This window comes from Saimiri boliviensis, chromosome 10 (genome assembly GCF_048565385.1).
Source record: "Saimiri boliviensis isolate mSaiBol1 chromosome 10, mSaiBol1.pri, whole genome shotgun sequence".
Lineage (NCBI taxonomy): Eukaryota > Metazoa > Chordata > Mammalia > Primates > Cebidae > Saimiri > Saimiri boliviensis.
Genome location: NC_133458.1, coordinates 61,007,304 through 61,079,392, shown reverse-complemented (window position 1 = coordinate 61,079,392; position 72,089 = coordinate 61,007,304). Strand labels below are relative to the sequence as shown.

Sequence of the window (72,089 nt, the reverse complement as noted above, 5' to 3'; positions counted from 1 at the left end):
TTTTTAATGATATTGCTGTACCTATGTTTGAAAACTACAACCTGCTACAATCATTTTTGACCCATGATAGTGTATTGCTTCCCCCTGCCCCCACTTTTGCGTTGTGGTAAAATAACATATAACATCAAATTTACTCTATGGGAAAGTATTATTTCCTGAGTGTTTATGTTATCCTATTTGTTTATATATATTTACACCAGAACGGAATTGTTTTGGTTATTGCAGTTTTGTACTACATTTGTAATCAGGAGATGTGATGCCCCAGATTTGCTATTCTTCTTTAAGTTGGCTGTTGGAGCTTTTTTTTTTGGTTTCAAGCACATTTTAGATTTTGTTTTCTTTTCTATAAAAACGGAATTTTAAAAGATATTGCATGGAATTTGTAGATCACTTTGTGTAGTACTGACACATTAACACTATTAGGTGTTCAAATCATGAAAATGGAATGTTTTTCCATTTATTTACATTTTCATATTCATTTTAGAAATGTTTTGTAGTTTTTCTTTTATAATTATTTCACCACTTTGTTAAATTCCTAAGATTTTAACTTTTTGTTTTTGATGCTATTGTACATGAAATTGCTTTCTTCATCTCCTTTTCAGATTAGTCAGTTACTTTACATAGAAATACAACTAATTTTAATGTGTTGTCTTTGTATCCTGCTACATTAATGAATTCATTATTAGTTCCAATAATTTGTGTGAAATTTTTAGCATTTTCTACATAAAAGTTATCAGCTGCAAACAGATGATTTTAACTTCTTCCTTTTCAACTTGGATTTTCTTTCTTTCTTCTAGCCCAATTGATCTTACTACAACTTCTAATACTATGTGAAATAGAAAGAGTTTCACGGGATAATTGGGGTGTCACTTTGCCAACCAGAAACCTCTATGGCCCGTGGTGCCTTTGCCTGAGTTCTGCTCGTACCTGCTGGGCTCGTTCCTCCCACTCGACCTGGCAGGTTGCTCACACTACTGGCCGGATCCCACACCTGCCAAGGGCGAGCCAGGCAGGGAGCAGCGAGGGGTGTGGGGGCAAACGAGTGTGGGGCCCAGTACACCACAGCCAGGCACAACAGCTGCAGCAGCGGGGTGGGCAGCAACAGGTGCCAGTTCCGTGTGAGGCTGTGGCTGGACCCGATGCACCACATGCAGATTCTGCTGTGGGCACCTGTGTCTGGACTACAGGAATGTGGTGGCACCTGTAAATTTGGAGGTGACAGGAGGTACTGCAGAGCCCCCAAAAGGGTATCCCTAGGTCTGGGCTCCCTGAAGGGCTACAGCACTTCTGCCCTCATCGCCGCAACATGGCGAGCTGGCGTTGGAGGAGACGTTTCTGCCCTGTTTGGGTTACAGCTCCTTCAATCCGGTGTCCAGGGAGAATGAGGTATGCGGACAACTGTAGGGTGAGCAAGGTGGAGAGAAGATTCACTGAGCCACAGAACAGCTCTTAGGAGACCCGAAGTGAGTAGTTCCTTTCCGCAGGCAGGTTGTCTCAACGAGCCTGGAAAACGGAGATCGGAGAGCTCCTACCTGAGGCTGGTAGTTCCGACGACTGTCTGAGTCTGGCTGCGTTTCGGCGCTTTTATGGGCTCAGGAAAGAGGAAGTGCGTGCTGATTGGCCCACGGGCGGCCACGGGAGCCAGGAAAAAGCGCAAGTTCTCGCTCTGTGCGGGAAGACGCCAGCAGGAACTGACGGTGTGGGCCCTCGGCTTCAGGCCAGCCCTCCTGGTTTGACGGTAGGGCTTCCCCGGGACCGGTCTCGCCGCCTGAGGGACTCTTTGCTTCCTGTTACCAGCAGTCCTGTTTTCCACAGTGCCGGGGCTGTTTGTGCGGAGGGGTGCCTGCAGGCCCACGCCAAGCCACCCTCAGCCTCCCATTGGCACCCCTCCCGCACTCGTCAGCACTCAAAGGCCACAGGGCGCCGAGGCGGCAGGAGGCTGGCAGGCCAGCATTTTCCCGCTTGCGTGCACACTTGGGCAGGTCGTGACCGTTGCCGAGCTCGGCTTCAACTTTGCTCTGAAATTGGAACAGGCACGGGGAGCCGAGAGACGCCAGGCAGTGGGAGCAAGCACTTCCCAGCCAGCAGGGGGAGGGGTTTTCCCGGGACCTGAGAGTGCCAGGATGCCTGGGTCCGCAGGTGTGGCTGCACCAGGAGTGCGAGACTGCTGCCCTACCAAATTGGAACCTGCTGGGGCTTCCATGCTGTTCCTGACTCCGGCCAGCACCACCGAGCCCATAACCCGGGCTGTGCCTCCCGCACTGCAACTGGCTCCTTGCAGCAGCTGCTCCAAATGGGCCACAACTACCATGAGTAGTGCAAACAGGTATTTTATAAAGCCTTATTCCTGATATTGGGAGAAAAGCTTTTAGTCTTTCACCACTGTGTTTTCGTATATGACCTCTATGTTGAGGTAATTTCCTTCTGTTCCTAGCTTGTTGAATGTTTTTATCATGAAAGAATGTTAGATTTTGTCAAATGCTTTTTATTCATCTTAAGATGACAGTTTATCTTTTGTGTGGCTGTGTTACACGATTAATTTTTCTTACGTTGAACCATTTGTGCATTCCAAGAAAAAATTCCACTGAGTTTTGGTGTATAATCCTTTTAATATGTTGCTGAATTCAGTTTGCTAGTATTTTGTTGAGAATGTTTGCATCCGTAGACATCAGGGACATTAGTTTTCTTATAGTGTCTCTGGCTGGCTTTGGTAGCAAGATAATATTGGCCTCATAGAATGTTAGGGAGTGTTCCCTTCTATTTAGTTTTTTGGAAAATTTGAGAAGGGTTTGTTTTAGTTCTTTTAATATTTGGTAGCATTCACTGGTGAAGATATCAAGAGCTGATGCTTTTCACGAGATGTTTGAATACTTGTTTAATCTCTATTTTCGTTATTGTTGTATTTCAATTTCAATTTCAATTTCAAGATTGGTAGATTTTTGTTTCTAGGAGTATGTCCATTTCATCTAAGTTATTCAATTTATCAGCATACAGTTGCTCATAGTGACCTCTTCTAGTCAATTTTATGTCTGTAGAATCGCTAATAATGTACCCACTCTCCTTTCTGATTTTACAAATTTGAGTCTTCTCTCATTTTTTCATAGTACATATAGTTAAAAGTGTCTATTTTGTTGATATTTTATTTTTATTTTTAAATTTATTTATTTTACTTTAGGTGCATAGTATATCTGACATTTCTTCCCTGTTATCCCTCCTCACCCCCTACTGTCTCTCCCCTACCCCTTCAACTGCCTCCAGTGTGTGACATGCCTCTTCCTGAGTCCACATGTTCTCATTGTTCAACACCCATCTATGAGTGAGAACATTCAGTGTTTGGCTTTCTGTTCTTGTGTCAGTTTGCTGAGAATGGTGGTTTCCAGATTCATCCAAGTCCCTACAAAGGACATGAACTTACCGTTTTTTATGGGTGTGTAGTATTCCATGGTGTATATGTACCACATTTTCTTTGTCCAGTCTGTCATTGATGGGCATTTAGGTTGGTTCCAAGTCTTTGCTATTGTACACAGGGCTGCAATGAATATATGTGTACATGTGTCTTTATAGTAGAACGATTTATAGTTCTTTGGTTATATACCTAGTAATGGGATTGCTGGGTCAAATGGAATTTCTATTTCTAGATCCTTAATAAATTGCCACACTGTCTTCCACAGTGGTTGAACTTCCACCAACAGTGTAAAAGTGTTTCTTTTTCTCCACATCCTCTCCAGGTTTTTTAATGATCACCATTCTAACTGGCATGAGATGGTGTCAGTATGGTTTTGATTTGCATTTATCTAATGACCAGTGATGATGAGCATTTTTCATATATTTGTTGGCTGCATAAATGTCTTCTTTTGAAAAGTGTCTGATTATATCCTTCGCCCACTTTTTGATGGCGTTGTTTTTTTTTCTTGTAAATTTATTTTGGTTCTTTGTAGATTCTGGATATTCGCCCTTTTTGAAGAGAGTTTCATTTATTGATTTTTTAAAAGATTTTTAGTGATTTTTATCTTCCCTAGATTTTACAAATTTGATTTAATTTTGAAGCAATCTATGCAATGCAATCAGTATAAATTTGGGACAATCTGTAAAGATTGCATACTGAAATACATTTTGTTGCAACTCAAAGTATTTAATTTTACAATTTCCTGGAACAGTAAATAGAAAAATAAACAGAAGAAACAGTAAGAATAAATTATTTAAGTATAGGTATACATAATTTTTAATCTTCATTCTCAGTCATGCTTGTTACCAACCAGAAGTCAAGGTAAATATTAATAATTTGAATGCATTGGTAAAGAAAAAATTAGACCAACCACATTGAATGTGAGAAAAGTGATTGGCAGCTTTTAGTGTAACTAAACCTTCACTACAGGAAATGAATGTCATTCCATTTGGATTTTACAAACAAATAGCTTAATTAAAAAGATTCTTAGTGTGTTGAAAAACTAAGCTCCATTATATAGTTCTTGTTCCATAGACTATTCTTAAAGGAAGACTTGATAATGAAAACTCTAATTAATAATCCTGAAATTATTCTGCGTTCAAAATGTTTATAGGTTTTCAGAAAAGTGGTCAGAATATTAGTTTTTAAGTCCATGAATATGTGTGTGTGCATACATTTATTATACATAGGAAATTTTTTCTTCAACTAAAAGCAATTTTTATTCTTTACTCATTTTATGTATTATAAATGTAGTTATATATTGCTGGATATATATATTCCTACATATAAAGGTATATGTAGGAATTGGTATATATTTATAAATATTTGTCTATTCATATATTTTATCTATTTATTATTTATTTTTATTTTACATTTGATAAATATAAGGTCCTACTATGTTGGCCAGGCTGATCATAAATTTCTGGCCTCAAGCAATTCTTCTGCCTCTGCCTCCCAGAGTACTGGCATTATAGATGTGAGCTACTGCACCTGGCTATTCATATATTCACATACATCCTTTTCTAAACATTTCTAGGTTTTGGGGAACACTATTGTTTCTCACAACTTAGACATCTATTCTTAATTGATGAGTATAAAATGAACAAATATTTTTCCACAGTTTTCTCTTCCAAAGGACTCCCAGAAATTTCCTATGCTTGACATTAAAAACAGTGTGAAAACCTAAGGGCCAGTTAATATTTGTTTAACAAACTTCAGTTAAAATTTAAATTTTAAATACATTATTTGACATGACACTAAAACTGTTTGTAGATAAGCATTATTATAGGCAGGTTTGCCAAATGAGTTGCATTTGACTTGTAGTGGTTGTAACACTGGCTGTTTGTCCTTTGGTCTCTCTGTGTGACAAATAAATCTCCCAGAGATGATATGGAGGGCTTTCTGGAATTGGTGCATATTGACATCCTATCCCTAACACATCTTCTCATCAAAAGGTACCAATGCCAGTTTATTGATGCCAAGCACTTTGCACTCCAAGTTTATTTTCTTGTTACACATCTTGGTTTAACATTTCTGGACAAACAGATTAAAATGACTTACCAGTGGTATACATTCTAGAATCACTGTTTGGTTAAAAAAAAAAATAGCATTTCCATTCGTTGTTTAGGGCATTTGAAAGACTTGTCAAATCCAATATCATTTACAGTCCCTCACTATTAATATATCTTCTCCCATTCTATGGGTTGTTTGTTGATTAGTTCTTTTGCTGTGCAGAAGCTTTTGAGTTTAATTAGGTCCCATTTATTATTTTTTTGTTGTTGCATTTGCTTTGGGGATCTTAGTCATGAATTCTTTGCCCAAACCAACATCTAGAAGAGCTTTTCTGATATTATTGTCTAAAAATTTTATGATTTCAGGTCTTATATTTGTGTTTTTGATCTATCTCACATTGATTTTTGTATAAGTTGAGAGATGAGCATCCAGTTTCTTTCTTTTACATGTGGCTTGTCTGTTTTGCCAGCACCATTTATTGCAAAGGGTATCCTTTCCCCAATTTATTTTTTGTATGTTTTGTTGAAGATCAGCTAGCTGATTTACTCTGTTTTATATGATATTGCAAAAAAAAGTTTATATGTGTCTTTATGGGTAAGTTTCTTGCAGGCAGCAGATAGTTTGATCATGTCTTTATTCTTTCTACCAATCTGTATCTTTTAAATAGAATATTTAATCTATCTATATTTAAAATTACTATTGATATGCAACGTTTTGTTTCTGGAATATTGTTAATTGTTTTTAAAATAAATTATTTCTTTCATTCTTTTTGTCTGCCTTTTTGTTTTTGTGGTTTGATGAGATTCTGTTGTGTTATCAGTTTGACTCCTTTCACTATTTCTTTTGTATGATGGGTTTATAAGAGCTGTGAGTTTTATATTACTATGTGTTTTCATGATGGTGAATGTTTACCTTTCATTTCCATGTTTAAGATCCTTTTAAGCACTTCCTGTAGGATTAGTCTGGTGGTGAAAGAGTCCCTCATTATTAACTTCTCTGGGAAAAACCATTTTTCTCCTTCATTTACTAAGCTTCTTTGGTTGGATATAGAATTTTGGCTGACAAGTTTTTTTGTTTAGTTTTGTTTTTTTCTTCCTTGCTTGCTTTCAGCATTTTAAAACTGTCATCCTATTCTCTTCTGACCTGTAATGTTTCTCCTGAAAAGTCTTCTCTTAGCCTGATGGTGTTTCCTTTATAGGTTTCTAGTTGCTTTTCTCTTGCTAATTTTAAAATTCTTTCTTCTGCTTTGATTTTTGATATTTTGATCATCATATGCTATGGTGAAGTCCTTTTTGCAATGCCTTTTCCCAGGGTTTTCTGGGCATTCCATGTCTGAATGTCTGACTCTCTTGTTAGATTGTTTTCATTGATTATTTTCTTTAATAAATTTTCTAAACCTCTTGATTGCTCTTCCTCTTTGGGAGTACCAATAATTCATAAAGTAAGTTGCTTTATGTACTCCCAGACATTTTGAAGGTCTTGTTTGTTCTTTTTGTTGTTGTTGTTGTTATTTTTGTCTGACTGGATTACTGGCTTATTTCAAAATACCTGTCTTCAAGTTTTACATTTTTTCTTTTTCCCCTTTTTTTTTCTTTTGTGGCTGGTAGGTGGTGTGTGTGTGTGTATGTGTTTGATATACTCAGTTATTGAAGTAATTGAATGTGTCTTGTATTTCCTTCAGTGAATTTTTTAGCTCCAGAATTTCTGCTAATTTCCCTGCCCCTCCTTGCGCAGGTGGCTGTTACAGCTACACCAGCCTTAACTTGGCCAGAAGGCAGTGGAGTGCAATGAAGCTTTAAACTCTCAAAATGGCCTCAAACCAGAGAGAGGGCAGGGTCACTTCAAGGCAAGCAGCATAGAAAGGAAGCTCTGGGGAGTGCACTTCACTCACATTGTAGTCTCAATATCAGCCCACAGTAGTATGGTAGGGACCCTATTGGAATGCATGGGAGCACCTGGTTTCACCTCTCCCATTTGGAGCAGTACAGTGGCGGCAGCCATGTTTGCAGATGCCCTGTATCTACATTCTTAAAATGGCAGCCAGATGAGGATAGATTAGGTTCAAATGCTTGTAAGATTCTACTCTGGGTTCCCCTTCTGGAGTAAAGTCTCTGTGCAATATTTAGGCAGCTCTATATGTCAGGCTGAAGTCCCTAGTGGACCAAAATTTTCTCTTATAGCCATGATTACAAAATCTGAACCTAGAGGGTTTCTCGTTTGTTGTTTTCCCATGTTCAGGAGCCTCTCTTGGCAGCTTGGCAGGCTGCCTTGAACCCTCTACTTACTACTGGTGCTTCCTGTTTCTATTCTGGTTAAGCCTAGCATTTTCTCCTAAACTAACTGAAATGTGAGTATATACTTACTATTCAGGTTTGTCTCTGTGGTAGAAGCACATACTAACTGCATCTAGTCAACCATCTTTTATATTTTTAAGTTTATATTATTAAACACAATACTAGCCCACTATAAGCAAATTTTAAAAAATAGAGGATGTGTTTGTACACAATACCTACTTAATCTGAATAATGCCAGACTCTCTTCAGAATGTCATTCACTATTCCAATGCCAGTAACCTCTGTTCTGTCAAACTGGCGTACTTATCATGCCGGGACATGCTCACACTCTGAATTTTGGCTTTCTTTATAATATTGACATCACTAGAATGCTCTCTCCATCTTTGTCTTCTGAAATCCTATTTGTTAGTATAAAACTATCAGAAACAGAACTTAAATTATGGAGCTTTTTTTTTTTTTTAACTTCAACCACGTAGATATAAGCTTGTTTTTCTCTTCCTAAATTTCAAAAGCATATTTCCCAAAATCATCTTCATGATTTTATTTTTATTTTGTATAATGCTTGTTGAACTTTATTTCAGAATTACATGCACACAATCTTGAAAAGAAACAATTTCATTAACAACATATGTCTCACTTGGCTTACTATTTTTCCCTGTATTATCCCTAAACAGGTGAATGAAAGAAACGAAGTTTAGAATTAAATTGATGAGAGATAATCACACAGTAGGTTCAACACATTTAAAATTCTACTTTATACAATATTAACATAGTTTGTTTTAAATAAAAATAATGCCTAAAAAAACCTTTATTAATTTTCTTATTGTAAAACTAAGTAGTTTCATAACTGTGGACATATTTCTGCAGTGCTTATATTGTATATCATATATTTGGTAGAAAGCAATACTAAAATCTAGAAAATATTTTTCCAAGGTTGTGTTTTAGCTGAAAACATCAATTCTCAGTACTATTGTGTCTGCAGTCTGTAAGAAGCCATAGTTTGTAGAATGAGGAAGAAACAATAGTTATTGTATTCCTTGGTAGGATCAAAGTATTATACTTTGCATTTACGAGATGACTTCATTAATGTTGCATAACTTTGGATTGTAGACATCTTCATTTTTGTACTACATGCGAGAAAGAATAAATAGCTTGTTCAATATAACACAGCCTCTAAGAGCTCCAACTGAGATTTGGATACAAGTCTGTGGATTTTTACTATACATTTGTCTTATCTAGAGGAACATCCCACTCATTTTAAAGATGGAACACCTAAAAATAATGATGGATTTGCGTAGTAAAAATATTTTTTAAAAATCCATTTAAATGGTTATTAGCTACTCTGGATATTGTCATATCAATGAAATAAATGGTTATTCATTTCTTGTTTGATTCTATTGTGGTCAGAAAAGAAAATTTGTATGATTTTAGTTATTGAAATTGTTGAGATTTGTCTTATGTCCCAGAATATGGTCTATATTGTCATATTTTCTGTGGATGCATGAAAAGAATGAATATTCTAAGACTCATGGGTGAATTGTCCCATTAAGGTCTATTTGATACTCTTGAATAATGACATTGTTGAATTCTATAACTTTGTTCACTTCTTTTTAGTTGTTCTGTCATTGTTGAGAGTATTGACTTCTCCAACTACATTTGTGGATTTGTCAGTTTCTCCTCTCATTTCTAACAGTTTTTGCTTCACAAAATTTTCAGCTTTGTTATGTTACGTACACACCTAGGATTACTATGACTTCTTTATGGGTTATCTCATTTATCATTATGTAATATCTCTCTTATTCCCTGATAGATTTCCTTATCCTTAAATCTGTTTCATTTCGTATTAATATAGGCAGTTTTGCTTTTTAAAAATTGTACAATATAATGGTATTTCATATAGTTACAGGGATGCATAATAATTACTGTAATCATAATTATCAATAAAAATATTGCAATATTGTATTATATAGTACTGCTATAATTATATTTCACTATTATACATAGTATATCTTATATTAGAATAATTATAATAATACAAGTAATAATTTAAATGGCATCCTAATCTTGATGTCAGTGTTGTCCTGACTTGCTGGCCTTCTTTGCTGCTTCATACACTGCTGCTAACACCAGAAAACTTCACGTTTCCCATACTCCCAGGGATATGCAGATTCAACCATGGCAGCTAGTGGTTAATTCAAATAGGTGAGGAAATATATACTTTCTTCCTGGGATGCCCCCAAATACCAGCCAAAGTGACTCAATTACTATGTGTTGAACACTCAGCTAGTGTACTTGAGTCTTACTAAATGCTGCTTCATATCAACATGAGAAGGGCCTAAATTTGGACCATGGAGTTAACTGTCCCAAGGATAGGCTGCTATAGCTTTCTGAAATACAAACCCAGATACCTCCAAGATGGACTTACTGAGAAACCTTGGAAAGAGAGATGGCTGCTGTATTAAGCCATTGTTGCATTGCTATAAAGAAATATCCAAGGCTGGATAATTTATTAAGAAAAGAGGTTAAATTGGCTAACAGTTCTGCGGGCTACACAGGAAACATGGCATCAATTTCTACTCAGTTACTGGTGAGGCTTCAGGAAGCTTTCACTCAGGGTGAAAGGCAAAGTGGGACCAGGAATGTCACATGGTGAGAGCAGGAGCAAGAGAGAAAGTGGGAGGTACCACACACTTTTAAACAACTAGATTTCACATGATGTCACTGAGTAAGAACTAACTTATCCTCCAACACTGGGAATTATATTTCTACATGAGATTTGGAGGGGACAAGTATCCAGACGATATCATCCACCTATAAGGCAAGTTACCAAGACTCCTGTCGTCTTCTTCTATAAACACCCAAAGGCCCACATTATAATCATCAAAAGATGACAAAAACAGAATGACAGCTTTACACAGCTAGAAACCCGAAAGAGAATTAAGAGGAGAGGGGATTAGGAATAGAATGGACAGTGTGAAGAGAAAAAGCAGAACCATATGTGATGGTTAATACTGAGTGTCAAACTGATTGAATTGAAAGTATTGATCCTAGGTGTGTCTGTGAGGGTGTTGCCAAAGGAGATTAGCATTTGAGTTAGTGGACTGGGGAAGGCAGACCCACCCTTAATCTTGTGGGCACAATTTAGTCAGCTGCCAGTGAATATAAACCAGCAGAGAAAAAGTGAAAAGGGTGAAACTGGCTTAGCCTACCAACCTACATCATTCTCCTGTGCTAGATGCTTCCTGCCTTCAAACACTGGACTCTAAGTTCTTCAGTTTTGAGACTCAGACTGGCTCTCCAATATCCTCAAGTTTGCAGACAGCTATTGTGGGACCTGTGCTCCTGTAAGTTAATACTTTATCAACTCCCCTTTGTATATATGTATCTATCCTATTAGTTCTGTCCCTCTAGGGAACTCTAATACACCATATCAAAGAAAAAATGCAAAGCTACATTATTGGGTGATTTCCATCCAACCATCTCTGAGTTATGAGACTCAGTGCTTTTCTGTTATCCACCTATTCTACTTATGGCTCTGTCCAAATAGTAACCTGATTATCAGGGTTGCAAGAGAAAACATTCATGTACCCTGTGGTACAACAGAAGGGTTAGTTCAGTCAAAACTTAAGCCAGGCCCAGGGTCTTTAAAACATACAACTCTTACCATGGAGGAGATTACTAACCCTGACAAGAAGGGAAAGGATATGTAGGGTGTGTGTGTGTGTGTGTGTGTGTGTGTGTGTGTGTGTGTGAGAGAGAGAGAGAGAGAGAGAGAGAGAGAGAGAGAGATTGATTTATTATCAAAGTGAAACAATGGTCGACAATTTGACCCAATTGGAAATATGAAGTTTACAAAATTAATTTGTATAAGAGAAATATTTAAAAGGGTGCTGACTGGCTTTTATTTTTCTGTAACATCAGTTCTTAGTTAACTTTTCCTACAATGCACAAATTGCCAAAGTTTGGATTTAATGCTGGGGCTCAAATTGCAGTTATATCTGGGATCCCACTGAATTTAATCATGTTAACTTCTGTCTTAGGGAAATAACTAAATATAAAATGGAGGAAATGTAGGTATACCTCACTTTAGTTGTAGCCTTGCCTAAATTTCCCAAGATAATAGTATCCAGTGCCCTAAAATATCTCATAGTGGGCATAGAATCGCTGATACAATGACTAATAAATTAAAATTGAATTAAATCTTTGGAACTTTTACAAATTGGTATGACAAAATATTACTTAGGAATTCCAGTTAAAATAGTTAATATGATCTACTGTAAGTAAAACAGGAATCTAAAGAATCAAAACTTATGTCTTAATTAGCTTCTCTGACAGTTTTCCTATCCTTTATTCTTTATTTTTTATATTAACTTTTGTTTTAGATTCATGGGGTACACATGCAGGTTTGTTACATGGATATATTGTGTAATGCTGAGGTTTGGAGTAGAAACTATCCTGTCACCCAGGTACTAAGCATAGTACCCAAATTTTTTCAATACTTACCTTCTTCTCTCCCTACCTCAACTCTTCAGTAGTCCCTAGTTTCTACTGTTGTTGTCTTTATGTTCCTGAGTACCAAATGTTTACCTCCCACTTGTAAGAGATAACGTGCAGTATTTGGTTTATTGTTACTTCATTATTCACTTTGGACAATGGCCTCCGGCTATATCCACATTGGTGCAAAGGACACACTTTTATTCTTCTTTATGGTTATATAACATTCATGGTGTACATGTAGCACATTTTTTTTTTTTTTTTTGCCCAGTCCACTGGTAATGGGCACATAGGTTGATTTCATGCTTTTGCTATTATGAATAGTGCTACACTGAATATGTGAATACATACGTCTTTTGGTAGAATGATTTGTTTTCTTTGGGATATAAATCCAACAATGGGATTGTTGGGTTGAATGGTGGCTCTTTTTTAAATTCTTTGAGAAATCATCAACTGCTTTTAATTTACAGTCCCACAATGTATAAATGTTTCCTTTAATTGGCAACCTCACCAGCAAAATGTTTTTTGATGTTTTGATAACATCCATTGTTTTGATAACATCCATTCTGACTGTGTGAGATGGTATTTCATTGTGGATTTGATTTTCATTTCTCTGATGAATAGTGATGTTGAGCATTTCTTCATGTCTGTTAGTTGCTTGTATGTCTTCATTTTGGAAGTGTCTGTTTATGTCTTTGGCCAGCTTTTCAGTGTGTTATTTGGTTTTTGCTTATTCAATTGTTTAATTCCTTTTTAGAGTCTAAATATTTGACATTTGTCAGATATGTAGTTTGTGAATATTTTCTTGCTATTGTACATTTTATGTTTACTCTGTTGATAGTTTTTTTCACTATGCAAAATCTCTTTAGTTTAATTAGTTTCCACTTGTCACTTTTTATTTTCATTGCAATTGGTTTTGATGACTTAATTATAAATTCTTTCTTAAGGCTAATGTCCACAGTGGTGTTTCCTGGGTTTTTTCTGGTATTCTTATGGTTTGAATTTTTACGTACAACTCTTTAATCCATCTTGAGTTAATTTTGTATATAATGAAAGGTTAGGGTACAGTTTCATTTTTTTTTTCTCATGTGGTTAGCCAGCTATCTCAGCACCATTTGTTGAATAGGGAGTCCTTTCTGCATTGCTTGTTTTTGTCAAATGTGTTGAAGATCAGATGGCTTTGGAAATAATGCCTTATTTTTGGATTCTCTATTCTGTTCCATTGGTCTATGTCTCTGTTTTTATACCAGTACCATTCTGTTTTGACTGCTGTAGCCTTATACTACACTTTGAAGTTAGATAATGTGATGCCTCCAGCTTTATTATTTTTTCTTAGAATTGTTTTGGCTATTTGGGCTATGTTTTGGTTCCATACAATTGCAGAATAGTTTTTTTTTTTTTCTAGTTCTGTGAAAAATGACATTTGTGGTTTGACAGGAATAGCATTGAATCTGTAATTCCTCTGCACCATATGGCCATTTTAATGATACTGATTCTTCCAATCCATGAAAATGGAAAGTTTTTTCCATTTATCTGTGTTTTCTGTGATATCTTCCAGTAGCATTTTGTAATTTTCCTTATAAAGATTCCTAGCCACCTTGGTTAGATGTATTCCTAGGTATTTGTTTTTTGGTGTGTCTATTGTTAACGGGATAACATTCTTGATGTGGGTCTCAGATTGAATGTTATTGGCATACAAAAAGGCTACTTATATTTGTACATTTATTTTGTACCCTGAAACTTTCCTGAAGTGCTTTATCTGTTATAAGGGCCTTTAGGCAGACTCTTTAGGGTTTTTTAGGTATTGAATCATATCATCAGTGAGGAGAAATAATTTGACATATTCTTTTTCTATTTAGATGCCTTTTAAAAAATTTTTTTGTGTTATTTCTCTGGTTAGAATTTTCACTACTATGTTGAATAGGAGTAGTGAGAGTGGGATTTCTTGTGTTTTTCCAGTTCTCAGAAGAGGAATACTTCCAGTTTTTGCCCACTCAGTCTGATGTTAGCTTTGGGATTGTCATAGATGGCTCTTACTATTTTGTGATATGTTCTTTTGATGCCTAATTTTTGAGGGTTTTTATCATCAAGGTGCATTAGTCTGTTCTCACATTGCTATGAAGAAATACCTGAGATTGAATAATTTATAAAGAAGACATGTTTAATTGGTTCATGGTTCTGCAGGCTGTACAGGAAACATGCCAGCATCTGTTTGGCTTCAATCCTGGCAGAAGGTGAAGGGGAAGCTGATAATTCACAAGGTAGACGCAGGAGGAAGAGAGAGAGAGCAGGGTGGGTGCCACACACTTTTAAACAGCCAGATCTCATAAGAACTCTATCACAAGACTGCACGAGGGGGATGGTGCTAACCCATTAGAAACCACGCCCACAATCCAATCACCTCTGACCAGACCCGCTCTTCCAACACTGAAGATTGCAATTTGACATGAGATTTATACAGTGACACAAATCCAAATCACATAAAAAGAATGTTGGATTTTATTAAAAGCTCTTTCTGCATCCATTAAGATGATCATATGGCTTTTGTTTTAATTGTTAGTGTGGTGAATCACATTTATTGATTTGCATATGTTGAAACAACCTTGCATTCCAGGAATGAAGTGTACTCAATCATAATGAATTAAATTTTTAATGTGCTGTTGGATTCAGTTTGCTAGTATTTTGTTGAGGATTTTTGCATTTATGTTCATCAGGGCTATTGGCCTGTAGTTTTCTTTCTTCATTGTGTCTTTGCCAGGTTTGGTATCAGGATGATGTTGACTTCACAAAATGAATTAGGAAGGAGTTCCTCGTCCTCAATTTTTTGAGTCATTTATGTAGAATTAGTACCATGTCTTCTTTGTATACTAGCAGAATTCAGCTGTGAATACATCTGGCCAAGAGCTTTTTTTTTTTTTTTTTTTTTTAAGTTGGTAGGGTGTTTATACTTACTCAATTTTAGAATGTGACACTGGTCTGTTCAGGGTTTCTATTTTTCCCTGATTCAAACTTGGGAAATTCTGTTTTTCCAGGAATATATCCATTTCCTCTGTATTTTCTAGTTTGTATGTATTCATAATAGTCTTTCCTCAAAGACTATTTGTATTTTTGTGTGGTCAGTGGTAATGTGCCCTTTGTCACTTCTGATTGTGCTTATTTGAATAGTTTCTCATTTTCTGTTTGTTAAAGTATATAGCAGTGTATCAATCTTGTTTATCCCTTCAAAAAATCAACTTTTGATTCTGAATTTCTTCAGTTCTGTGTTGATTTCAGTTACTTCTTTTTTTCTGGCAGTTTTTAATTTCTTTTTCTTTTTTTCTAATTCCTCTAGGAGTGATGTTAGATTATTAATCTTAGGTCTTTCTAACTTTTTAGGGTATGTATTAAATGCTATAAACTTAACATTGCTTTTGCTGGAACCAAGATATTTTGGATCTTGTGTCTCCATTTTTCTGCCTTATTATTCATGTTTATTTAAAAGTCATTCAGAAGCAAGTTGTTTAATGCCATGTAGTTCTGCGATTTGGTTATTTATATCTATATTGGTTCTTCTGTGACCCAAGGGTATGGTTGGTATAATTTTGAGTTTTTTGAATGTATTGAAACTTGCTTTATAGTCAAGCATATGGTTGAATGAATTATGGAGTATGTTTCAATTTCAGAGAAGAAAAATATATATTCTGTCATTGACCATTGCAGTTTTTTGATAGATATCTATGAGGTCTAGTTGGTCAAGTGTTGAGTTTAAGTCCAGAATTTCTTTTTCAGTTTTCTGCCTACATTATCTGTCTAATGCTGACATTGGTGTTTCAAAGTTCTTCACTATTATTGTTTGTCTGTCAAAGTATTTTCCTAGATCTAGCAGTACTTTAAAAAACATAGTTCCTTTTTTATTATACTTTAAGTTATGGGATACATGTTCAGAACATGCAGGTTTGTTGCATAGGTATACATGGGCCATGGTGGTCTGCTGCACCCATCAACTCACCATCTACATTAGGTATTTCTCCTAATGCTATCTGTCCCTTTGCCCCCCACCCGCCAACAGGCCCTGGTGTGTGATGTTTCTCTCCCCGTGTCCGTGTATTCTCATACATGCACAAATACCTGTTCAGAAGGAGAATCCAATGAGTGGCCACCAAGCACCCAGAAGTATGTCTATGCATGGAGTTGGGAAACCTCTTAAGGCTCAAGTTCTCTGTAAGAGGATGAGGATATACTAAATTCCTAATCCTGGAGAGTGGGCATTCCAGATGCCTGGAGATTTCCCTGGGCATGGAGCAGAAAGAGACCTACTGCACCAAGATGTCTACACAGGAGTGGTGGGGCAACTCAGTCTGTTGAATCAGGCAAGCAGCTTTTCTGAATACCGGGAGATCTGCCTGGGTGTGGAGCAGATAAGACTTTGCTGTATGTACCACAGTCTATGTTCTGGAAGGGTGGAGTGGCTTAGACTGCTGAACCAGGTGAGCGGGTGCTCCAAATGCTTGAAGATCTACCCAGGTGTGGAGTGAAGAGGATTCCCCTGCACCAAGATGTCAGCACAGGAGTGAAGGTGACTTAGGTTGTTGAACCAGGCAAGCAGGTGCTCTTGAATGCATGGAGATCTGCCTAAGGATGTAGCAGAGAGTCACCCCACCCTGCACAAGGATCTCTTCACAGGAAGGGTGGGACAGCTCAGGCTGCTGATCTAGGTGAGCTGATGCTCTTAATACCTGGAGATCTGCCTGGGTATGGAGTGGAGAGGGTCTTACTGCATCACAATTTATGTCCAGAAAGAGTGAGGTTCAGTTTGCCTATTCTTAAACCAAAAATGAATGCTATATTACAATGTCTTACTTCAATCTTAATGTTCAAATCCTATCCATTAAGGCCCTCCTAGCAAAAACTCAGTATTATTAAAATTATTAACTTTATCAAGTTAGCATCTGGTAAATACTTTGCTATTGTATATTTGATGAATATGTTCTGTTTGGTACTTATTTCAACAGTCTCTCAGCCGCAGTCTACCTTCACCTTTGAAGGGATTGCAATATCCCCTAGCCTACTGATGGGATATTGCAACAAAATTGTCTTTGCATGCCATCTTTGCAGGTAACATCTTAATTGCATCCAGCTTTCTCCAGGAGCACAGGTATGGCACTTTCTCCTGAGTAGATTTGTTTGACACACATTTTGTGGAAATATGAGTACATCTTTCTGTCTAAATTAAGATCAACAGACGTTACTGTTAGTATCCTCAAAGGCTTCTTCATTATGGAGGCTTTAACAGTGTCCTTTCATGACTCATGATGTCTCTGAACGAGCTATGATGGGCATAAATTGGCCATGGGCTTCCAATGCAAGAAACTATTCTTCTCAGACCCTCACCATTAGAGTGGCAATTTCTGGCCACATATTGGAATCTGTTGGACATTGAAGCTCTTTCAGATCCTAAGCCTGGGGCCCTGCATACCATCCTGACCAGTATGGCCTGGATCATGGAAGTAATACTACAAGTTAAGCATGGCTAGTGAGTAATCCTTTGTACAGGACATACCTGAACCTGAGCTGTCTAACATACTCTTCTTGCAGGAAAGTATAGCCTTGTCTGTTTTCAGTTCCTAGCCGGATGTCGTGGTGCTGGATGCCCAGTCCTTGGCTACCTATAAATTCAGTGAGATTAACTGAGTGAATAGCCGTGGGATCACATAGACTGAACATATGACATTGCAACCATTATAAGGGGTGAAGCTCAGTAGAATGTTGCTGCCTTCCACAGTTAACCAAGAATTCCTTAATCATAGACAGGACCATTGGCCAAATTTAAGAAAGTCATTTTAGCGCTGAATGCTGTAGCCAACAAATGACCCCATCTGTACATTTTTACAAACTCTTGGGCTATTTCCTGAGTTGTTCCCTTCAGAATAAAGAGTTCTGAGATATTTTGACACACAGAGATCCAAACTATAAATCAAGGCCTCATGTATCTTCACATATACTAAGACAACAACATAAGGCCTCATCAGGGTGTTTTTTATTCCCTTAAAAGTTCCAGACAGGCCGGTGCAGCAGCTCACGCCTGTAATCCCAGCACTTTGGGAGGCTGAGGCAGGCAGATCACAAGGTCAAGAGATCGAGACCATTCTGACCAACATGGTGAAACCCTGTCTCTACTAATAATACAAAAAAAATAGCTGGGCATGGTGGTATGGGCCCATAGTTCCAGCTACTCGGGAGGCTGAGGTGGAAGAATTGCTTGAACCCAGGAGGTGGAGGTTGCAGTGAACCGAGATTGCGCCACTGCACTCCAGCCTGACGACAGTGCAAGACTCTGTGTCAAAAAAAAAAAAAAAGTTCCAGACATTACTAATGCATACATGTCACAGCTCAGAATACCCAATAATGGCTCTTAGAAAAGGCATTCAATGGAACTTTCATCTCCACTATAGGTTCCAGACAGAGGGTGTAATTGGGCGGCATAATGGGTTCTTCAAAGAACTTCTATTTAAGTTATGAAATGACAAATAGACTTATAAATGGGTCCATATCATGCCCCAGACTTTCATCTATCTTAATTCAAGGCCTATTGGCCTACCTTACACCTTATAAAACTTTTAAAATCCTACGTTTTGCCCATTCCTATATATAATGGAGGATATGTTTCACCTCCTTATTATGAAGACTCTTTATTTATGAGTTACCTCAATAATGTCTGCTCTTTCCTTTATAAATTTTCAGTTGTAGCTATGTCCCATAAGGTCTAGAAGCCATATGGATAGCACATACTCTCCTGAGACCCATTAACTATAGATTGTCTCACAGGCAGACACCTGCCTGTGTAGTATGAGACCCAATTGAACTTGAATTTTCACCACCCTAAGTACTTTCCTCAATATTTGGGTTCTCATGGTGGTTAATTAATCTGGGTTCTCTTCCTCATCCCTTCATAAAATTAAAATTAATGCTCCAGGGCCAATCCCACAGACAGTATAGACTACACAGAAGGAAGACAGAAAACTCAACTTAGTAAATTAAAATTATCTTCAGAGATAATAATGGAATTGACACCATATTTCATAATGATAAAACCAAACAACCCCTCCTCAGGGTGTTGCCAGAGGAATATGCCAGAGGAAAAGTGACGTCAAACAGCAAAAACCAGTCGAATCTAACTGCACACCATTCCGCAAGCTGTTAGTCTTGCTACTCTCAGTTTGGGTATTTTCACTGTGATAAACAGTGAAACAGTCTGTGATAAACAGACTTAAACTTTCCAAGTAATTTTTTTAATCAGACATAGCAAATATTGAATTTGGCTAATAAAGCCCAAAGTCCTCACCAGCTTGTCCTTTACCAAACAAACCAACAACTGATGTGGAAGGAAGAAAAAGTAATGTCTTCAAAAATGAAAATAAGAGAAAAGCATAAACATTTATGTAATATGCTTTAGGTTACTTGAAAGTCCTCAGAAATGAAGGCTCAGAAAAATGGGGAAAACTGTACATATTATGCCAAGTATGAAGAAGTAGTTAATTGTGGTGGAACATAATTGGACAAAAAGGGATATGAGGTAATGGTAATAAATTGGGAAGAAAATTAATTGAGGCCTGGCGTTCAGATTCTTCTCTGTGTCTTTGTGTCTTCAGAGTTAAGGAGGTTTTTGTTCCCTCTCTAGGTAGAAGGAAAACCCCTCTGGAATGAGAGTATTATAATCTACTTTAAGGGAAAGATGAGCTGGGTTTTATGGCCTGCTTCAGGATAGCTAGGGGGATTCTTGCTAGTTTCTAGGGCCTGCTTCTTCTATTTCCTCAAATGCCAAGGCACCATATTTTACAGTAGCATTTTCCAAACCCTTTCTGATGCAAAGGATCCGTAGTAATTGGTGAAATTGGAGGGCCTGCCTACAGGCTAATGTTGCAGCTCTACTCATAGCCACAGATATTTTAATTGGCAAGCAACTTAACACCATATTAACCACATGAACCAAAATCAGGCCATATGATTTAAAACATATTTGTATCAAAACTTTCTCCTCATCCAACTGGGAAAAACATGGAGTGCTGGGGACCTTTAGATTCAGTCACCAATAATTGATACTTTAATTGTGCCAGTCAGGTTTTGGCACTGTGGTTCTATTACTACTATGTCTCAGATGCTGACATTACTGTTGCTGTGTACCCAAAGGCCCCTTAACTTAAAAGACATTTTCAAGTCAAGCTTCCAGGCCAAAATTTTCCTTCAAATTTCATACGTGGTTCAGACTCATTATACCATAGAACCACAGAAATGTGATCCACAGGCCTGAATGGTTATCTACTTGAGAAAAATACCACAGTTCCACAGCTTAGATAACATTTTCTCTGCCCAAGAGCTTGCTGCCAGAGAACACCCTATCCTGGACACTGAGAACACTGCCTTAGCAATGCCCATGGACTGTCTCTTCTAAGATGCAGACAAATTGGAGATCAGGCATTTATTGCTTTTCTTTCTCTGACACTTCAGATTCTATTATATTCTCTGCGCTCACTAGTCCATAACCCCTGTACTCCTCCAAAACATGCATTCCTACCCTCTCAAGCCTAAAGGGAAATCTTATAGTCATTACTATTATCTGTGCCATTCTAAAAGTTGATAAAGGTTACCAGTTTCTCCAGGAGCTAGCTGCCTCATATCAGTCCAATCCTCAGCCCCATTAAGAATCTCTCACTCCATAGCTCCTTCTCTTAAACCCCACTCCAGCTTTTCGCCATGACCCCCCATGCTACATCTCAGCCCATAAGCACCATAACTGTCCCTTTCACTTTGGTTACTCTCCACTTTGCATGCACCTTACTGAATATTAGTTTGTGCTCCTCACAACATAACTACTGGTGTTGTCGCCTTGACTCAGGAATACACCAAGATATTATTGGCATAAAAATTAATTCCTACTTTTAACATACTTTATAATACCACAAAGATTCTGTTAGAAACCCCAGAAATTTTAGATCTGTTTTCCCAGGTAATACCCTATTCATCAGAAACTTCCTTTAAGGGAAGCCTGTAAAGATTTCTTGTACTCCTACTTGTTTTCTTCCTTTTTACTGTCATAATGAAATATTTTCTAGAACTTGGGGCAAAATATAGAGGACTCTCTGGCAAATTCTGCTGTTTAGACCATTCGGATTCCCCAAATAATTGATGTCAAAACTGATTTCAAGACACAAAGGGGTCAATTATAACATAGTTTGGTTTTTGTTTTAAATGCTGTCTTCACCCAGTTTTCAGGCCTTAACTAGAGGCTGTCAGTTTCGTTTCTTGAGCTGCTAAGTCCACACTTCCAACACTTCTTTTTTCAAATTCTCAGACTCTGTGACCATGGGAACCTATCTTAATTGCCCAGGGCATGGGTACCAGCTAGCTGGGATAGCACCTATGCTCAGAGCCCATGAAATTAGTCAAATTAACTAATCTAATTTAGTTAATTTGCAGAGCAGAGAGCTCCTGACATCTAGCTAGTATCACCCCACTTCCCCCACACAAGTTGCCCTCTAAACTTCATCTTGCTGCTACCCTGGCCCTAGGTACAACTCCCTGTCTAGCCCTGTGTTTCAGCTTCTCTTGTTTGGAACTGTAAATAACAAAGAACTCTACCTTTAATCTGCCTGAATCGTATTGTGTTGTGTTCTTCCATCAAAAGAATATTTAAATCTTGTAAAACAATTGTATTAACCTCAAGTCTTCTAATATCTTAATACATGCTATCCCGTTAGGCCATCTTTGTTTAAAGAGTGAAAATAATAAAAGGTGAACACTTTAAAAATTAGTGCTTTTATTTCTCACATAGTTATTATTCTTGTCACAAAAATTATGATTTCAGATTTCTTCAGTAAGAGCCAATTATATATATTTGTATGCTTACTACAAAGAGTCTCAATGGTATATGGATTTACATAAGAATGAGGATGTGACACCTGAAAAAGAAAATTATGTTTCAGAAATTTTTCTCTAGTGACCGTTTATAGATTATATATTTTTCTATACTCTTTCTACTTTAGCCATTAAACTATACATTTAGCCAAGAAAAAATTATTTAACTGAAATTGCTACCCAATTAACAATATAACAAATTATGAAATATTATAGGAGTTTATATATTAGAATTTAACTTATAGGTAGTAGTAAAGTTCATAAAAATGAATATTGATTTCATTTATAATTGTTTGAAAATTATACATAATGAAGAAAAATACTATATATATAGTATATATGTATATGAGAATGAAATAGAATAAGCAAGAGAGAAAAGTAAGATGAAAAGTATGAAACTACAGAATTACATCATCATTCATTTACAGTCTTAAACATTCAGGTAAACTTTTAAAAATGTTAAATTCAGCAGTTGCATCTATTTTTGGAGAGATGAGATAAAACAATTGAAACTCAGGAAAAAAATCAGAGTTTATAGAGATACATCATTAAAACACTGCAAAGCACTGAAAATTGTAGCTTTGGGGGGGGCTCAGTGTTACGTAGTGGAATTTTAATAGATGCCAGCTAGTCATTCTGGCAGAATGACAGTTCCATTGGAGTAGTGGCTAAATAGCTCTCCACTTGCAGTAACGTTAATATTTGTAAACTCCTGTCTTTCAGAGTTAGACAGATCCCTCTTTGTTTAAATTTGACAATAATAAACCAAAATTGAAATACAAAGATGTGGATTTAAACATGTACTCTGTTACTTACTGGAAACTTTAAAATAATGTATTTGACCAATATAGAATGTGTTTAAAAGCAACATTGGAGAGTTTAGAGGGAAAGTTTAATAGAAGAAAACAGAAATAAAGCATCAAACTATTGTGTTTATATCTTATCTTAAGGTTACAGACAAAAACAATTTTTCTAATGTCAATACAATTTATCTTATTACTCAGTATTTTGTTGATCTTGGAAAAAGTCTTCTACTTCATTAGCTGCATAGGCTAGGTATTTCCTAATAATACATACCTGTGAGTAAATGGATTTTATTTATATAGAAGTGATCCAATCCAGGAGTAAGCAAACCACAAATAGGGGCCGTATCTGACTTGCAACTCATTCTTGTAAATAAAGTTTTATTGAAACACAGTCACAGCCATTCATTTACAAATTATCTGTGGCTGCTTTCACACTGCAGCTACAGAGCTGAATAGCTGAGAACTTGCTGCAGAGATGATTAGATCTGTAAAGCCTGAAATGTTTGCTCCCTGGTACTTCTTCAATGTAAGTCGTTCATAAAGAGGATAGTTATTTGAAAATGGTTAAATTAATCTAAAAGTCATCTGTGCCACTGATGCATATTACCTTGCCTGAAAGATATTATTAAACAAGATTATTGTGGTTGAATGCTTTCAACTGACATTTTTATCCCCCAAATTATCATTCCAAAAGCGTTGTAAAAATAAATTTATGTATTAGTTCACTTGACTTAAACTAAGGAAACTGGAGAGGAGGGTTTGAAGCACTCAGTATTAATAGCTTATAAATAAAATTGATGCCAAATATGGAATAGTCAGAACAGAGAGTTTCCACTTCAGGAATTTCTTTAAGATTCTATCTGAGACTGGGAATTCAAAGCACTCTTGGAAACTGAAGAAAGATACTGATAATCAGCTGGATAGACTTCTATCTTGTTAATACAGTGCAAAATAATGCATTCTATAAATAAGAACACCTTGAATACTTTTTCCATATAGATATGTATTAGGAAATAATGAAGATTAAAACCTTAGCCAATTCTACTTTAAAAAATACTTCTAGGAAATAACAGGAAATAACTAAATGTAAGAGCACATACTTGAGAAAACCACTATGTGATATACAATTATTTAAATTTCTCTAAAATTTAAAGTTGCTTTAGAAAATATATTCCATCTTCTTCCAGAGATTTTTACATTGAATTGCCTCTCATAATTGCAAAAACTGTACAATAACTTGGATTTGTAAGAGACATATTAAATAGTATATCAAACCTCTGATTCAATGGCTGAACACTGTTAAGTGTTTTACTAGATCCTTGTAATTATAATGGTTATTTTTAACATAGCAGAATTTTACTAAATTAAGAATTCTTTTTAAATGAACATTTATTACAAAAAACAATATTTTACTAAGTTTATTAGGCTATACGTAAAATGGTCTCCCAAGTCAAGTCCAATTAGCTGCTCCCTGGTAAAATGCTTCTGCAAGATACCATAACATCCTTTAAGAGATCTGCAATTGTGTAAACATCTTCAAGGCTCAGATAAATTTTGCCTCCTCAGCTCCACCCTTTTTAAAAAATTTAGCTAATTTTCCCTGGAAAGTTTGAAACATTCTGGTCTAGCAGCATAACCTTGTAGATACAAATAAATTTCAGTTATATTACTGAAATGATTATTGCTGTTGAAATGATGAAAGCTGTAGTAACTCTGCTTATGAATACTAGATTTTTCTAGTGAATTTTCTTCATTTCTTTTTCTGAAGTCTCCAAATTTATCTTTCTTCCTCCATCCTATTTTAGCTTCTAATCTCATCTTTCAATTCATTAAGATAACAAAAGGATGGAAATATCATCTTCTCACCATCAAATCTATAAGACAACTTTATCCAGCACTGAAATATTTATCTTCCCTCTTACTTCACTTTATATTGGTTCATATAGCTCATTCATTCATTTAAATCTCTCCAGAATGCTCTAACTTGTAACAACACAATTTACTGACCTATTTTCCTACAAATATACATTTCATTTTTATTGTAATTACCTGTGTACATGTGGTGAAGCTGACAAGAGTCTCTCTAAGGTACATTCTTACATGTGAGATTTCAGTATTATAAAATTGGTGCAACTTCAATTTTACTTGATATTGACAAAGTGATCCAAAATTGATTGCATATTACTATGTTTCTACTAGCAGGGAATGTCATCCTTGTGAGACTTTCTATTATGGTATTTTAATTTTTACCAAATTTAAAAATATGAAATGGAATTTTATGATTTTTTGTAATTTACATTTTCTTATTTACCAGTGAGATTAAATGGTGTTATAGCTATATAGCTGTAACTTTTTTTCAGCATATTACAAATTGCAAAACTTTTTATCAACAAACTCACTATCAAATCAAAAACATGTTTCCCAATCTAAGACCTAGACTATGCCCTGCACCCCTATCTCAATTGCTTACTTGATTAAGATCAGGATCATGCCCTGTGGTTGCTGTTTAAGCATATCATGTACCATCACACGCATCCTCCCAGCCCCTTCTTTGATGGTGTAATTCTTCATGGGCCCCAGCATTGCTCTTCCAGTCTCCTGGACTACTTTGCACCTTTTCCTCTCTCTTCAAATTGTCAACAACTTTCTCCAACCTGGGGTTTCACTAATGCTCTTGCTTATTGTATCTCTGATGGGAAGGAAGAAAATCTACAAACCCACTTGTGTGTATATTTGTATATCACATCTTCCTTCCTGAACTTATTCCTCCACAGCTTTGCTAGATCCAAATCATTAAACTCCTCAAGCCTTGTTCCCTAAAATATCCATCTTGTTTCCCCTACATAATCAATTTTCATATTCTGCTATATCATTTCCATCATATGCCATATTTTAAAAGCTTTCTCTCTTTCTCTTATTGCCACCCTATTATTCTGCTTCTCTTTAAAGAAACACTGTTTGAAGCATATATTACCTATTTCCTTAATTTTAATTATTTCTTTTATTCCAATAACAGCATTAAAATTTGTCCTGTTGATGTTTTTAATAATCACCATCTTGCCAAGTTCTTACTCCTCTTCGTACTTGATTTCTTAGCAACTGTTAACTCAATTGCGTCTATCTTGAAATTCTGACTTTATTTTGCTCTTATATTCTTCATCCCTTTCTCTATCTTTGTGGCTGACATCTGTTTTTTTCCATAGCTCTAAATTATCAAGTGCCTGAAGGATATCATTGGCCCTTTCTTCTCTAACTTTTTCTCTCCCTACAGAATCTCATTTGGGCTGATCTCCTTAGTTACCGTCTATCCATTTTTTACTTCCAAATGTTTGTCTCCAGGCTTAATTTTTTTCTTGAACAGAAACCTCTGTATCCAATTGTCTAAATTATGCTTTCATCTGGCCCTATGATAGGCATGTCAAACTATGTCCAAAACATAACTGCTTTTCCCCCACATATCATCTCAATCTGTGTTTCTTTCCCATCTCACTGAATAAAATCATTATTTGCACAATATGTTAGGGCCAAAGGTCTGGAAGTCATTCTCAATTCTTTTTTCTCCATATATTTTATTCACAAATCATAATTGTTTAAACTCTTAATTTTGCAAAGTCTAAAGGTAGGTACTTTTCTCTGTCTTCAAAATCAAGAACAGTGATTGGCATGCCACAGGTGTTATCAAATAACTGTTGAATTATTAATGCAGCAGCAAAATTTATTTTTTATGTAAAATATGTAATCTTTTCTTAAACCATAGATGAGAAGCTTTCAGAAAAAAGGCAATTCAGCATTGCTTTCATATGCTTATTAAAAAATGCTTTAGAAATAGTCAATCAAGATTATTTATGTTTTAAATTGATATTCCATTGGCATAACTACTGTACTCTTTACTTTTTCAGGTGTGTTATTTTTGGTTTTCCTTCCTGAGTGGATTTCCTGATATTTCATGCTGTTTCCATATCTTTCAATGTAAATGTATAATTTGAGAAAAATTAACCATTTGTGGAGAAAAGATAGTCTCTAGTGGCATTTAAGGGTATCAAGCAAAAGAAAAAGACACATACAATTATACAAGATAGATTTGTAGTACTTCTGACAGCATAGGTTAAACAAATAGTTAACAAATTCAAAACAGAGCAATTCAAATCCTTCATTAGAAGTCTTCACTTCTGTGTACGTCTGGTGAAGAAACATAATAATAGTTATTTTAACTTGGACTGTGAACTATTCTATGTCATAGTAAGGAGTGAAAGAACACTCTGTTTACTGATATGAAAAAAAAACATACTTTGATAGGTCACAATATCTTTCAAATATTGACTCTTTATCCTTTTACCTATCACATGCCTAGGTAGTGCAGTAGATAGTAGTTGTTTTTATCTTCCTGGTATTCTTTCCTTTGCATCTTTTTCCTTTGAGGAAGACAGCACTTTCTGTCACTTGGTAGAGTCTATAATCACCTGGCTTCGCTTTCTCAATTTATGGTGAATATGAAAGAAAAAGCTTCAGTGACTTATCTTCCAAAGACTGATATAAATCTTGGGAAGGAGATGCTGTACACTTTTCTCTGGCATTACTAGTTGTAAGTACAAACCAAACTATGTCTGATGATGGCCAGGAGACAAACTTCTTGAGCATGAAACTATTAGAAAGTAAAATTGAGCAGAGAGAGAGCATAAAAAGATGCAGATTATCTGATATTTGAGTATTTTATTGAGTTCCTGGATCTAGCTACACCTAAATGACCCTGGATTTTTATGTTTCTGAGCCAGCATATTCTAGTATTTATTTTTTGTGACTTGTAACCAAAAGCTGCTCTTATAAATAGAACTAATGATAGAATATTTGAGTAAATATTTACATAATTGCTTTTACTGATTTATAATTAAAATGCGTCAGTATCCTTTTCAGGGTACTCAGGTACTACCACAAACAAAATATTAGCAGTTAGAGCATTTGAATTTTACTTGGAATGATCAAATAACCATCTGTATCAAAAAATAAAAGTACATGAATTAAATAAAATCTGACATTGTTGACTTACTGTCCAGGAACTGCGGGATTATATAATAAATTGAATTGTTGAATACATGTGATTTGCCTTATCTTTCTATTACTGTTGCTTCTTAGTTTTGTGAGTCCCTTTCTCCAAGTTATATGTCTTTTTTATTCTTTGTTCTATGTTATTTCATCTACATTTATAATTTCATCCCTAACTTGTAGGCTGATGATTTCCAAAATTTACCCTGATTTTCAGATTTTTGTATTCAACTGTCACTGAGTATCTTTTATTAGAATAAAAGCATAATATTATCCCATTATTTCTTAGTCTCATGTGAAATCATAATTATTATCATTGCGTAAATACTGAGAGAGGAAATATAAGGAAGTAGCAGCTTCAAAACCTATTAGTATATAAAATGATGTGCACTAGGGGTTAGGAACCCCTACTATGTGCTTTTCTAATAACCTAAATAGCAACCCAGAGGAGACGGGGCATATAAATTAACTCTTCTCCCCTTGCTCCCTTACTGATCTAGTTATGCCAGGTAATTAAATTCAGCATTAATAGAATAGGCCTTGGGTGGTATGCTTAACTCATTTCCCATCTCCTCTATGTTATCCTAGTTTTGTAGGAACCATCTAAATTTGTAACCCTACATTAAAATTTGGGGAGTCATGATTGATTTGTCCATTTCTTTAAGTACTGCTAGCTAATCAAAAAAATTCCCACCTGAATATTTTTCCAGTCATTTCTTTTGTGCATCCTTAATTCTGTTAAGCTGTTCATATTTTTCCTGAAAACTCCAGCAACACATCATTGATCAAATGTCACTTAATCGCTGGCTGATGGCTTCACTGAACATTCTCTGGGGTGAATTAACCCCTGTTCTGTGGTTTTCTAATAACACATAATAATTCGTATCATTGCATCGGGTACATATTAATGTAATTTTAAGAATAGGAGCAATTCAGATTATTATTATTATTCAACATGGAAGAGGTGGAGGATATTGAGTCCCTTCCAAATATGACAAAGAACATTAATCCCGTTTCGTTTTTTTTTCTGTATTTAAAATTATCACTGCCTATTATCTAAAAAAGGAAAATCTAGGAAATTTATCAGTTGATTTTTTTGTGCATATCAGCATTGTTTCTAGCATTAATAATTTGCTTCATGATCTTCAATATCTTATAAACGATGGCAATATCATGTTATTTCTCTCATTCTGTACCTTTGTAACATGTTCAAAGTAATGTTTACTTCTCTGGATGATGAGATCCATAATAAACCTAACCACAGTTCTTTTTGAGCCTTCTCTATCTTCAAATTTCAGAGCCCGGGTACAAGTTGAGACATTTCCTTTGATGGGAACATTTTTCTCCAAGAATCTTGTTGTCACCACTTTGCTCTGCTACAATATGGCATCTTCAGAAAGGCTTTCTCACACTGTAATTGCAAAATAGTTGCCACTCTCTGTAAATCACTCTGTGCCCTACCCTTCCACATTCTGTAAATGCCTGCCATTTTACCTTCTGTAAATCATTCTGTGTCTCCTTATGCTATTTTATTTTCCTCAACATACTAATAATTAACTGACTTCAATTAATTTAATATTTTTATTGCCTTTATTACTCCTAAAATATAAACTCTTAAAGTCGCAGGCTTTGTCTTATACACTCTTTTATTGCCAGAGCCTAAAACACTACTTGGAATATAATAGGCTTACCATATCTATTTTAAAAATTAAGAACTGGTGTATAAAATTACATTACTTTTCTGCTCCTTTCTATGTTGTTCATGAATATGTACTGTTTAGCCATTAAAGTTATTCACCTCCTTCCCCAATTTTAACTATATCATTAGGTTTATTCTTTTCCCATTTAGTATAAATATAATATGAACATAATCATTTTGCCTTTCCCCTTCCATTTTGTTTTCTTTGATATTATCTGAAACTTCAAGTAGGTTTCCCTCTACCCTAGTTCATTAATTAAGTATTCTTTTTTTACTTATTTATCTTATTTTTGATATATCTAATTTTAGTATGTCCTATTAAATTATTTCTTTTCTTTTTTTATTTCTTAGGATTTCAGATAATGTGAAATAATATTTCTTCCTTAGGTAAAATAATATTATGATATATAATATTCTAATACAATATTACATTTTCATTAAGAGAACTGTGCACTCCTAGGCTCATCTCCTAAGATTAGTGTTAAGGGAAAAAAGTAAAAAAGAACTACTAACTTCCTATCTTAAATTGCACTCTCTAAGAATGACAACTAAAAATAGTGGCTGTGAATGACACCAATAATTTATTCATTTCTGTACAAACAGACACTGTGCAGAGACTGGAACTGAGCAGAGTACTTTCAAGTTATTAGCCACAATAAAGATAATCAACTGGAAAATGGTAGTTACAAATATTCCATAGTTTACACAGCATGGACAACTTACATAACCCCTGGAGGTTAGCTATGAGCAGGACACTCAGAATAAAGAATTCTTTTTCCTTGTAACAAGATTCTGACCAATGAAATGTAAGCAGAAGTGTCTTGTGGAATATCCAGGAATTGTCTTAAAGAAGGCATCTGTTTCTACCATGTTTTTTTTCTTACTTCGGGCATTTACTTGAAGTTCTGCCTTGGAAAATGAGGTAGAAACTGTATAGTGTGATCATTAGATCAGCAAAGGAGAAGGAGCTCGCAAACCAGATAACACAGGGCCTCAGACCAGTGTTACACTGCCTTCACTTAAGTAGAAATGATACAAACTTTTATATTGCTTCAACTACACTCATTTAGGATTTTCTATTAATTATAGATTAATTTATCTTCCAAAGCAGAAGTCAGTTGGCAGAGTTGAAATTGTGTTTCAAGTTAGTTATATTGATAAACAATGTGTTATTGAAGGAATAAAATAAATAGGAAATAATGACTATAGTAAGAATCTCTTGCCTCAAAGTAAACTTTGCAGCTGTATACATTATGAACTTTTTCATTCAACATATGCACACCTTTTTCTGATTGCATGGTTAGAGAAGGCTTTGCAATAGACACCTTAGCATAGGTAATAGATGAAAATGGAAGGGGAGACAGAATGTAAAAGAAAGCCAGAATGATTGCAATTGCCCCTTTTTGTTTAGAAATCTAAAACCATTCTTCATCTGAATGAATTTTAAATATTTCTTAAACAGTATTACTTTGAACAAAGAAGGTGATCCAACTTTTGTGGAGCTGAAAGCTTAAACAATGTTTTTATGCACTTTAAGATTTAAAAATGACAAAATTACAAATACAACATTGAGTGTTATATTTGATTTTTTGAAGAGAGAAAAGAGTGCAACAAATATACAAATTTTTAACATCTATAAGCGTATAAAGGTCACCTTCATCTTGGTAGAAGAGAATGATCACAATCAATCATAGTTTATTATAACTTGTTTTTTATTTTAAAATAGAAGTATTTCAATTTATAATGTTTTATTATATCACGAGATACTTATGGTTGTCCTTATTTTGAGGTATGTTATGAGTTTCATAGTCTTTTTACCAATATATTTTTAATGAACCACCATTTCAAAATTTTAAAACATTATGTTCATAGTTTATTTCTGTTTATTAAATAGATTTTCAAAAATCCAAGAGCATATTTATTATTTCTTTTTAAAATGTATATCTTCTTCATTAATAACTTCATTTGGTTTCTGAAAAAGAAACAATTGTTACAAACACTCTGTTAATCTTTCATTTTTATCACTTTTATGTCACATTCCATTAATATTTATCTAAATTTTTGTGTTATTTAATTTTAAAATGACAAGAGAAAGCAACCTACACTGATAAAAACGTGACTATAAATTTAAAAAATTTTTTAAACAGTGACTAAGTTCATAAAGTTGAACTGGAGCCTTTAAGGCCTTCACAGAATCATCTATTTTGGTAAGATAATCTAAAAACAATGAAAATCTAATATGTGAAGTGTAAAACCTGTAATATAGTCATAAACTGATCCTCACTTTTTAGAAACTAAGTTGAAAGGATTATCCTGTATGAAAGTTTAGAAAAAATAATTTTTTATTTTATATTTATATTGGTTAGAAGAAATAGTAGTCTTTATATTAAACTACTTAATATTAAACATTTTCTTCATTTTACAAATAAGTTACTGTGATAAAAATATTCAGATCAAAAATTAATGCTGCAGCATTGAGATAAATATTTAACCAGTGAGTAAATTTTATGTATAAATTCCAAGAGAACATAACAAAAATACTGTTTATTAACCATTGAAAGAAGCACTACCCTCACTAAATCCTAAAATATGGTCTTACTCCAAAATCTAATAATGAAGTACATTAAAAAAACACTAAGTCCTCTGTAGTTCTCTATAAAGACCTAGATAAACATTAAAAGATTTATTCTAATATGAACAGGGAAGTGTTACTATGAAATGAAGGTGAACATGTTGATAATTTCATTAAATTCAAATAATATAATTAACTTGAATTCAGAAATTCAAAAGGTTGGTTAGCCTAGGAGAATTTCTTCTCTCTTTTTTTAAATCTGACCTTTCACCTCTATTTTACCATTTTGAATCCAAACCAGATTAGAAGTGACTGAAAATTGTTAACACATGATGTTGCTTGATGGTTTATAGGAAATTGGTTGGTGGTCTCAATCCCATGGACAGGTATTCACATCATTAAAAAAAAAAAAAAAAAAAAAAAAAACAGTTTGTAGCAATTTATCTCCTTACATCTAGGCCTAAATGAAACAAAAACATTATCTTAAAAAAGAACAAAACTTGTTTAGATTCTGAAAAAGAATGTATTTAAAAGGTAGCTTTTGAAATATATGTAAATGTAAATAAATGTAAATGAAATAAATTTTATAGTGATTCAAACATCATTTATTTCAACGTTTACTTGAATATAGAAACTATATTTCAAGTTTATTATAGAAACTATATTTCTATAGAAACTAAGATTGATAGTGTAATTCCTTTGATAAACTTCATTTTAAGGAAAATATGTTTTGAATTAGTATTTGGGAACAATGAGAATAGTAAAGCAATGGATAGTGGTGCAGAATTATCACAAAATCTGTTGTGTGTGTACATGTGTATAGATTTCCCACCCAGGAAATTTATTAAAATTTTCTCAAGTTACCACCAAAGAATTAAACGTAATGTTGGCTCATACATTCCTAAATCCAAGTACAAATTCTATACAAATTAAGTTTGAAAGAATCATTTTATAGTATATATCATTTGATAAAGAAGTTTTACATTTAATAAAGTAAACTTTGTTTCTATAAATGAATATGGTCCTGAAATTCAAGTATAAAATAAACTTGAATGAGAATTAAATTTAAGACAATTCAATTAAATGGAAACCAGAGAATCTGAAAATCTCATATTGGAAACATCTTTTGCTGCTTCCTCATGCAACCTTCCTTCTTTCCCATCTGATACTTGCATTTCTTTTTTTTTATTCTTTTTTTTTTATTGCATTTTAGGTTTTGGGGTACATGTGATGAACATGCAAGATTGTTGCATAGGTACACACATGGCAGTGTGGTTTGCTGCCTTCCGTCCCCTCACCTGTATCTGTCATTTCTCCCCATGCTATCTTTTCCCACCTCCCCACCCCCCCGCCCCTCCCCCATTTCCCCCCAACGGATCCCAGTGTGTAGTGCTCCTCTCCCTGTATCCATGTGTTCTCATTGTTCAACACCCGCCTATGAGCGAGAATATATGGTGTTTGATTTTCTGCTCTTGTGTCAGTTTGCTGAGAATAATGGTTTCCAGGTTCATCCATGTCCCTACAAAGGACGTGAACTCATCGTTTTTGATGGCTGCATAATATTCCATGGTGTATATGTACCACATTTTCCCTATCCAGTCTATCATCGTTGGGCATTTGGGTTGGTTCCAGGTCTTTGCTATTGTAAACAGTGCTGCAATGAACATTCATGTGCATGTGTCCTTGTAGTAGAATGATTTATAATCTTTTGGATATATACCCAGTATTGGGATTGCTGGGTCAAATGGGATTTCTATTTTTAGGTCCTTGAGGAATCGCCACACTGTCTTCCACAATGGTTGAATTACCTGCCTCTGTAGCAGTGGAGAGTCTCAGTAATGGCGGAAGCCCCTCCCCCACGGAAGGCCCGGTTCAGCTGTGCTTGGTTTGAAGGGCTCAACCCAGAGGGTTTCCAATTACTGTTTTTGTTTTCGTTGTTGTTGGGGGTGAAGGGGTGGGACCAACCGAGCCTGATCACCTGGCTCCCTGACTCAGAGTCTTTTCTTTTAAGTTGAACGACCCCGCGTTCTGGTCGCTTGTTGAAAAGGCGCCGGGATCTCCCGTGCTGCCACTCACGGAGTCGGCTCGAACTGCGCCGGCTCCTGGCGGATTTTTTCCCTAGGAATCTCCTGGCCTGACTCGCTATTTCAGATGAATGGGCTATTCTGCCGTCTGAGGGCTCTGCTCGCCAGCTAAGAGGGCTCCCAGACCAGTGGCTTTTGTACGGAGAACCGCAGCAACAGGGAGTGGTCACAGCAGCCGCGCGGGCGGAATCAGCCCCGCAGGGGCCGAAACAGCCGCACCGGCTGGGACTGCGACGCTGGCGACCCCTCTGCCTGGGTATCTCCTGGTCTGTGGGCAATAAGAGTTCGTCTGGAAATGCGGCGTCCACTCACCCTCTGCACTTTCACTGGGAGCTGAAGTCCTGGGCTGTTCTTAGGCGGCCATCTTCCCAGCATTCCGATATTTGCATTTCTTTCTTTAACTCATGATCATATTTTCTCTACTAAAATACATTTAAGGATGGAAAAATTGTGTTTCATAAACCATTAACTTTCATTTTGAAGTTGCTTCAGTGAAGATTCTTCAGCGTATTACATTGAAAATAATATATATTCCTATCATAACTATCAGGAAGTCCTAGTTTTGCCTTCTGTGGTGACATGTAAAACCTATATAATCTTTTCCCTAAAGTAATGTTTTTAATACTTGCCCTTCAAACATAGTTATCCAGTTACTGTGACTACATAGCTAACAATGGAATGCATATAAACCCTGACTTGTCACCTTCCCCAAGTCCTATGTTCTTATAATCATTATATGCTCACTTCATAATGCTGTGAGAAAAAGGACAACAGTTTTATGAAAAAGAAAGAAATGGTTAAGCACATGTTGCAGAAATACAGGTTTGAAAATACTATCATGGATTTTTAAAAATTATTTTTTAACTATCGTACTATAAATTCTGAGATACATGTGCAGAATGTGCAGGTTTGTTATGCAGGTATACATGTACCATGGTGGTTGGCTGCATCCATCAACTCGTCATCTACATTAGGTATTTCTCATAATGCTATCCCTCCCCTAGCCTTCCACTCCCTGACAGGCCCCAGTGTGTGATGTTCTCCTCCCTGTGTCCACATGTTCTCATTGTTCAACTCTCACTTATGAGTGAGAACATGTGATGTTTGATTTTCTGTTCTTTTGTTAGTTTGCTGAGAATGATGGTTTCCAGCTTCATCAATGCTCCTGCGAAGGACATGAACTAATGCTTTTTATGGCTGCATAGTACTCCATGATATATATGTGCCACATTTTCTTTATCCAGTCTATCATTGATGGGCATATATGGTGGTTCCAAGTCTTTGCTATTGCAGCACTGTCACAGATTTTTACGGGGTTAGTCCTTGGGCAAATTGTTACAAAACCTCAACAGATTGGGCAGGGGTGGGTATAAGTAATGCACAAATTACATGAGTGGGGTGCTACAGGGTCAGGGAGGGATACGAAGTTACTCCACAATTTCTGGTTTATCATGTTGGGGTGATGTAGCACAATCAGCCACAGGAAGGAGGACATTTGGTCCATCTTCATGGAAACAGCTCTTTTGTCAGACTTCTAATATTCAGGGGAGAAGTAGAGCCTATTTACAAGATGAAACAGAAAGTGGGGAGGGGTCAGAGAGTTGAATTGCAATTTAATACATTGAAACCCTTTAGCAGTTGGAATAGATTCTAGGGTAAAAATCCATCTGAATTTAACATATTGTGATGAAAATATGAAGTTTTAAAAAAAAATAGCAACAATATACTACCCGTAGAACAACAATGGGTTCAGCAATTTTAGGTTAATTTGCAAAATGGTTTTACTGTAAAATATTTGAGTTGTGGCCATGAATTTCTAATGCACTAATTAGAACAAGAATTTTTTAAATTCTATGGACTCTTACTGAAGGTTTCTAAAAAAATTCAGTGAGTCTTTAGAGATAATATTTGGAATTTTAGAAATAATGATACAAACTTATGAACACAAATAAGGGAACAATAGACACTCGGGCCTAATTGAGCGGGGAGGCTGGGAGGAGGAAGAGGAGCAGAAAAGTTAACTATTGAGTACTGAGCTTAATACCTGGGTGATGTAATAATATGTACAACAACCCCATGACATGTGCTTATATATGTAACCTTCACATGTGCCCTTAAAGCTAAAATAAAATTTTTTAAAAGAAGAAATATGAAAAAAAGAAATAATGTGACAAATTTAAAAATTCAGACCCATAAAGATTGGGATTTTTCCACAAATACATAACTAGTTAATAGAAGAGCTAGAAATCAAATCCAGAAAGGTGAGGTGGATAAGATCTGAAACATCTTATGCCAATGGTTTTGTGTCAGTCAGTCACAGATGCTGGAGGTTTTCCTATAAAGCCTCGTGGCCTCATATCTGTCAGAGGGTTCTCACCCTGCTTTCCTTTGTAATAAATACCCTTAAAAAAAAGATCAAAGCATTTTTGGTACCAAACAACGTAATGTAATTGATGGTTTTCTTTATTGAACAAAGAGTCTATATCCACAGGGTCAAAGTTCTGCTCTTTAAGAGAGGCTAATATGTGGGACATATGTATCTGTACTGAGTGGGTCAGTTTATGTGGAAGTTACACCCAACAATAAACACAATTATTCGATTGAAAAACATTTTTTTCAATAAGATGTAGGATTCATCCTACTGAAATCATTTGCATAACATATCAGACAATTTGCAGGTTATTTAAATTAATACAGGAGCCAGCAGCTATCTCTCATGAATGAAATAAGTTTGGTAGGGATAAGAGGGAGAGGTGGAGATTCTGGCAAACTAAAGATACCATATCAGAGTCAATTTTAGCCATGTGGAAATGGAAATATTCTGTTGCCAGATCTTCATTTTTTTTTCAACTTCAGTTGGAGATTCAGAATTTAGTTTTGTTTTGGTTTAGATAAAAAGGGAGGTGGATAAAAATTTACGGCCTTTAAATCTTGTTGACAAATACACTTTAAAAACATTTTATCAGCCTTACAGACAACTTTAAGCTTCATTTAATCTAGGGTCTTTCAACTTTCAATATCTACTGTAGTAGTATCAAATATTTTTAAATCTCCATTGTATTTATATCAAATGTTTTTGAGATTGTGGAAAAATAATGACATTGAGAGAAAACTTACAGATTGTTTTAAATAACATAAATCTCATGAAAAATTGTTGAAAATTAATAAATCTACAATAAATAGTTTCAGTACAAGGCAAACTTTTTCAGCAATGCTGTATAAATATACCCTATATGTTTTAAACTAATGAGATTGAGAAATAGTGTTTGTAAATGCTTTATTTTTTCCCCTTTGATTGAAATACAGGAACCCATCAATAGTAGCTCTTGTTCATAGCACAGTTACCTGGGGAACATGTCTTTCAAGATCAAATGCAGGGCCTCTTCATATATATCTGGGGACAGAGATGAGAAATCTGTGCTTCCACACTTGTGGTGAACTGCTATGCCTTGGATATTTCTTAGTGGGTTAAGACATGGTGTCAGAAAAGTAAAACTGAATTATCTATCAAGAACAGGAGTCAGATTTCCAGGCTATGCTTGGAAACACAATGATCTGGGTTATGTGGTGAAACAGATGAAGCAAAATGAAAGTGAAACAAAACCATGGTAGCTTGTGTCAGACTGTACAATGCAGATGAGACACGACGGAGGTCAGAGGGAAGAGGAGGAGAAGAAATATCGGGCTCAGTCTCCAAGACTGAAAGAATTTATAGGCAGATCATCAAAAGAGGCAGAGTATCTGGAAGGCTTGAATACCTGGCAAGATACAGTGGTGAATCCCCCACCAAGTCTGGTTCACATTAAGATGTGTGTTTCAGCTCGCATACTTCCATCCCTGGCCTAGCAGAACAAGCTCGGTCTATGATAGAGGTTAACACATGGCAATATTTTTATGTCTTCTCTTAATACTAAGTTCTGAGAAACAGACAACAACTAAGAATCTACAAATAGAAGTCTAGTTCAGAGGCCAGGGACTGCTTTCTGTCTCTTCACTCTTACTTTTCAGTCCACTTTATCATCAGTAAATTTGGTCTTCTAAAACCCTTTTAAAAAACAATGTATCTCCTTTGTAGTTGTGACGTTGAAAAAGATAGGGTGAGAGTAGAGTCTTGAACATTTCATGTGTCTCGTTTATTACTATTTTGAGTAAAAATCTTAAAAATCTAGCTAAAATTCTAAAATATGATGGCAAAGATAGTTTTGTCATCTTTTGAAGACATTTAATAAACGTGTACTATGTATTATGAACACTTACAGGAGTTTAGATGAAGAAGCTACATGTGGTCCCAGCCTTCTTCGATCTCAAGGTAATGTCAGAGACAGACCTAAAGACAAATGATCAGAACAGTATGAAAAGCACCATTAACAAACATTTGAAACAAATGCCATGTGGGTTCTGAAGAGCAAGCTGATAATCACCCAGTAATTATGGAAAAAAATTACACTTCAGGATTATTTAAAATAACAATCCTTCAAATTTTTATCATAGATTTCTCTTTTCTCTGCCCATCAACCATTATTTGCCTGATTCATTATTTGATATTGATTAAACTGTATTTTGTTGCATTATTTTGCTAAAAAGTCCATACCAAACTATCACAAACTGGGTGGCTTAACTAACTGAAATGGAATTGTCTCACAGTTCTGGAGGCCAGAATTCTGAGATTCAAGTCTTGACAAGGCTGTATTCCTTGTAAGGGTACAGGAAGATCAGTTCCCACCCTTTTTCCTAGCTTATGATTGTTCATTAGCTTGTGGCATTTTAACTCCAGTATTCACATAGAATTATCCCTGTGTATGTGTTTCTCTGTCCAAATATTTCCTTTTTATAACTATCCCTGTCATATTGGGTTGGGACTTAACCTACCATAGTATAACCTCAACTTAACTAGCTACATCTGCAATGACCCTATTTCCAAATAAGACCGTATTTTGAGGTAATTTAGGGTTAGGACTTCACCATGTGAATTTGAGAGAGATGCAATCCATCCATAACATTTGTCCCAAGCCTGTTTATCTTGTGAAAGGCCTGAGTTCCCTCCAAGGATGGGATACACTGAGTCTGAATTTAAGTGTGAATATTACCAGATAGATACAGAACCAGGTGTGCTTTCTGTAAACTGTGGGCACTTGGGAAATATTGATAATGAGGCCGGCAAGTGATCTGGTAATCTGAATAATCCTATAAGAGAAATAGATGATTATAAAATATTCTAAGATCCAAGTTCAGAAAAAATGTCCCTTGTAACGGCAAAGTATATATTGGGCTTATGATTTTTTACCAAGTCACTTTAAGATTTTACTGAAAGATTCGTATGTTTTTCAGTTATACCAGGAATTTGGCAATTCTTTCAGGTTTCTTGCAAAACAGAATCTGTGGTAATACAGAACCATTCGATTAGATTTATTCAGTCTGGAAGGAGTAAGAATAGGTTAACCACTGCTTAGTTTGGTTTGTCTGACACTAGTCATTACATTGAAATGGCTAGAAAAGTGAGAGAGACACATTGTTTTATTTATACAAAGAAGGATAAACTATAGTTACTATACGTAAGTATTGGTGAACTACCAAAGAGTGATTGACATATGTTAATAAGAAACCTATCTTTCTTTGTGGTTGATTTATCATATTAAAATACAAGACATAAGCTTTGCATTACACCAAAGGCATGTTATATAGAGCATGGGACATCAGTGGGCAGGCTTAGGGACAGGGTTGGTAGATGTGGAAACTTGTTCTGGTTACTTTGACATGAGTGACATATTTTGAAAGGTGGCATAAAATTAACTAGATTTGTACATTGTTAGTTTGTCATGAAACTTGTATCACTGTGGGATAAATACATTTTTCTAATAAGCACCTCATTTAGAATGTTAGTGTTGGTATAGGTTCTGTTACTTTTGTTACTTTTGATTCATTAGTCAAAAGTAATGATAAACTTTTAGGTAAAAGATGATCAATTTTAAAAATTAACAGTAGTGATGACATAATCACATTTGACATTTTCATAGAAAACTTTACATCAAAGGGAACACATATGGATTCTCAAATTTGGAAAAGGATGGTTTAAGAAAACAACAAGAATATTAGTTAGAAACGTCCAAAAGGAAAAAGTTCAGAAATTTAAATCCATAGAAATATCATATATCCTAAAGATACATTATCAGAGATTTGTGAACACTGACAAAAGCAAATAGGAAGTTTGAATGTTTGAGTTTGGAAAAGATGGAGAAGTGATAAAAGACTATAATACTGATCTTTAGGTATAATGTTTAAAACAACAACAAAATCAAATGTCATTCCTAAGTGCATAACAAAAGAATTCCCTTCAGACAAGTATATCAGAAATGCAAAATCCACTGAAGACCAAGTTGACCTATTAGACTATCTTGGGAATGGAACATTCCAAAGAGACTGCAAAGAGACTGAATGGATGCTTTGTGCCTGGCTTGCTTTCCAGAATGATGAAGAAGTATCTACTCTGGAATTACTTTGTACAAAGAAGGAAGGTGGAGAACTGTCAGAGAAATCAAAACAAAGACCTGATTGAAAAAATATGAGAAATTAAGTGTTCATAAATCACTATGTTCAAATGGTCTTCATCTAAAACTTCTGAAGGAGTTAAAGAACGATGTAGCTAAGCTACCACCAAAAATTTATCAACACTTTCCATCAAAGAGGAGGGTGATGAATGCCCATCCATCTTTAAGAATAGTCCAGTGTTACTTGTAAGGTTAGGTTTTAATAAAAAGCATGGTGTTATCTAGAATTATTCATGTCTTTTTAAACGAGTTTATTTTTCCCCTTGTGGAAAATATGTACTTTCACAATTAGTTGTTTCTGGAAAAGTTTCTTCACACATAGCGTTTCTTTCTTGTTTTGTTGTTTTTGTTTTTGTTTTAATTTCTAAGTGTTTCTGCATGAGTTTACTACCCTGAACATTACTGAACACTACCGATTAGACACACATTGATAGGTTACCAAGGAGAGGACTGTAATCCAGCCTAAAACAACTCATAGCAGCATTTGTTGGTTGTCAGCTTGGTCTGATTGATAAGCAATAGCTTTATTGTTACAACATGTGGTGGCACTTTAGATACTAAGAATCATGCTGAGAAGAGCACAACAAAACTGCATGGTAAACTTGATTTTCCAAAGCAATGCATGCAATTATTTTGCCTGAGAATTTTCTCATATTTTGGGAGGATGGTGGTTTTCAAGTTAGGGAAATTCTGTGATGCCAAAAGTAACACAAATTACTAAATGTCATATCAGCTTGTTGGAGTTTTAGATGATAAATTTAGTGCTGCCCATTAAACAGCAGGCATTGATGGCACAAGCTCTCTATTGAACTCTTGGCAGGTGAGCATAGGCCAGGCCTTCCCATCTCACATTGCTAGTGAACCTCAAATGTGACCTCTCCAAAGGAAGGAGAATTCATTTGCCATGTTTATTTTATATTGAAACTCTTTTTAGATGGAGACTCCTAACTGTGCTGAATTGTTTTTAGTTAAAAGTGTGAGATATGCTGCATGATTGGTGTTTTTGGCAGTCTCATGAACAATTATTCCATTTGTATCTTTCAGCCATCACCATACCTAAAGAATAAGTTAATGTGAAATACCTGTGAAGTCAAATGTGTTTCATGATGCATTTTCATAAAGGGTATGATACTTAAAAAAAAAAGTTCACTTTATTTTGCTAAAGGATAAGAAGGAAGATGATTCACGGAACATCTCTTTTCTGCCCCATTCTCAGGATTACCTGTATGTTCCATGTTGGCAGCAAATACTCTACTGCCTTCTCATCACAACTATTTCATCTAAGCCATTCACATTTAGTGTTTTGTTTTTGTTTGTTTGTTTTACTGAATGGGACAATTGTTCCAGAGCAATTATGGTCATCCTTATTTTCCCTTTATCTGGGTTATGTCTCACTTTCCATATTATGGCACACACAAAAAAAATATAAGAGCAAATAATTGTGAATAAAGTGGTGAGAAAAAAATGCTTCAGCACATAATCAGGACATCTGAAGTGGATACTGCTCTCAGTGTTTTCAATTATTCAATACTTTGAATATCTAAAAAAAGCTATGTACTCATTCATCAGGACAATGTACAATTACAATTACATGTAAATAATGTGTTGTGCAATTTCAGTGGGTTATATACCTACAAATAACCATCTCCAGATTAGGAACTTTTGCGTGGCTGATACATTGAGTACAATAAACTATTACTTGCAAATAATATAATATCTACTGTCAAATAATAGACACCTTGGCCGAGCATGGTGGCTCATGTCTATAATTCCAGTGCTTTGGGAGGCTGAGGAGGGAGGATCACTGAGGCGAAGAGTATGAGCCCAGCCTAGGGAACATAGCAAGAGCCCATCTCTAAATAAAAATAATAAATAAATAAATAAGCAAAACAAATAATAGACACCATGAAACCCTCAATCTGTACAGGGATATCTAGCCTGTAAATATCTTAAGTAGGTTTCCTACTTTTCCATCAAATGGAGGCAGAAGATTCTCTTCATACATGAGATCTAATGACATCATTACTAGATTTACAGTTAGAATTAGATCTAACTGCAATTTGAACTGTAACTTGCTACAAATGTAGTTCTTCTAATTCTCTAATAGTTTATTTATTGATAAAGAGATTGAATTAGGTTTTCTCTAAGTCCAATCCAGACTGGAAATTATTTGGCCACCTATGTTTTATGGGAAAATGTTCCTGCTCTTATTGACTGCTGACTTAATAATAGGAGAAGTCATACATCAGTTGAAAATATACAGGAATGGTAGAGTAATATGAATCGGATGTTGGTATATTTAAAATATTTTAAAGTAATTTAAAAAGTCATTATATTTTCAGAAGTTTGTTTTTATATGCTGTTGAGAGTTCATCTTTTTCTTTCTTTAGTTCATAAATGTAATTTCCAGAACATGTGTATGTAAAATGCATTATTTTCAGATAGCTTTGTTTTTTTGAAATATATTGCAGTTTACATGCCTAATGATAAACATAGAAAATATATATTTAAAACTCAATATATTTATTAACTTTGTCTTCATAATTTTTGAAAAAAAAATGAATTGTTTTGTTTTTCTTAGTTTGTGTCTAGTTAGGGAGGGCAGAATATGCAAGACAGGAAGAGCCAGACACTGGATTTCAAATGCCTGGTTCAAATCTTGATTGATCTCCTTACTAACTCTTTGACCTTGAGCCTTAACCCCTGAAAATTGGAGCAGGTAATAATAAAGCCTACTTCATGGGATGCTGAGAGACTTAGATGAGCTACATATACCTAGGTAAAGTGTTAGACCACCAGAGGTGGTCTAGAAATGTTAACTGTTATTCTAATTAACTTTGTCATTTATTTACAAAATACTTTTTAAATGAGGGTTGTAAGAATACAACTATATTCACTATGATCATTTGGCTCTGAATAATAGAAAACTCCAATATGCGTATTTGTTTCTCTCTCCAATTAAAAAAAAAAAAAAGAAAAACCCAGGATAGCCTATCCATGGGTAAGGGTGGGGTGTTGGTCCATGGGGCCAGAAAGGACTTGGGCTCCTTTATGTTTTTCTCTGCCATCTTCCACTTGCAGTTATCTCAGCATTGTTCAAAAAGACAGTTCCAGCTCCAGCCAACAGGTCTGTATTCTCATCATCTGCAAGGAGCAAGTGATAGAGAAGGATATGTTGCTGTTTTGTTTTGCTTTTTGAGACGGAGTCTAGCTCTGTTGCCCAGAGCTGGTGTGCAGTGGCATAATTGCAGCTCACTGCAACTTCTGCCTGTTGGTTTTAAGCCATTCTCTTGCCTCAGCCTCCTGAGTGGTGGATTACAGGCGCCCACCACCATGCCCACCTATTTCTTGTATTAGTAGAGATGTGGTTCACCATGTTGGCCAGGCTGGTCTTGAGCTCCTGACCTCAATTGATCTGCCACCCCAGCCTCCCAAAGTATCCCAGGCCTGGGATTACAGGCCTGAGCCACCTCACCTGGCCTATGTTGCTGTTTTTTTTTTTTAAGGATGTTACTGCTGTTTATAGCCTATGGACCAGAACATAATCATTAATCATAGACCAATCTTAGCTGCAAGCTTTATGCTAAGACCTGTGCCTAACCAAAATTGGGATTCCCTTACTGACAAAAAAGATAATGTATAACTGGGGACACTGAGCAGCTCTGCTACAAAAAATAAGTAACTCATTTTTAATGATCAAAATTAATAAAATTCATATAAAATATAATTATGACTCTGTGATACATAAAAATACAATTCTTTCTTCCTCAATGGTTATTAATCCCCCAAATTAATAACTTTGTTAACTTTCATATATCTTTCTTATTCTCTTCATTTGTTAGGTATAACCGGAATAGTTCATCTCTTCAAATTTTTTTTTTTTTTTTTTTTTTTTTTTTTTGACGGAGTTTCGCTCTTGTTACCCAGGCTGGAGTGTAATGGCGCGATCTTGGCTCACTGCAACCTCCGCCTCCTGGGTTCAGGCAGTTCTCCTGCCTCAGCCTCCTGAGTAGCTGGGATTACAGGCACGTGCCACCATGCCCAGCTAATTTTTTGTATTTTTAGTAGAGACAGGGTTTCACCATGTTAACCAGGATGGTTTCGATCTCTCGACCTCGTGATCCACCCGCCTCGGCCTCCCAAAGTGCTGGGATTACAGGCTTGAGCCACCGTGCCCGGCCAAATTTTTTTTAATCCTTCACCTTATTTAGCTACCCCTTCTATGTAATTCAATACCACTCATTCCATACTCGAATCATAGCATTTATAACACCATAATTGATGGATTACATACCTATATCCCTTATTCAAATATTCCTTGTGGGCAAGCACCACATCTAACATGTTTGTGTAACCTCAGACTCAAGCATATTTCTGGAACATAGTACATTCAATCATTACTCACCGAAAAAAAATAACGAACTGACTGTGTGAGGAAATTTATGTGCAGTGGAGTGTAGAGCACTTTGATAATTATTTGATGCATGTAAAAACTAGAAATCAACTATTAGGTATACAACGTATATTTGTCTAAGTTCTCTAGTTATATAACAGGTCTTTGAATTGCTGCTCTACTCTAATGTAACCAAAGGAAAAAGTAAATTAAAAATACCTTCTCTCCCCTCCTCATTTCCCTCACATTGAGGAAGGTGAGAGCTTTGAGCCATGATTACTATTTAACCTTTATTAATAGTAATCTCCAATTCTGTGACTGTTCTTTTCACAGAGAGTGGACAATGAACCTCTAAGTTTTCAGCTACTTTTGTATTGCAGACAGGCTAAAAGTGTGTACCCTGAACTCACTGATAAAGGAATGGAACTGGCACTCTCTGACCTGACTGACAAAATAAAATACTGCCCCAGAGAGAGAATCCTTGCACATTATAAGGCAGTTAGAAAATAGTTTTCTTATTCTATTTATTTATAATAGAATTATATTTATTCTTATTCTACTTATATTTTTATAGTTTTTATAGTAGTGACAGCATTTAACATGAGATCTACGTCATAAGAATTTTTTCAGTGTACAGTAACAGTATGGTTAACTACAGGTAGAGTATTTTGCCCCAGATCTCTAAAACTGATATTTCCGCTTTCCTGAAACTTCATGCCAATGCATTAGCAACTTCCCACGTCCCTCTGTCTCTCCAGACCCTGGTAACAATTATGCTATTTTCTGTTTCTAAGAATCTGTCTATTTCAGATACTGCACATTAGTGGAATCATAAAATATGTGCCTGTCTGTGCCTGGGTTATTTCATTTAGCATAATGCACTCAAGGTCGATCCATATTGTCACATATGTCAAAAATTCTTTCTTAAGGCTGAAAAATTCTATTGTATTTATATGTCACATTTTCTTTACCACCCATCTGCTCATGGACATAAAAGTTGTTTCCATACCTTGGCTATTGTGAATAATAATGTCATGAACATGAGAACGCATTATATTGTTAAGATTCTAACTTCAGTTCTTTTGGATAAATACATAGAAGTAGGATTGCTAGATCATATGGTAGTTATTTTTTTTCTTTTAATTTTTTGAAAAACCTCCATACTGTTTTCCATAAGACCTTCACTATTTTACATTCCACCAACAGTTCACAGGGGTTCAATTTCTTCACTGCCAAGATTTGTTATTATTGTTATATTTTATAATAACTGTGTCAACAGGTGTGAAGTGATAACTTACATTGTGGTTTTTATTTTCATTTCCCTGATGATTCATGATGTTAAGCATCTTTTTATAGGCCTGCTGGTCATTCACATGTCTTCTTTGGATAAATGCCTATTCAAATACTTAGCCAATTTTTAAAGTAGGATTAGTAGGTTTGTTTTTGTTGATATGATTTTCCTTTGAATTGTGGAAGTCCTTTCTTTGTTTTGGAAATTAATCTCATTGGATATCTGGTTTGCAAAATTTTCTCCCATTAGATAGGTTGCCTTTTCATTTCATTGCTTATTTTCTTTGCTGTGCACAAGCTTTAGTTAGATGTAATCCCACTTTTTCATTTTTGTTTTTCCTATCTGTGCTTTGGGTGTTATGTTTATGAAATCAGTGCCAAAACCAATGTCATGAAGCTTATTCTCCATGTTTTCTTCTGTTCCTATTACAGTTTTTCTTCTTAAAATTAAGGCCTTAGTTTATTTTGAGTTTTTTTGTGTGTGTTTGCGTGCGCGCGCGCGCGTGTGTGTGTGTGTGTGTGTGTGTGTGTGTGTGTATGTATGGTGTAAGATAAGGGTTCACATCAATTGTTTTTACATTTGGATATTGTTTTCCCAAAACTATTTGTTGAAGAAACTATCATTTCCCATTTCATAATTTTATCATCCTTGCAAAGATCAGTTGACCATAAATGTATGGGTGGGTGTATTTCTGGGCTCTGTATTCTGCTCTATTGCTCTATATGTCTGTCTTTATGCTAGTACCATACTGTTTTAATTAGTGTAGCTTTGTACTATATTTTGGAATCAAGAAGGGTGATGCCTCCAGCTTTATTCTTTCATAAGATTGTTTTGGCTATTTGGAGACTTTTGGGCTTCCACATTAATTTTAGGATATTTTTTGCTTCTGTGAAGAAAACCATTGAAATATTGATGGGGATTGCATTGAATCTGCAGATTATTTTTGTTATTATGGATATTTAAAAAGCATCATGTTTGGCAATTGATAAGTGCAGGATGTATTTCAACTTATGTCTTACTTAATTTGTTTCATCAGTGTCTTATACTTTTCATTATACAGGATTGTTCACCTCCTTGGTTAAGGTTATTAAGTATTTTTTAGTGCTTTTTTGGAGAGGATTGTTTTGGTAATCTCCTTTTCAAATACTTCATTGCTAATGCATAAACACACAAAAAACTTACTATCAAAAATCTTATTTTTGTATCTTGATTTTATATCCTTCAATTTTTTTGTTTTATTTATTCATTTTGAGAGACTTTCATTTTTGGTTTTTGGTGGAGTCTTTAGGGTTTTCAATATATGAGATCAGGTCATCTGCAAACAGGGACAGTTTTACTTCTTCTTTCTGTTTCTGAGGACTTTTATTTCCTTCTCTTGTCTAATGGCTCTTACTAGGACATTCATTATTATGGTAGAAGTGACAAGAATAGACATCTTTGCCTCATTCTTGAATTTAGAGGGAAGGTTTTCTATTTTTCACCATAGAATGTGATGTTAGCTGTGGACTTTTCATGTATGTACTTTATTATGTTAAAGTAATTTCCTTCTATACGTAGTTCACTGAGATTTTATCATGAAAGTATGTTGAACTTTTCAAATGCTTTCTGTGCATCTATTGAGATGATCATGCAATTTATATTCCTCAGTTTTTTAATGTGATACATTACAGTGATGTTTATTTTGAGCCATTTTTGCATCCCAGAAATAACACCTGCATTGTCTTGGTGTATGAACATTTTACTGTGCTATTGAATGCACTGTGCTAGCATTTTGTTACGGATTTTCAATTGTATATTCATCAGGGATATTGACCTGCAGTTTTCTTTTCTTGTTGTGTCATTGTCTTGCTGTGTTATCAGGGTAATACTGGCCTCATGAAGTGAGTTTGGGAGTGTTTCTTCCTCTTTAATTTTTTGGAAGAGTTTGAGAAGGTCTAGCATTAATTTTTCTTTAAATCTAGTTTTATTTCATCAGTGAAATTATCTATTTTTGACTTACTCTTGGTAGGCTACATTTTTCTAGGGTTTGATTTATTTTTTCTAGGTCATTCAGAGAGCATATAGTGGTAATGTTCTCTCATTATCCTTTTTATTCTCCTGGTATCAGTTGTAATGTCTCTGCTTTAATTTCTGATTATTTAAATCTCTGTTTTTCTTAGTCTAGCTAAAAGTTTTGCTTATCTTTGAAAGAGATAAATACTATATATATATATATATATATATATATATATATATATCCCTCAGTTTTGTTGTTTCTTAGTCTAGCTAAAAGTTTTGCTTATCTTTGAAAGAGATAAATACCATATATATATATATATATATATATATATATATATAAAACCCTCAGTTTTGTTGATTTTTTTCTATGCTTTATTTATATATTTTGCTCTCATTTTTACTATTTCCTTTTTGTGCTGAATTTAGGCTTAGCCTTTTTTTTTTTCCCTCCAATTCCTTGAGGTTTAAAGTTAATTTGTTTAAAGTTAACAGCTTAATTTCAATTATATACAAAAACTCTACATATTTATTTCTCCCTTTCTCACACTTTTTGTTATTTTTGCCACAATTTCCACGTATTTATATTGTGTATCTATTAACATATTTTTACATACAGTTATTTTTAATACATTTGCTTTTAGCTTTTATACTAGGGTAAAAAGTGATTTATCCACTGCTAGTACAACATTTTATATACGTTTGTATATTTACCCTTACCGGTTAGTTTTATACTTTCATGTACTATCATGTTATGGTTTAGCATCCTTTCATTTCAACTTGAAAATTTTTCTATAGTGCTTCTTGTAAGGCAGATATACTGGTAATAAAATTATCCAGCTTTTGTTTGCCTGGGAAAGTCTTTGTTTCCTTCAATTTTGAAAGATAGTTATAATGAGTATAATATTCTTGATTGCCAGATTTTTTCATTTCTTTCAGCACTTTGAATTTATCATCCTTCTAACTACTGGCCTGAAAGGTAAAAATCTGCTTTTAGTCTTATAGCAATTCTTTGTATGTGAAAGTTTCCTTTCTCTTTCTGATTTTTGAGTTTTTTTTGAATTTGACAATTCGATTTTAATGTGCCTTGGTGTGTTTGTCTTTCTTTTTTTTTTTTTTTTTTTTTTTTTTTTTTTTTTTTTTTTTTTTTGAGACGGAGTTTCGCTCTTGTTACCCAGGCTGGAGTGCAATGGCACGATCTTGGCTCACCGCAACCTCCGCCTCCTGGGTTCAAGCAATTCTCCTGCCTCAGCCTCCTGAGTAGCTGGGATTACAGTCATCAGTCATACGCCACCATGCCCAGCTAATTTTTTGTATTTTTAGTAGAGACGGGGTTTCACCATGTTGACCAGGATGGTCTCGATCTCTCGACCTCGTGATCCACCCGCCTCGGCCTCCCAAAGTGCTGGGATTACAGGCTTGAGCCACGCGCCCGGCCGTTTGTCTTTCTTTTTCTTTTTTGGTGCATCTTATTTGGGTTCATTTGGACTTTCTGCATTTGGATGTCCAGTTTCTTCCCCAGATTTTGGAAGCTTCCAGCCACTATTTCTTTGAGTAATCTTCCTGGTCCTTACTTTCTTGTCTTTTTAAAATTTCCATAATGCATATATTGATCTGCTTAATGTTTTCCCTTAAGTTCCTTTAGCTTTTTTCCACTCTTTTTCATTTCTTTTTCTTTTTACAACTCTCACTGGATAATTTCAAGTGACTTGTCTTTGAGTTTGCTGATTATTTCTTCTGGTTGCTCTAGTCTGGTGCTAAAACTTCTCTATTACATTTTTATTTCAGCTATTATATTCTTCATTGTCAAGATTTCAATTTTGTTCTGGTAAAAATTTTCTATCTGCTTGTTGAACTTCTCTTGTTCTTGTATTGTTCACCTGAGCTCATTAAACATTTTTATAATGGTGATTGTACATTTTCTGTCAGTTAATTTATATTTATCTGTTTTAGTAGGGTTGGTTTCTGGAGTTTTATCTTGTTACTTTATTTGGATTGTGTTTTCTTGCTTCTAATTTCCTTTACTTTTTATGTTGGTATTATCTACAGTCACATTAGGAAAACAAATCACTCAGTTTTCACATATTTGCCTTGTGTAGGAAAAGGCCATCAGTCAGCTTGGCCATATTATCTATTGATCTCCCAAACGTCTGTGGTAGTCCATACTGCCATCTTAGTTTCCAGCCATTCTCAGGTATCTAGAGTACAACAGATCGTGCCATTGCTTCAATATAGTAGAGCTAGAAGCCATTCTCTCATATAGAACCCAGAGAGTTTGATCATTGAGTACATTGCCCAACTCTTTACCTCTCCAGGGAGAAAATAGAAGATAAAGTTTTTTCACCCACTCACTCATCACTGGTCAGGGGAGAAGGTCTATAGAGATTGCTTTTGCGCTTCTTTAAACCCCATAAATATGTACCATTATGTGTCAGTTGAAAAGTAAATATAATCTATAAAAAATTAAAAACAAAAATATTTCCAGCAATGAAAAGAGGTTTCAGAGATGACATAATGTTAAAAGTATGATGTATATATAAATATTATTATAAAAACCAATAGACATTATTTAGCATAGATTATTGAAAAATACAGGGATAAACATAATTTAAATTTATGAAAGAGCCAGAAAGACTAAGAACAAAACAGTCAAAAATAGTTCCTCTTAAGAAATAGAACCCACAAGTAAGAGGCCAGAGATGGTTGGAAGGAAAGTTCTCTGTCTGTATTTTGTAACTGTATGCATTGATTTTTATCTGTATTTCAATATAAATTCAATTTGTAACAAAGAAATTGTATAATTCAAATTAAAGAAAAATGAAATTTTTCAAAAATTATATTTATTTTTAGTGGCCATCAGGCTTCTAGACTGTGCTTGGTTCTGTCAGCCCTCTGAGACAAGCAAGACAGAGCCAGAATCTTGAGCAGCCCCTGAAAAATTTGAATCCTTAGATTTGTGGTCCAGCTATTTTTTTTCCAGGGAGAAGCTATGAGGTGAAGCTCTTCTTTACCCTCTTACTGTACGCAGAGTTAGTATGATGATTTGTGGTGAGTGCCCAGATACTAGGTCAAACCACTACCTTTGTTCACAATAGCTATGAGATGTCTAGTGTATGCTGGATTCTGTCAGTGCTCCTAGACAGGTGATAAAAAAAATCCAGTTCCTCCACAAACACCTGGAAAGTTGGAATGTTTGTTACACAATCCAGCTTTCTGTCTCTAGGGAGAAACTGGGAACTGAGGAGTTTTCTTGCAATTGAGTGGCACTGTGCCATGGGTGGGGATTATGGGGAAAGTATGTGTTATCCATGGTGTGCAAAATAACTGAAGTGTGACAGGGACTTCATTCATAACTAGGTCATACTCACCAGACACTGACTGGATGTATGACATTGATCATCTAGTCTTGAGAAAACAACATGCACAGAATGATCTGTTGGAACTCATACTGCATGCACACTTTTCTCTGCCCATTTTCCTTTTTCTCTTCACTCATTTGGGGCCCTTGAGCTCATATTAAAAACGTTTTTCTCAAATCTATCTCCAGTGCTTAGTTTTTGGTTGGCCCTGAAAAATTATCACTTAATCCTTCTAGCACTATCTCTTAGATCTCAATACCTACCTTATACTGTTATCATACTCCTTCCCTAAACTACTGTAACATTAGTAAAGTTCCAGCCTTAGAAATCCCCATGATGCTACATTCTCTTAGCTTGTGCCTCTTTTCTTCCTCCTTGAGCTTTTCCTTCCTCTCAGTCCCACGAGTCTTCCTGTGTTGCAGCCTCACATTACCCACAGTCTCGCATCTTCATATTTGAACTTCAGATTTAGATGTCCTAAAAGCAATTTTTCATTCCTTTCTACTTCTAAGTGTGACCCAATCCTTCTTTTTAATGTTTAAATTTCATAATTTAAAAAATAATTTATTACACTAAAATTACTTTTAAAATTCAAACTTTAATTATTTAGGTAGCTATTTTCTGAGGCACAGTTGGGAAAAGAGCATTCAAGGCAAAGAAAAGGGCAGATAATAAAGCTCTCAGAAAAGAAAGAGTTTGAACATTTCTAGAAATAGAAAAAAAGCCAGTTTGGCTTGAGTACAGTGAAAGATGATATGGGCCTGAGAGAAGGTCACCACAGCAACGAGTATTCATTTTATTCACACACAATAAGAAACCAATCACATGGTTTTAAGAAGGGAAATGCAGAAAACAATACTTCTTTTTAATGTTTAAATTTCATAATTTAAAAAAAAATTTTGTTACACTAAAATGAAATATCCCTTTGTAACTTAAGACACTGCAAAACAAAATTAAAAGTAAGTTGAATTAAACACGCATGCATACTAGGAGCAAATATTTGCAACATATATTACAAACAAATGATAAAATGCTGAACATATAAAAATCTCCCAGAAGCTGATAATGGTGGTGTGAGAGGATGGTAGGACTCAAGAAGAAAATAGATAAATATTATGAAAGCAAGTCACAAAAGAATGAAGATATTTAAGCAGTAAATGGGGAAATTTCCCTAAGAAAATAGCAATCAGTAAACAGTAAACAATATGAAACTTTCAGGAGACTTCATATACTACCCTTGAGAGTTGCTAGTGTTAACAAGGATTAGGAGACTGTAATAGCTCCATATGCTGCCGGAAGAGTGAAAACAAACATTCCATCCAGAAATGCTGATATTGGTAACTTTTTATTGCAACCTACTTAAAATCAGGCAGTGTATATAAGATTAACTCTCATTGGCAGGAACACTATTGTGTATTACTTTATAGCCTGTACTTTTCTGTTTGATCAATTTCACAGGAAAACAAATAGGAAAAACAGTAAATAGGTCCTAAGGAAAAAAAAAATACATTGGGTCTACCAGGCAGAATAACATTGAGTCTGTAAAGCAGAGTAACAGAAAGAATATAATTGACATTGTTTGATTAGGACAGTTCTCTCTAGGACCTTAGCTTTTAAAATTCAGACTTTAATTATTTAGATAGCTATTTTCTGAGGCACAGTTCTGAAAAGAGCACTCAAGACAAAGAAAATGGTAGATATTAAAGCTCTGAGAAAAGAAAGAATTTGAACATTTGCAGAAATAGAAAAGAGCCAGTTCGGCTTGAGTACAGTGAAAGATGATATGGGCCTGAGAGAAAGTCACCATAGCAAGGAGTATTCATTTGATTCACACACCATAAGAAACCAATCACATGATTTTAAGAAAGGAAATGCAGAAAACAAGTTTACATTTTAAGATTGCATTCAATTATGGGAAGACTATATTAAAGGAAGCAAAAAGAGTCTAGGAAACACCAAATTGAAGGTGGTGGTGGTTCTTCAGGAAATAAATGATGGTAGTGTAGGCAGAAGAATGTGGATGAGTCTAAGATAGTTTGAAGTGGAACGATTGAAACGGGAAAGGTTCCTTTGTCCCCCTTGCTGAGTGTGCGATGAGGGTGTGTGGCTCGCTTCTTCAGTGCCCTGCTGCTGAGACGCTTAAGGGAGCATACAGACGGCAGGTGGTTACACTCAGACCTCACGTCAGTATCTGGGGTGAATGTTTACAGCTCAAAGTTTTATAGGCTTTACAAATATGACATCAGCATTTGCTCAGCTTCTGGTGAGACCTCAGGAGGCTTCTGCTCATGGTGGAAGGTGAAGGGGGAGCAGGCCTGCCACACGGTGCGAGAGAGAGAGAGAGAGAGAGAGAGAGAGCAAGAGAACAGGGAAGAGGGGCCAGACTCTCTTAAACGACTAGCTCTTGTGTGAGCTAATAGCATGAGAACTCACTTGTTACCACCAGCATGGCACCAAGTCATTTATTAAAAATCGACTCCCTGATTCAAACCTGTCCCGCCAGGCCCACCTCTAACATTAGAGGTCACATTTCAACCTGAGATTTGGAAGGTACACATATCCAAACCATATCAGTTTTCATACTGTAGTCAACCTAAGTATGTAATGTTTAATAGCTCAATTTCTACTCTATCCTTATGCTATAGATATTGATGAAAATAAACAGAAGAAAAATTATAATACTCATGCAGTTGAAACAAAACAAAAATTAAATGGTATATTACTACTTTGACAAATTGTCAAATCTATAGACTTTTTATAAAGAATAATGTATCTCACTTTACCACAGTAAAATATTGTAAGGTTGCATTTGTCTTAGGACATCAAAACCTTTTACTTTTTAAAACTTTGACCCATAGGTTACTGAGTATATTCCAATTTTTGGAAATCTCAGTGCACAGAACACTCCACACACACAAAAGAAGTTAATATTTTCATCTTTTCTCTATAAGATTCCCTTCAGAATCTATGCAAAGTTCTTTTCAGCCAAAAGAAGATATACCTATGAAAATGTTTAAGTTAATTTTTCTTATAATGTCAGATACATAAAATCCTAAATTTGCCATAGTTCATGTCTCTCTTCTATTCCATACGATGTTTTCCAACTAACAGATTATGAATTTAGCGTATTCTTGGCAATGTCCAAATAATATAAATGATCTTATCATTTGACAACATTCATTGACCCATATGCCTAGTGACTTTAATTGCACTGTTGCACCATAATTATTAGATATAACCGCTCTCCTAAGATTACACTACTAGAAATAAAAGCAGCACATTTCCAAATATAAAAATTATTTTAAACCTTCCTCACTAATAGCATTATTTGAAAGGTATTGTTATCTTTAAATGAACCTTTTGAATTCTTTATGATGGTATAAAGTCTCTAGTATTCTTAAAGGGATCTTTCAGCCTAAAAAGTTTGACTTTTTTTGGTTTTTGTCTTTTGTTAGTTTTTACATTTAAACAATTTTTCATTTGCACAAGAAGGGACTAGAGACCACACAGGGCTAGCATATTTTTGTGCATTGGTATTCCTTTTAATCTTTACCTTGTAGCTCATATCAAAGCTGTAATTGTTTGCTAGCCAGCAAAATCTAATGGCTCCCTCTGGTCAAAAGCTGTCAACAGCAATCTATCCAGCAGTGGGGGCATTGCCTGAAATAGAAAAAGTACCACATATGGTCGTATTCCTTGGTGAACTACAAACAAGGTAAGGCTTAACGTTTTCAAATGCAAAACCGTTACTAACTCCACATAATAAGACTGGGGCACTGAAATTGCTGGAGAATTTTGCTTTTTGGTTCATTACTGTCTTATAGGTCAATAAATATAGCAAGATAGTCCAAGTATTTACACTGTATTTTTTCCTCCCTTGATTTAACAATGTAGCCATAAGTCTCTCTTAGATGTTAGATCATGATTTATTAGGTGTCCAAAAGCAAACCCATACTCCAAAATGCATAAAGAAAACAGGCCTCAAATGATCAGTCCAGATTTCCTGCTAAGTGTAAAGACTGCTAAATTCATTTAGAAATCTAACATAGAAAAATACAACGATTTTTTAATTTGCTCTAAAAACTGTAAAGTTCTGTTTAGAAATTTCTGAGGTAGGTGGTTTATTTAACATTTGTATTTTCACAATAGTATTGTATAATCCTACGAACACAGTTCAGTGTAATGATTCTAAACATCAAACCAGCTATCAAATGTCATGCTGAGTTTCCCATTCAGACTAATTAGAATTCTTGTCTTCTGAAAACATTTGCACTCTTGGCATTCCAGTGGTTTTTCCACTTGTGGCTGGGCCTTTTGGTTATTTCTAAATCAGAATGAGCATGCTGCTAGCTTTATATGCCTCTTGGTTCCTTCTGCCCTCTCACCTGAATGTCAGAATTCTTTTAGTAATTCTTCAGAATGAAACCAAAGAAAGTTTCTCTTAGCTCAGTTTAAAGGCATCCAAATGGAAGCAGCAAACTAAAAACAGAACATTCACCCAGTAGTTTTCATAGATTCTAGAATCTCCCCTTTGTTAACCCACTTCATATAATATATGTAATGTAGGATGAATTGTGGATTGTTTTCTTTTAGAATCAAAATAGTTCATATATAAATAAGCTATACTGGGCTTGATGTAGTGCATAAAATATGTGTTCAATTTCAATTCATCTAAAAGAATGACAATATAGGAGTAGACTTTGGGTAATAAAATGAAGGAGAATATAGTCTTGGATCAGGCAGAAGAGGAACTCATTTTGTACATGTTTGACATGAAGCATAACCAGCATACAATGTAAAAATAAGAATTTATACTGCTCTGTGTCTATTATGAGACATAATAAGGCTCTCAAAGTTCCTGCAACAAAAGCATATGGTGTGTGCTCTTACTAACCTTTTTCTAATGCGAAAACTTCCATGTACCATTGGTAGGAAAACCTAATATAAAGTTTAGACAACTCATTAAATGCTGTTGTGTCTTTTTGTAAAAGTCTTCAAAGTATACATGCCCAATTCCTTTTCAGAGATTATTATAAGCAACTGTTGAAAAATTTTATTAGAATCTGTCATTGGTTTAATCACACTACTTTATCTCAGAGCTGAACTAAAAATGGGAGAAGTCTTGAGTAAAATTCAAATGCAAAACGATGGCTTTGGTTAAGTGAAAGCATGACAATATATTTGGTATTTTGTCTGCTTTCCTGACACATAACGCCAAGGTTCAGTGAACTGGTAGTATGTTTTGTTCATTATAACATCTTCAAGCATTTCTAAGATGTCTGGGGTTTGGCAAGCTCCAAAAATACCTTGCCAGGCATATTTTCCACTAATATTTACGCCCATATATATTTTCAAGAAAACAGTTTGAGTGTTTCTGATTAAATAGAGCTATTGAATGTACAAATGGCGCCATTTAATACACTGTAAGTAACTTAATTCAGTTTTGGGGGGAAAAATAAAAAATAATTCACATTAGCCAATAAACCTAAAATTTCAGAGATTTGGATTGTATCTAACCTTCAATCAAAAGATCATTAAATCCTAGAATTGAATAAGACACATTCTTATTATAATTAGCCTTCATGTCATTCTCCATTCGTTTCGTCATCTCTGCCTAGTTTACCATGTCTCATCCTATACCACAACATTTTAAGTACTTTGACATGTGTATGTCATTTTTAGTACCAATGCTTTCCTGATTACCTTTGAATTAATCTAAGTTGGTAATAATAGTCATTGTTCATGAAGAAGGCTCTAAATTCTCCTTCCCCCCCCCCAAATTAGATGGATTTTTTTAATGTACTTTTCCTAGGCACTAATGTATGTTAATAGTATATTAAATATAAGGTATAACTATGTATAAGTATATATAACATAATGATACCGTAGGTGGGCAGGGAAGTGCTGGGTAGAGAAGGGCAGATCCCTGGCTAGGGCTCCACTCTGAGTCTCTGCCCATGGACCTAGATGAGGACAGGCATTCCTGTTTTCATGCCCAAATGTTGCATTTTCCCAGACCAACCTGGCCTCTCATGCCCCCATCCTGTGCCTATAAAAACCCCAAGACCCTAATGGGCATAGATAGAAGCAGCTGGGCATCCAGAGAAACACAACTGGCAGAAGAATACATCTGCAGATGCTGGAGGTCATCCTTGGCGGAATGACGCAGATGCCGAGGAGAATTTGATGGAAGGAGAATCTGGCCGCTGAGTGGTCCAAATCCAACTTCCCACTCCAACCCCTACTGGCCTCCCCATTCACCTTAGTGAGAGCTACTTCCACTCAATAAAACTTTGCACTCATTCTCCAAGCTCACGTGTGATCCGATTTTTCCACTACACTAAGGCAAGAACCCAGGATACAGAAAGTCCTCTGTCCTTGAGAAGAGGCAGAGGTTCTAATTGAGCTGATTAACACAAACCCCCTTCAGATAGCTAAGCTGAAAGAACACACTGTAATACACGCCCACTAGGGTTTCGGGACCTATAAACACTCAACCCTAGACACTGCCATGGGGTCAGAGCCCAGGCTCCCCATGACCTGCCTGTCTACATGCACCCTCTATGGGTTTTTAGCAGCAGGCCACTAAAGAAGCAAGGCATGCCCCATCACATGCCCTGTGTCGGGGATAAGGGAACTTTTCCTGTTTTAATAACATAGTATTTTAAGCCATACGTTGAGACTTTAATATATAACACGCTAAGATAAGATGCTAATGCCTACTATATCAAATCTGAAGCCAGTATTTACTAATGTTCATGACATGTATTTTATACTCCATGAGGTCTACCTGCCACTATTATAATAAGCTAAGAGCCAGGTTTCAGTGAAGGTGTTCGACCCTTAAAACTTTAGAATCTTTTTGTGTTCAGGGCCTGCTATTTGGATTAATACAAAGAAACAGATCCCAGCTGATTATTTTTAGCGTATTCTAAGGAAAGAGACAAAATAGGCTTCCAGAATATCTATTTTTTAAAACTCATGATGATCTAAACAAATTTGAAATGCTGTCTCCTGAATTAGTTTATTGAATCTTAGCAGCATCTCCTTTATCAACTTTTCTTTTACTTTGAAAGTCACCCTACATGACTTTCTTGAGACCTATGGGCAGTGTTCTTCAAACTGAGAGACATGTGCCCCCTGGAAAACGTATTTACGAAGGGAGAAGCTGACATGGACAGTTTTTAGGCGTCACTTTCCAGATCATATTCTCACTTTCGTATTTTTACTATTTGCTAAAATCTCTGCCTGAGAACACACTTGCTGTAAAGGTGTTCTGTCAGTTTCCCACACTTTCTGACCACCTCCGGGCTATTCATTCTCACTTACTTTGTACTACTAAACAAAACACATTGATATTTATTGGTGCCTAAGAAGCATCCTTCAACTTGTAACACTTGTATGAAAACTAAGACATTTGATTGATCTTGGTAAAGTCAATTTTTAGACTTTCCCAAAATTGAAGGTGTGTATGTCTTTGCTGATTGGGTAACAAATGCTTTTACAATTCAAGAGGTTTCCAGTGTTTGCTTTCAACAAAATTGAAAGATGGTCAAATAGGGTTGTCAGTTAATAAATCATTAAAGGTAATTTTTGGTAAATGAATGCAATGTAGTTTTCATATACAATACAGAAGGACTTAGATAATTGAGTGATACATCTATATTATAATTTTTTATATTTTGATCTGTTTATTTGAAATATGAAAAATGTTAGTAACTGCTGACATTTCTGAAAATAAGAAAGGGAATATAATTAAGGCTGGATCTTAATTTTAGAAACAAGTCATATTAACCCATACGTGCATAAAATAATTATGAGGGGAAACATCTGTGCTCTCATTAAAAGATGAAAAATGTTTTTTAAAATTATTTATCAAAACATGTATTATATATACTCAATAATTCTAGTAAAACTGAATATAAAATATTTTTAAACTCATAGTATACAATTATCAATTTAAAAAATTGTTCACATATTTTTATTGAATGTGGCTCTTTGTTTTTGCCATTTGCTTTGTCTGCCTAGAATAAGAGAACAAGTAAAATGAAAAATTATTTAAATCATTTATCTGTCATTAAAATGTCTACTGATATGATTTGATATGATTTGATATAAGTATTAATATTTGTATCAGTGTTAAGGCAAGTTCAGACCCTTACCTTACTAATGATGCAAGTGTTAATGCAATTTTAAAAATAAAAGTAGATGAAAACAAAAACTACAGATTTTTTAAAATTAGGCAACTATATTTCTAGCTGACATTCATATTTAAAATTTTGAACCTTATAGTTTATTTTTAGAAAATATATCAATCTATATTAAATAATCATTGATAAATTTTATTTTAATTTATAAATTAATTCTAAATAATTTTAATTAATTAAAATTAACTAATTAAATTTTGATGTATTCTAAATTTTATCCTAAAAATCTCAAGGAAAAATGTACTACAGAGAGATCACCTGTGTTAACTTGTGTAGTGACAAATTATAGTACCATTACTGGTGGGTCAAACAGGTATTATATAAATTCTGCTTTGATGTACTATGAAGGATATAATTTTATCACTTATTATTCTAGTCAAAAATGCTTCCTTTGATTTAATAAAGCTTTTATATTTAACTTCTAGTTTGCTGAAGATACAGTAAATGAGAAGTAAAGTAAAATACATCAAAAGGTAGCAAGCAGACACACCCAAAAGGCAAAACATTCTTCTGGACAGCTGCTTTATTAACTTCAACAAGTTCATATGACTAAAAATGGTACCTTATAATACATATTCCACAAATAGCCCAAATTGTTAATATAAATTTGGTATAAGACAAATCAGTGAGGAAAATATACTACTTTTTAATAATTAAGATTGTGTGATGAAATTGCCATGTAAGAAAAAATAAATTTTGTTCCAGTTCCTACCTATTATGCCAGAACAAATTTTAAATGGATTAAAAATCTGAAATTAAAAAGCTATATACCAGTGCTAGGTAAAAACATAGGCTAATTTTAGTACACATCTAGAATGGAGAAAATTGTTCAAACGATGACAATTTATAGACAAAATAATAGATAATGCTGATAAATTTGTTCATATAAAAATTTTTAATGCAAAATAATTCCAAGTGTAAAAGACAAATGAGAAATTGCAAAAAAATATAATGCACACAACAAAAAAAGTAGTATATGAAACACATTATCTTCTAAAAATAAAGAAAAGCTTTAACACTGTACAAAATAGGCAAAATATATACATAGCTCAAAAAGAATGAAAATATAAATGCCTTTAAAGATACGAAAAAATATTCTGCTTTGTCCATAATAAGAAAACTGCAAATTAAGAATACCCTGAGATCCAATTTCTCACGTATTGAATTGGCTAAAATCCAGAAATTTGACAATGTCCTCTGTGTGGGAGGATGAATAAAACAGTCTCATACATTGATGATGAAAATAAAAATATTTAAAACCACTTTGGAGCGAAATTTAGTAAGGTCTAGCAACATCTATGCCTTTGTCTTGTGACCCAGAAATCCCACTTTGAAGAGTATATCTCAAAGATTATATTCCAAACTGACAAAAATATGAAAAGGAGACCAATAGTTACAAAACTATGCTGCAATATCTGAATTGTAAAAACTGGGGAAAAAACAAATGTACATTAATATGAGACTGGAGTTGGTTGAATATACACAGTATGGTAACACAATAGAATTCTAGGTAATACTAAAATGACAAAAGGAATACCTCTATAAACTACTAAGAAGTTTCTCAATATATATTGTTGGATATATAAAGCAAGTTCAGAAAAAGTGGGTATAATCTGTGATTGTTTAAGAAAAAGACAAGATATGTAACATGTATAAATAGCGAAGTGTCAGGATATAAGCAACATGTGTTGACTCATTTAATATATGTATATGTCTATAGGTATGTTAAAAGCTGGAAAATAATTTTAAATTTAGAAAATATACAGATATTACTGGGAATGGGAGAGACAAGAATTAGAGGGAAAGAAGAGTTGGACTTCTTTGAGTATACTTTATTTTGTAAATTTTTTCTATATCCATTTAAATGTTTTGTATAATTCTAAAAACATTTAAATGGGAAAAAATAGCAATTCCTAAAACCTGAAAGCAATTGATGCAAAGTATCCTATGTATTGAATTGACGATAAAACCACACATAGTAAAATTATTCCAAATGCCTTTAAAATGCAGTAATTTGACTGTACACCCCTATATACCTATACAGCACAAGGACAAAAACAATTTTAAAAATATTAGTATACTTTTTCCAATAGATATTTTTATTCTATTATATGTTATTCATTATATTAATACTTTTATTCTGACTCATGCAGTCATACATACAAACACACATATGGGAAATGTGTGCATACAAATATACGTCTTTTTAGATATTTAAAAAAAACATATCCACATGTATGTACATATAGATGTTATTATGTTATATTTTAAAAGAGTACTTTTTTGTTTTAATAAATTTTTTATTTTTATTTTTAATAAATAGTTGTACACATTTATGGCATACATGTGGTATTTTGATATTAGCATACGGTGTGTAGATCAAATCAAAACAATTGGAGTATTGATCACCTCAAGCATTTGCCATTTCTTTGTGTTAGTAACATTCTAATTCCACTGTTGGATTTTTTTTGAAATAAACAATACATTATTTTTAACCATAGTCATCCTACTGTGATACCAAGAACTATTTCTTACTCCTTCTATGTAACTATATTTGTCTCCATTATCCATATCCCTTCATCCCTCAACCCCCTGTGCTACCTGTGCCAGCCTCTAGTGACCATCATTCTATTCCCTAAAAGAGCGCCTGTCTTATACTGGAGTTTTACAGATAAAATGATATGATAATATTAAGACTAAGGTTTACTTCAAATGATACAGGTTTGTTCTATGCAGGGACAGCAAGTATGTCTTTGGGGATAAAGGATTGGCTTGAGTTGACAAATGTTGAAATTAACTGATGAGTACACAGGGAATCATCCTATCCTCCTATTTTATAAATATTAGAAATTCTCAGTGATAAAACATTTTTAAGAAGAGACTGTAGAAAAACACGCTAAATTAAAAGAGGTTTAAGAACATCTAATAAAGAGGAAAAAAAGCTTAAACATTAAAAGCAGAAATAATATTTTGTCTGGAACTAGCTATAGATTTGAACATTTTGGAGTCAATTAAGATAATATAAATGTAGCTATGTATTTAAAAAGTTAAAATTTTACAGAAATAGAAAAATTGAAAATAGATGCCAGTGGGGGGGAAAAACAGATCACAAGAGAATGTTAGGTAAGATTAGCAAAAGTATAAAATATAAATACTTATACATAGAATATCTGAAATTCAATATAATAGTTTTGCTTTCAATTGGGAGAATATTTTGTTGCTACATTTATTTTCTACAATGTATATTTACTGCCTCAATAATAGAGGTTTATTTTTAAAACATAAATTCAGTTTTTCTCAATTTTTTCTACACTCGAGTCAGTGATATTTCTCTTATACATAAATGTAAAATACTATTATAATCATTAAAATTATTCCTTTTCTTTCATTATGTCTGAGAATATAAATCCTCTGTATTAAATAGAGCATTTAAAAGAAATATTATCAATCTAATTGAGTCAAAATTTAAGTCTTAATTATTCTTTTATAATTTTAAATATGTAAAATGTCTCAAACCACTTTGTTCAAAGACTGATTTTCTTGAGGTTAGTTTATCTTCTACCAAATGCCACTTAACACTATACTTATTTTTAGTCATGTAAATAGTATTTTCTATGGAGCATAACTGGTGATGCAAATGGAAATTTATATCTGCTTATACTTTTCTGTATAAAATAGAAAATACATTTTTCATTTTTATGTAAATGGTGAAAAGTGCTTCATCATTGCTAAGTGATTTTTAAAAGTACTTTTTATACACTTGTTACTATAAAGACATACTTAGCGATCTAACTCGCACATTACCTTATTAGACCAGCACAATCTGTTACTATAGTCTTTCCTTTATATTGTAAGCTAAATTGCAAAGTATGAGGATTGTTGATAGGGATTTTACATGGTCCAGTGACATACATGCTAAGAAAGGAATGACATTTTCTGGAAGATGGAGGATGTGCTTCCCTTTCTAACAATTTCCTTCTTTCAAAATTTTTTCTTTATTAATGTTATTCATTAACTTGTTTTATATCTATCCTATTTTGCCCTTCACTTTGATGGACTGCTTCTTGAGTATCCCTTTCAAATTAGAATTGGAATTAGAAATATATATATATATATGTATATGTATATATATATATACACACACACACACACACACACGCGTGCGTGTAATAGCTACTAATAAACCCATAATTGTAAGTCTAAAAATAATTTTAAGTACCAGTCCTTTGGATGACTGACTGGCAGTATCTTTTCAGTCATAAAGAGTAATATTTTTTTTTTTTCATCTCATTTCTTACCCTGGTAAGCAACAGCTCTGGGTTATTTTGTATTGGCCACATTCATTGTCAGCAGTTGTAGCATATGTTATTGAAATTTCATTCTGCTTAAGGCTTCTGAATGTTTGAAAAATTATTAGCTTTCTGTATTGTGATTTAGATGGTCAGTTTGGCCATAACTTTTTTATAGAGACTTTGAGGCCCCAGGTTTACTACTTACTAAACGGTTCTACATAAAGTATCCTTTATAAAAATAACATCTTAGAGAAAAGTGTGAGCCTTATAAAAATGATTCAAGTGATTTTAATAAAGGAGTCTACAAGAAAGGGAAGCTATAATCTGCTCCTCTTTTCACTCTGACCTCATCTGTTGTAAATGAATAAAAGCACAAATTGGGTTTTACACTGAACACTTTAAAGTCCATGGTGGTTTAAAGTTATAAACAAATGAAAACCAGAAGGAGACGCAGAAATTATGCGAACCTATGGGCTTAAAGATACAAGTTTCTACCAGGTAATCATAGTGAGAAAAAAGGTGACAAAAAAAAAAAAAATACAGCTATTCCAATATTCCAATCATTTGCCTGCACTTTGGAGTCAGTCTGTGAATAATTCATCTTGGGTCTGGGCCAAATGAAAAGTAGAATATTTAAAAAGTTTTCACAAAGCTAAATTTATTTAAGGACATTTTAATTCTTTATCTAAGAAGCTTTTCTACTTTTTCTGATGTTAAAATGCCCTTACTTTTGTGAAATCATTATATGTAGAGGTCATTTTGTTGTTATTTTTAACTTTTCAATTATGCAAATTACAAAACTTAGCAGCTATAATGAATTAATATTTATTTTTGAAATGTACTAAGTGAAATTTAAAACCCAGAGAGCCACAGAATTGGTCTATTTGCTGATATATGTCTTTTACCCAATGTTAAACTTGTATCTAACCTCCCTAACTTTCCCGGCTGAGGTCAATAGACGAACATGTGAAATATAAGGCACGGAAGATTGAGTATCTCTACTGTTGAGAAACTCAAGGACACAAAAGGAAATGTATTTAAGGGTAGGGTTTCCCCTTACCTGGAAAGCCACCCTATAAATTCCCATATTTTTTAAGGGCCCTACTCATCTAATATTTGTATTCCTAAGTCTTCCAGGCTAGGATTCACCTCTCTGTACCACCCAGATATTTTCATAAGGAATGTATGCTCTTTAAAAATGGCTTGGCTTGCAGTGGACCTTTATCAATTCAACTGTTGGCTGAGCTGAAGTGTGTTTATTTTATTCACTGCCCAGTTTGGCTCTTGATTCCAGTTACTATAGTTTTCCTATGTCTCATCTCATTGGGAAAGAAGAAACCCCCAGAGCAGTCACACTGGGCTCTGTTTATCTGCCTTGTTTTCTGCCCATGTATAAACAAGGCCTCTAGGTTTTAAATGTTAACCAGGGTGCTAACATGTTATTAAATTTGTACCTTATCCTTTTTCCTACTAATTTAGGATAATGGGGAAAAAAAACACCCTTGGTTTATATTATGAAGACACAGGTAGCATTACAGCTCTTAAAAGATCCACTATCAAATATATTAAATAATTACAAATCTTAGAGAGAGGGCAGAAAAAGTACAATTTTTAGAACTGATTGGAGGACTAGTTACCTTGATGGGTCTGTAATTTGTGGAAAAAGCAGGTGCCTAGACTACAGAAGCTGGCTGAAAATGAAAATGTAGAGAGGTGTCTGGGATATTGTGAATTCAGAAATGGCCCCAGAAGTGAAAAGAATACTTTTTCAGTTGTGGATCTGACCTCCCTTTTTTATTAAAAAAGCCTGTAAAATGTACCAATTTAAATTACATGCTGCTTAGTGATGCAGCACTATTCCTTGTACACCAACTGCGTTTCTGTTACTCCTCGATCTTCAGCAGAAGTCTCCTCCAGTGGATGGGTGAAAGAGGGACTGATTTGGGTGACAAGAGAGGAAAGACAGAAACAGCCATATGCAGAAAGACTTGAGGGAGATTAAGAGTTTACTGAGAAGCAATAAATAGGAACCACATATGATTAGGCACAAAGTTCAAGCCCCTTACTAAACCCAAGGGATGGGCTGACTGGAGCTGGGATGTGAAATGATGTTTCAGCCTAATTGTTACTTAGAACAAAAAGGACAGGTAACTTTAACATTCTGGGCAACTTAAAAGAATCTGTGTCACTAACGTATCTTTCTGGCATGACATACAGAAAAAAATAAATGTTACTTATAATTTGTTTTTAACTGTGGGTTGTTTTTGCTAATATTTTGCTTTGCTTGTTTTAAAATTTCCTGTATGAGTTCCTTTATCAAATGGAAATTACTGACTCTTCTGTTTGGTCTCATCAACCTCCAACCAATAAATCTATTTATTTTTATTTGTAAAAATTCACTATTAATGCCAATAACAATATTAAAAGACTATATAAATTGTAGCAGGCACTGTACTGTTATTGCAATTTTGGTTAGACATCATGGCAACTTCCATCTAGTTTACCCAAAGTCCAGATCTTTGAGGAGTGCTATGGTCTGAATGTTTGTGTTACCACCAAAGTTTTATGTTAAAATCCTGTCCACTAAGGAGATGATAATGGTAGGTGTGGCCTTTGGGAAGTAATTGGGTCATGAGTACAGAGCCCTCATAAATGTGGTAAGAGCCCTCAGCTTGTTTGCAAGCTGACTTTATGTGAGGATTAAGTAAGAAGGCACCATCAATAAGCCAGGAAACAAACCCTCACCAGACACCAGACATGGGGGCTCTTTGATCTTAGACTTCCCAGCCTCAGAAAAGTGAGAAATGTATTTCTGTTGTTTATAAGATGTCTGGTCCGTGATATTCTGTTACAGCAACACAAATGGACCAGACAAGGAGTAGGGAGAGCACTGGAGCATGTCTTCTGTACCAGGAAAGGCAAAGGTATTTACGAAGGGCGCAGCAAGGATTTAATAGTGTCTGTGCAGTACTTCTCAACACTCGTTAAATGTCATGGCAACCCAGAAAATGATTTGTTTGTTGTTTACATTACATACTTAAGTAAACACCCTCCTGAGGCATCCTAGGTCTCACATTACAGACTCCAAAACTAAAAGGTAAATATTTGGGCATCCTGAAAACTATTTATTTTATTTTATTTTATTTGTTTTTGAGACCAAGTCTCACTCTGTTGCCAAGCTGGAATGCAGTTGCGCGATCTCAGCTCACTGCAATCTCCGCCGCCTGAGTTTAAGCAATTCTCCTGCCTCAGCCTCCCGAATAGCTGGGATTACAGGTATGCACCCTCACACCCAGCTAATTTTTGTATTTTTAGTAGAGGCAGGGTTTCATCACGTTGGCCAGGATGATCTCGATCTCCTGACTTCATGATCTGTCCGCCTTGGCCTCCCAAAGTGCTGGGATTATAGGCGTGAGCCACCGCAATGGATCCTGAAACCCATTTTTGGATGTACCAGTGAGTCCCTGAAACAATTTCAGCAGACTCTTGATATTGACCATCCTTAGAATTTGATATCCTAAAGAAACCACATATCTACTTGCAGTGTGGCCTTGTGCCTAAGTTGTATTGTTAAGAAATGCCTTAGCCCAACTGTATAGTGAGGAAGTAGCATTTTAGGTATGTATTTTATATATTTACATGGTGTTTTACCATGTTTTAGTTATAAGATATTGCCTAGTAGTCTTAGTTTAACATGTAGCCTATTATCATTTTTCCAGTTTAAAATAATATCAAATACATTCTGTAGTAGGCTGAATAACATTCTCTAGATAGTGCAATAAATCCTAATTTCTGTAACTTGTAAATGTTTGGGAAAAAAAAAAAAGGTCTTGGTAGATATGACTAAGTTAATGGTCCGGAGATGAGGAGATTATTCTGAATTATCTGAGTGGACCCCAAAGGCAATTACATGTATCTTTATAAAAGTGAAGAGGTTAATCAGACATGCATAGATAGCAGAAGGCTATGTACTGGGAGATAGAGGATGGATTATATGGTCACAAGCCAAGGAATGCTGGTAGCAACCAGAAACTGGAAAAGACCAGAAACGGATTATCCTGTAGAGCCTCTGGAGAAAGTGCAACCATGCTAACACCTTGTTTTAGGCACAATGATTTCTGGCCTGCAGAACTGTGGGAGAATAAATTTCTGCTGTTTTCAGCCACCCAGTTTGAGGTAATTTTTCACAGCAGCCACATAAAACTAATATAAGCCCCCAGTTAGTATTTTCATGCAGAACCTCTGAATTTTCAAAAATGAATTCCTAATGTTCAGGAAATGATGTGATGTATATATTTCTCTTTCTTGGATGAAAGTATACTTTTATAACATTTATGTTTTTATGGACCCTCTAGTTGATAAACTTCAACCACAACTTCTTATTCTGCATTCAAAAATGAATCCATATTTCTATCTTCTGTTGTGAACATAAACCTTTGATCCAGAATTTGTTGAAACTTTGCTTCTGTCTATTTCATTATCATCTATTACCTGAAACTACCTGGCTGAAGGTGGAGAGTGTTATATATTGAAGGTGAGAGTTTGGGCTATTTTTCAATAGAAAAACTGAACTCTAAATAGAATCAGATAACCTCTAGAGGGTCAATTAAGCAAAACAGCACACTTAATGGAAAGGACACTCTAATCTCTTTTGAAGTAGTCTCAAGCAGAATTGATTTATTTTATTGCCACCTCTAATTAAATATTGAATCTTGGTATTACTACTCACTCCTATTGCCACTGCTGGTCTATTTGTTTCCTGCAAGTTATGCTAGCTCACTCCATTATTGGAAGAGATCCGGAACGCTCCATACCTCAGATTGTGGGCTTAGCGTCCCAGTGAATTCAGATAGGGTATTCTTTCTCACCTCAAGTCAGATACTTAACGTATTCCTGGCTGTAATTAATGACGTCTCAAGGAAAATCTTACTCCCATGCATGGTGGTGTGATCTTTCTCCATGGACCTGACAAAGTAGTCACCAACAGCACAATATTCTTCAGTAGAAGCAGCATGTTAGCAGAGCACTATGCAAGGCAGCCCACTCTGGGGACAGGTAGCAGGCGATGCATTCATTGTAGAATTCTCCATTATCAAGGGAGCCTTGCTGAGTTCCAGCTGCATTAGGAAGTGGCAAAAGAAGTAAAAGTTGATATTTTGGATGACAGGAAAGCGGAGTTAAACTCCCCTCTTGTGTAGTACTACAAAATTATCATAGGCGAAAAAATAAAGGATGATTTTGTTTCATAGTCATGATCTAATAAGGGCCAGGACCTATGAATCATATATTTATAGGAATAACAAGTAAATAGTCAAAAATAGTTTTCAAGAGACTGTTTTTTTTTTCAGTAGAGCAAATAATTATCTTAACTAAATTACAAGCTTAATAAGAGGAAAAAACAGTTTATATATCTTAATGTTTAAAAGTATTAATATCCAATCTGACTTTACCACTTATTTGCTGATGACACTGGGCAGGTTACATAGTAAAACTTCTGTTACTTCATCTTTAAAATGAGGATTTACTCAGGATTAGATGATACATAATGGATTAGATAGAACAAATTCTGGAGTTTGAAAACAAGTAATGTTAGTCGCTAATGCTATTACTACTCCTGCCCCCACTCATACTACTATAACAAATATTATCTGATATTCTCATGGTGTTTAGTATTAATCACGCATGTTTAAATCATGGAATTAGCTGCAAACACCAAATTAAGACAAGCCAAGAAATTAAAACATATTTGTCTTATCAGAAATAAGGTGTCAGAGCTATTAGAAAGTACCAAGACTTCATTTTACCATAAACAAGTAGTAAAATAACAAAATTCTTACCAGGACATTTAGATTACAATAATGGAGCTATCAAATCTGTGCTTTGTAGGCACAGACAGATCCGGTAATAATAACAAGTCTATTGGCAACTATACTTGATGTTCTTCTACCATAAACATTTAAAAAGAAAGTACTCCTCTTGCTTGAGGCACTGTAAGTAAAAGATAACTGTTAATGAGTTATCTGAATTCCTAGAATACCACAGAAGGAGGGATTAGTAAGTAACAAGAGGATTTTGTTTTAGGTTTTGATTCCCCACCCCTCCCAACTGCCCTTCCTCTTCAATCTGTGTCCTAGTACTCTCACTCAGGGCGGGAAAGATGTAGAAAGAGAAAAAAAAAAAAAAGATATAACCATCATAAAGGAATTAAACCATTTCATAGTTTAAATGCACAATTATGTTACATTTGGATTATTCCTCATCTGGTTCTCAACCCAATATTAATGTAATTGTAACTTTGTTACTTTCCCTTCTTCTTCTGTTTTATTCATTTTTTTCTGCACATGGGCTTATGCTTATAACACTGGCCAATTACCGTCTTCTCCTGTGCTTCATGCCACCCATGTGGAAAATCTTCCTGAATTTGAAAACTGATATTTGCCATGTCTTGACAGTAAGTGCAATGTCTTACCATTTAATTTTTTTAAGGTTTCCTTTTTTGTTAGTCTTATTTAACTTTTTTGGCTCCCTCAACTGCCTCTGGCTTGCACATTTAAATTAGTCATTGGTGCTGTTATACTAGATTCAGAATTTTAACTTTAACCTAAGACATTGGAAGAGGAAAAAACAAGAATGGAAACACAAATATGATTTTTTTATATTGATATACCTTTTTGCATTTACTTATTACTGCATTTCAGTTTTAGCAACTATTTTGCTATTTAAAATTATCTGGACTCATTTTGTTTTTTTAACTAGGTTACCAGTGATAAACAATATTGTGTGCACCATGACAAAATTATACCCCTTCAGACCCCAAAGATATGATTGTTTTTTAGGAGATATTTTACTGGTAGCTTACCTAATGAGGGGGTCTAATTTATAATACTCATATTGCTAGCTACTTTATATTCATTATTTATTTTTCAAAGTAATTCTCTAAGTAATACAATTATTCTTATTTTAGAAACGAGGCAACTTGTTGCTATTGCTAAATCTGACTTCAGAGCCTGTTGTTTTCAATCTCCCAAGATACTCTCTGTTATGGAGTCTGTCGTGGAGTAATAAGGAACCACAGTGGAACAAATAGATCATGTATATGAAGACACACACAAAAAAGTAAATAAATAAGAAATATGTGGATGTGGTCATAGCACAATACCGAAAGAATAATGACCAGCATTAACTATTGGGTAGTAATGATCCAGAAGTTTGAATAAAGTATAAACTTAAATGGAATTATAAATTCCAAATCCCAACAATGGTTCCTGCCAAGCCAACAGAACAATTCAAGAACAAATATCTTACTTAAATCAGAACTACAAAGGAATGGTTCAATATAACTAATTAACAAATGATTCAATATAGCTAATTAACAAATGCATTACCTCCTATGGATTTATACATCAAAACATCATGTTGCATATGGTAAATGTATAAAACTGTATCTGTCAGTTAAAAAAAGTAAAAAGTAGTTTATAGTAGAAAAAGACTACTTTGGAAATAGTTGTATGTTTATTGTTTTTTCTGTTTGGAGCCTTTCATAAGCTCATTCATTCAGTTGTTCATTTGATACATATTTTTTGTGTCCTTACTTTATGTAAGTTATTGATGGTTCTAGGTGCTGGGCTAAGTGTTAGTTTACATATAAAATGTATTTGCCTTATTCAAA

At 34.8% G+C, this 72,089-nt stretch overlaps 1 long non-coding RNA gene across 1 annotated transcript; it reads right to left on the bottom strand.

The window, feature by feature from the left end:
• Window positions 1-22,017: 22,017 nt before the first annotated feature.
• On the bottom strand, window positions 22,018-70,389 carry LOC101046986 (uncharacterized). Its single transcript, XR_164107.2, has 4 exons — window positions 70,258-70,389; window positions 55,475-55,581; window positions 35,770-35,897; window positions 22,018-22,181 (listed from the first exon to the last, which is right to left on the bottom strand). It is a non-coding gene; the product is annotated as an uncharacterized LOC101046986 (long non-coding RNA).
• Between the last annotated feature and the right edge of the window lie 1,700 nt (window positions 70,390-72,089).